The 72,089-nt window shown below is 44.5% G+C and overlaps 4 protein-coding genes across 4 annotated transcripts; 1 reads left to right on the top strand and 3 right to left on the bottom strand.

The window, feature by feature from the left end:
* Positions 1–15,796: 15,796 nt before the first annotated feature.
* Positions 15,797–20,885, top strand: LOC127300800 (3-ketoacyl-CoA synthase 17). The gene is made up of 2 exons (XM_051330970.2): positions 15,797–16,839; positions 20,189–20,885. The coding sequence occupies exons 1-2, from the start codon at positions 15,890–15,892 to the stop codon at positions 20,670–20,672; spliced, it is 1,434 nt and encodes a 477-aa protein (XP_051186930.1). The 5' UTR covers positions 15,797–15,889; the 3' UTR covers positions 20,673–20,885.
* A 4,315-nt stretch (positions 20,886–25,200) lies between these two features.
* LOC127300799 (uncharacterized) lies at positions 25,201–28,767 on the bottom strand. The gene is made up of 3 exons (XM_051330969.2): positions 28,467–28,767; positions 26,398–26,478; positions 25,201–25,906 (listed from the first exon to the last, which is right to left on the bottom strand). The coding sequence occupies exons 1-3, from the start codon at positions 28,626–28,628 to the stop codon at positions 25,559–25,561; spliced, it is 591 nt and encodes a 196-aa protein (XP_051186929.1). The 5' UTR covers positions 28,629–28,767; the 3' UTR covers positions 25,201–25,558.
* Positions 28,768–34,379: 5,612 nt separating this feature from the next.
* On the bottom strand, positions 34,380–35,400 carry LOC127300798 (uncharacterized). Its single transcript, XM_071820195.1, has 2 exons — positions 34,603–35,400; positions 34,380–34,477 (listed from the first exon to the last, which is right to left on the bottom strand). The coding sequence occupies exon 1, from the start codon at positions 35,054–35,056 to the stop codon at positions 34,631–34,633; it is 426 nt and encodes a 141-aa protein (XP_071676296.1). The 5' UTR covers positions 35,057–35,400; the 3' UTR covers positions 34,380–34,477; positions 34,603–34,630.
* A 131-nt stretch (positions 35,401–35,531) lies between these two features.
* Positions 35,532–39,687, bottom strand: LOC127300797 (uncharacterized). The gene is made up of 8 exons (XM_051330966.2): positions 39,454–39,687; positions 39,300–39,365; positions 37,211–37,277; positions 37,033–37,133; positions 36,820–36,864; positions 36,438–36,743; positions 36,244–36,346; positions 35,532–35,813 (listed from the first exon to the last, which is right to left on the bottom strand). Exons 1-8 carry the CDS (start codon positions 39,595–39,597, stop codon positions 35,731–35,733), a joined length of 915 nt encoding a protein of 304 aa, XP_051186926.1. The 5' UTR covers positions 39,598–39,687; the 3' UTR covers positions 35,532–35,730.
* Between the last annotated feature and the right edge of the window lie 32,402 nt (positions 39,688–72,089).

Here is a 72,089-nt window from a genome sequence, read left to right as displayed (position 1 = left end):
CTTTGAAGTGCGTCACCACCGCCCCTTGCGGCAGGCGCCCGTAGATGGACCTGGTGGAGAAGCACCCAGATGGCTCGAGGGCCCAAGATACCTCATCCTCCCCGGTCGAGAAAGGGTGGAGGTCGAAAATCCTACATAGGTTCTCCCATTCCACCACCTCCGCGGTACCGAAGGTCCTCCGAAACCTGATGTGCCACCCATTGGCATCCCTCACTCCCGCAACTGTGGCAAAGTGGTTGTCACAACATTGGAAAAGGCGAGGGAACAGGAACCTCAGGGGACCCTTCCCCGTCCACCAGTCGAGCCAGAAGTACGTGCGTCTCCCGTCCGCAACCTTGTGTCTCGCTCCCAGCTTGAAGTACCATTTGATCTTCTGTATGGCATTCCAAAACTGGGATCCCTTCGTCGGCACAAGTGGGGAGAAAATATCATTCCCTCCCAGGTACTTGGCTCGGAGCAGGTCTGCCCATAGACCCTCCGCTCCCTGGTAAAGCTTCCAGATCCACTTCAACATCAGCGAGATGTTCATCAGTTTCGTGTTGAGGATTCCCAATCCTCCCAACTCCTTGGGCTTGCAAACCGTCGCCCAATCGACCATATGGTACTTCCTCTTGTTCCCAGCTCCCTCCCAAAAGAAGCGGGCTCTGGACTTATTCATTTCCCCATGTGTCGCCTCGTGGAGAAGATAAATCCCCATCGCGAACATCGGTAGGCTCGACAGACATGAGTTAGTCAGCTCGAGCCTCCCAGCCGACGCCAGAAATAGCCCCTGCCATGGGTCTACCCTATGACCCACTTTCTCCGTCAGGAAGTACCAGTCAGACACAGATAACGCCTTGTCCGAAACCGGAAGGCCCAGGTAAGACATTGGCAGATTCCCGAGGTTGCAATTAAGCAAGTCCGCTATTCTGCGCCTCTCCGCATCGTCAACCCCTGTGACAATCGCTTCACTTTTTGTGAAGTTGATCTTGAGACCCGACATGTTCTCGAAGCATAGTAAGAGGAGCTTCAAGTTCGCAATCCCAATATCAGAGGGCTCAATCATGATCATCGTGTCGTCAGCGTATTGTAGGTGGGTGATTCCCCCTGGAATCAGGTGGGGCACGACCCCCTGAATGTGCCCACTCTCCTTGGCCCTGGTCAGGATAGCCGCCAAGGCGTCCACCATGAAGTCAAAAAGGATGGGGGATAGGGGATCTCCCTGCCGCACTCCCCGTGCATTCCGGAAATATTGTCCAACCTCACCATTGATGTTAATCGCCGTCTGCCCACCCGAAACCAGTTGCATCAACCTATGAACCATCCCGGCTGAAAAGCCCTTTCTCAGCAGGACCTCACGGAGGAACTCCCAGTTCACTCGGTCATAGGCCTTCTCGAAGTCCAACTTAAGCAACAAGCCCTTGAGCTTTTTAACACGCAGCTCATGAGCAATCTCATGCAATGCTAGCACCCCCTCGTGCAAGCACCGTCCTCTGATGAAAGCCGTCTGACTTCTGTCAATCGTCCTATGAGCAATCGGGGTCAATCTAGTCGCATAAGCTTTAGCTACGAATTTGAAAATCACGTTAATGAGCGCAATAGGTCTGTAGTGTCTAATCTCATCCGCCCCTCTAACTTTTGGGATCAACGAGATAATACCATAGTTAAGGCGTGCAATGTCAACTCTCCCTAGAGCAAAATCGTTCAGGATGTTGAGGATAGGTCCTTTAAGGCTCTCCCAGAACCTCTTAAAAAACGCCACCGGGAGCCCGTCCGGTCCAGGTGCCGAGTCTGGTTTCATCTCAGCCAGCACCTCATCCAACTCCGTAGGCGTGAAAGTGAGTAGCAGGTCCTCATTCTCCCCTTGAGACACCTGTTCCTCCGCCGGCCAAAGGTCTGGACCTAAGGAGAAGACCTTCTCCTCCCCGACCGACCCCATGAGCCCCTGGTAGAAGCCGTATATGTGGTCCACCAGGTCCTGTTGTACGGAGATTTCCCCGCCTCCCGTAATAAGGCGGGGTATCATGCATTTCCGGCGCCTACCGTTCGCAAATGCATGAAAGTAGGCCGTGCACGCATCTCCCTGAAGCGTCCACCTCACACGACTCCTCTGTTTCCAATATTCCTCCTCAAGGATGTCTGACGCAATGACTTGATCCTCCAAGCTGTATCGGAGAGCCCATCCCTCCTCATCCAGCCCGTCGGCATCCGCCTTCGCATCTAACTCCTGGATCCGCTTAACCAGGTTTTCGCGAGCCACCCGGCGCTCTCTCCCTAGATTGGCCCCCCAACCCTTGAGGAATTGCCTGAGCCCTCGAGCGATATGCTGCCATAGGTCAATACTGGACCTCTGATCCCCTGCCGCCAAAATGGCATTGTCAATCTTGGCCCGTATCAAGTCCCCAAAACCTGGTAGCCCGAGCCACCACGTCTGAAAGAAGAAGCGTGGAGAGCGCACCAGCCCTCTCTCCCCATTGTCCAGTATCAAAGGGCAATGGTCAGACCCGATCCTTGTGACCGCCCCAAGGGAGGCGAGGGGGAACAGCACCTCCCATGAAGGCGAGACGAACACCCTGTCCAGGACCGACCGAATCGGAGATGCCTGGTTGTTAGTCCACGTGAATCGAGCCCCTGCCCGACAAATTTCCCTCAAGGTAAGGCGAGCCAGGACTTCGTTAAACCGGCGAACCCGTGGCCAATTAACCGCCCCATTGCTCTTATCCTCCGCCCTGCGGACGAGGTTGAAATCCCCAGCAACCACGATAGGTAATATGCAGTTCGCCACCTCCGTCTCGAGTTCACCCAAGAACTCAGACGTCCGCGAGTGGTCAGCCGGACCGTACACCAGCATGAACCGCCACTTAAGGTTGTTGTTTCGCTGTAGAATATCAGCGCTGATAAAGAAGGATCCCTTCCTCCAGAACCCAACCTCGAAGAATTCATCCCTGAACCCGAGTAGGAGCCCTCCCGAGTGCCCCGAAGCCGGCACCCAATTCCAGTTGAATTGGCCACCGTGCTCTAGCCAACGCAGTTCTTGTGCTGAAAAGTCCTGCTTGATAGTCTCTTGCAAACCAATAATGTCAACCTGATCCGTCCTAAAGGTGTCCTTCAGCTGGGTCCGCCTCCCCGGCGCCCCCCAGCCTCGAATGTTTTGTATTAGGAACCTCATTTAGTACCTCTGCGCTTGCTCGAGCCCTTCCTGACCGTGAGCGAAGACTTCTTCCTCCTTCGTTTAGGAGCCTGGATGGTGCAACCCTTTGCCCCCCCAACGCCCGGCTCCGCCGTTGCCGTCGGGTGCGTCCCCCGCACCCGGTCACCTTCCTCTCCCTCAGAGGTATCAAGTTCTGGCCCTCTCTCCCCGAGAGGTAGCCCAGTCCCAGGGTCGGGTTCATGCCCGTCGAGCGATCCCTGCCGTTCCCGCTCCTCGGTCGCGAGGCAAGACTCCGCCATCCTGCGGGCCTCCGTCTCCAGCCTTAGCCTACGAGCCGTGGCCGCAAGCGCCGCCTGGACGCGCTCTTTGGCCCGCACAACGGTCAGAGCCTCCCCTGGGCTCCCCAAAGTCGGCGAGAACACAATACAACTGTCTTCGACCACAGAGGATAGATGCGAATCAGAAAGGATGTCCAAGATGGCGAAATCCGTACCTCTGTCGACGTCCTTGTTGGTGCCCGACTCCAGGTTCTTGTCCGCCGCCAGCTGTTGCGCCCTCTCCATGATCGTCGAGGCCGCCGCCCCTTTCCCGTGCCTTGCGCTCTTGCGCACGGTGGTGGCCGGCTTGCTCGCCGTCCTCCGTGCATAGGGAATCGCCGCCGACCGTGGGCCTCGCGCCACCGGAGTCGCCTCCCGCGTCTCCCGCAGCAAGTCCTTGACCCCTTCCTGTCCTGCGCCTTCGTCTCCCTCCTCCATACCCACGTCCAGCATCGCCCCCTGTTCCGCCGTGCCACCAGAGGCCACCTCCCGCCTCGCCACCTTAGCCGGTGTGCCCAAAGGTTCCGGGCTGTCCATCGACCATGATGAGAGGGGGTCCGTCACCGTGGAGATCGAAGAGCCCTCCAAGCCCACCCGGCCATTCTCCACCTCCACGGGTATCACCTGCGGCACCTCCGGCCCACATGGCTGAGGGGAGGGGAAGGAGAAGTGCTTCGCAGCTGCCCTCAAGTTTGACCCGTATTGGTCCAGTAACAGGCCTTCCGTCACCGTGCCTTTCCCAAGCAGGGGTGCGGACTGAGAACCCTGACCCACCTCCACCGCCCCAGCGTGGCTCTTGCCGGATGCGGCCACCGTCTTCGACTTCCCTTTCTCCGTCTCCACTTCCTTCGCCTTCTCACCGTCCTTGTTCTTGTTACGCCTATGCTTGTTCCATTCATTGTCTGTGGAGAAGCCATCGGAGTCATCCTCGTCCTCCTCCCGGCGAGCCGGCGGCTTGGGCGGCCCCCCTGAGCCCCCAGCGCCTCCACGCGGTGGAGTCTCCGCCTGCACTCCCACCGTAAACCCCTCCCCATTCACAAACACTTGGACCGATCCCTTGATCCTCTCCGGGAACCGACAGTGGAACCGCATGCGAATCGGCTCCGTGTCCCTTTTCTTGAGCGACAACTCGTCAACCTCAATCGGCCTTCCAACCATCACAAACGCCGCCATGAGTCTCTCCTTTGTCATTAGATCCTCCGGTACCCCAGTCAAACGGACCCACGTCGACGGTAGCATCACACTCGGTTTTGGTGCTAGGAACGCCTCACGGATCGCTGTATCCGTCTTGCTCAATGGGAGGTGAAGCTTGCCACTCCCCGTGCTCAGCCGAAGTGTCTCACGGGAGGGGAAAACCACGGAGAATTCCACCTCCGAGAGCTTGCACACTTGCCAATCCCAGAGTTCGTCCACGAGGTGCTTGAGCTCATCGGACAGCATCTCCTCCGACAGCGGCTTCCCCTTGAAGCTGATAATGGCCGCATAGACCTCCCCCGGTGCCTGGCTACCCTTCAGAGGCTCCACATCAATGTTGTAGAACCCGCCCCCAGTGATCGCGTGGCCCATGGACTGTAGCCGCAGCGTCTTCCCTCTCGACGGACAGTTCGCCGACGTGTGCCCCTCCGCGCTGCAAATCACGCAAAGAGGCTCGAAGGTACACTCCGACTGGAAATGCCCCTCGCGGCCGCATTTGAAGCATTCGCCGCCGACCGGCGCTCCACCCTTGGAGGCGCCGGCCTTGCTCTTCCCTTTCACTGCTGGCACCTGCGCACCCCCGGCAGCGCCCTGTGCTCTCTTGAGAGGCTTGGCCTTGTTGTTGTTGTACTGGCGGGGAGCGCCTGCGCCGCCGCGGTCACCCTAACCCGCAGTCGCCACACGGTCGCCCAGCCCCCTGCCTCTCTGAGCCTCCTGCTGACGTTGCCATTGTTCCTCTTCCCGCCGCTGCGCAGCCTCCCGGCGTTGCTGTTCTTCCCACCACGGCGGCGGCGGACCCCAATCGTCCCTGCCGCGCCCCTGGTACCGGTCGTCTTCCCCCAGGAAGCGGTAATCCCCTCCCTGGCGGCCACTCCCCTCAAACCTGCCTCCATCCTCGTGTCTTCCGCCGCCGCCACGACCCGCGCCGAAATCGCTCCCATCCGATCTCCACTGGCTCGCCTCTCCCTCCAGCCTCCTCTTCCGCCCCTCCTCGAAGCCCCTGTCCATCACCGCCGCAGCGAAGGATCGAGAGAGAGGTGGTGGTGGAGCGAGTTTGCGGAGCAAGCGGTGTGGCGGCGCTCGAGGGTCGTTGAGCCGCTGCCTCACCTCACTCGAACGCGCAGAAAACCCTAGAGCTGGATCTGAGCAGCCTTTCGGAAGCCAGAGCCACCTAAAGCGGCTCGCCACCCGTTGGGTGGGCCTCGACGCTCCCAACAGATCCGGCACCCCTGCAGACTGGGCTGGGCCCGGCCCATCGGCCTAGGAGATCGCCAACCACGATCCCTCCACAGACCCCATCTGAAAACCGTCTGGGGTGCTGCACAGGCCTTACCCTGCTGGGCCAGGCGGCCCATGGCCCAGCCCACCAGTGCAGCAAGCCGCGGCCCCCAAGTCAGAATGGTTATCCATCACCATAGACTCTCTTACGATTTCTGTCATAATTATTTGTGGAGATCCTTGGTCTTTTTGTTTTTGATGTAACTCTTAGACTGTAACGGCTGTATATTTCTCATGTATGCAGATGTTGGATGTAATGTTTAAATCTTTTAAATAATAAAACATATTTTATTGAAAAAATGTAAAACAGTCTTAATTAATGAATCATAAATAAGCTGTGCCTAGAGGAACGAATCTAGCTATCGGTCATCGTCACGTCGACCCACACACCCATGTGGATGCCCGTACGTGCTGTAGTTGCACCCATTCCAGATGAAAACCGATGCATGCACCGGGTGATCATCATTCAAGAATTAATCGAGATTTATACGCCGTGTGACCACGTACAGTTAATGCCCTGTATATTTTTTGAAGCATTATTGCCTTATATATATTGGTAAATAATATGAACGTTATGAAGTGTAGTACATGAGAAAATAGTTTTGAAAGTAGTATCTAAAAGTTTCAAAAAAAAACTCGTTTTTCTTGCAGATGTGTACATATTTTTTTTCATTACTAATAACATGAGCGACATTTTTTTTTGCGGATGGAACTTGTATTAGTCAAAAATCGAGGATTACAATCCAAGTATCAAATGCTAGCTAAAGCATCAGGGCAGAGCTAAATCACAAAGCTGTATGGGAGTTTGTTCTAGCATACTGCGCCATAAAATGGCTGCTACTATTCTGATAGTGTTTAACATGGGTAATACAAATTTGATGGACTTTTAACAAAGTCTTTATCTTTTCAACCACGTATACGATCAGTATCTATGGAAGTAGGATATATGATCTAATACCTCTTGTTGTATTATGTATTTATTTATATTTCCACTCCACACTATAAAGGACACTATCTAACTCATCATAGGTTAAATCTGATCAGTATACTACTTTCTTTACTTGTGTAGAAGGTAGATTGCCTTTTAAATACCTAGGAGCACCGATGCATAATAAACATCTTAGGAGCAGTGACCGGAAAAATCTGAAGATAAGATGGACAATAAGCTACATACTTTCCAGAAAATCTACCTCCTTTCTTTTGCATGGCAAGGGAACTTCCTATCTTATGGTGGTAGATTAATTCTTTTGAAATCTAGTCTGAATAATGTGCCACTTTACATGGTTTCTCTATATGAGCTACCCAAGGGCCCGGGTAGGAGATTTGATTTCTAGCTAGGAAGAGGCTTTTGTGGCAAGAAAAAGAGGGTGTAAAGAAATATCATTTAGTTAACTGGCAAAGTGTTCTCTCACCTCATGACATGGGAGGGTTAGGTGTAACTGATCTTGTTACTTTAAACAAATGCTTGTTGAGTAAATGGCTCTGGAAGTTAGAAAATTCTGATGGTTTATGGCAGACTGTGGTTAGAGATAAGTATTTAAGAAACTCATAGTCTTTCTCAGTGTACCAGGAAACCTTCTCATTTTCATTTTTGGCAAGGCTTGATGAATGTTTCTCCCTTGTTTTACCAATGAAAACAATTTTGGAATGGCGAGATAACTATCTTATGCGAGGATACCTGGATAATTAATAAACCTCTAAGGGGAGTTTACCCTAGGTGCCTTTTATCTTTTAGTGTCAATTTTACTGTTGCCGAAGTTTTTGAAATAGGGTGGGGAGTGATTAGATTTCGCAGAGTGTTATTGGGGAAGCAGATAGCTAAGATGTGGGTAGAGCTTAAGGATTTGTGCAGTGGTGTTGTTCTTAATGAAGAGAATGATAGATGTGTTTGAATGATTGAAAATGGTTGTTTTTCTGTTAAATCCATGTATTTTGGTTTGAAAGCTCACTCAATTAAAGTTACTTATGTAGCTTTTGGATGATTAAGATTCCCTTAAGAGTTAAAATATTCTTGTGGCTTGCTTTTATGAATAGTATTCTTTCTAAAGATAATTTGGTTAGAAGAGGCTGCATTGGAGATGAGAAGTGTAGATTTTGTAGTTGCAAGGAGATAGTGGATCATATTTTTTTCCAGTGTGTCGTTGCTAATTATGTGTGGGGTAGCATGTGCCCTTGATCTAAAGAGGCTTCCTACAAAGATGGAGGAGCTATGTGATTGGGTTCACAGTTTTAAAGTTGTTAAGCTTCATAATTTGATTGCTACAAGTGTTTCTTCTGTAGCAAGGCATGTTTTAAAAATGTTTATCCAGATGACCCTGTAAATGTGGTGTCCAGAATCTCGCATAATATTAACGCTTCGGCTGATTTGCAAAAGATAAAGTTCAGAGATAGAGTACACTTCGGAGCCAAATTATTGTTGGTGATGGATAGTGAGATCTTCCAGCCTAAGAAAGGCTAGGGACCCCTAACGTTGAGACTGGAGAACGGCTAACATATAAGAAAGGAGATCCTCCGTCTAGTGGTTTTAGCAATATAAGTAAAAAAAAGTATTGTTGTCTATGGGTTTTGGTAGCTTTTTAGAACGTTGAAAGAAAGAGATGTCGTCTAGAGGAAGGGTGAATAGGCGTATTAAAAACTATTACGGTTTTATCTTGTAAGAATGCAGAATTAAACTAATGTTTATTTTACAAGCACAAAACCTAAATATACTAGGCTCAACAAAGTGCAACAACAACTCAATCTAAACAAGATAGACACAAGATATATGTAAGAGCATCTCCGGTCGTCTCCCCAGGAAGGCCCCTAGTATCTTTTTTTTCATCCGGATGGATGATAACGACCCATCGCGCCTCTAGATCCTCGTTCTCGCCCGGATTTGGGCTTTCATCCATCCGGTGAGTCCAGGTCATCCCCGCCCTCCCGAGGAGCGCTCGGGGAGTCCAGAGGAAACAAAAGCGCGGGAAACATCGACAAAACTTCCCACGCGGCTGGTGGCCCCGACTTGTCGGCGAGATAGGTCAATCGTCTTTCGCGCGCTGCAAAAGCCTGCCACCGGTTAGTCTTCGTCAGACGCGTAGCTTCCACGCGGCGAGTAAATACCATCGCCTCGAATTCACGCGCTGCTCCCTCTATTTATCACGGAACTACCGTGTGTGGCCGCATTCACCACCGTTGTCTCCCTTCTCTCCCCAGCCCAGTCTTCTCTCCCCAATCCTTCTCGAGCAATGGCGGGCTACGGCGATGGTGCGGTGAACAACGGCTTCAGCCGGCGTTTCCTACACCAGTGGGAGGCGGGTCTTTTGCACATGGCGGGGTACTCGGCGCCGCTGGACTTTCGCGAGCCCGGAGGATGGCGCGTGAGCGCGGGGGGCATCCCGATCCCGTCGCTTCCGGTGGGAGGCGACGCGCTCGCCGCCGCGATCGACGATGTGCTCGTCACCCTCAGCGACGAGCAACGCGCTGAGGAGCGGTACCTCCCCGACAACTACGACACCGGGAACGAGTTCCTCCGTCGCTGTTATGTACGGGAACTCGCGGCGTACGCGGTCCTCCCTCTCCTCCAGCTCGCAACAGCACCGACGGCCGTTGCCGCTGGTGGAGCACGCCGGGCCGCACGCTCGAGAATGTGCTCGGGCGGCGGTGCCTTCCGTGTCGCGCTGAATTTTAGTTTATGTTTCCCTCTGGCCGAGTTCAAATATATTACGAATTCGGCATATATATGTAACAACTCGCCTATATATATTAAATAACGTTTTTCGTCTATTTATGTTTGAATCCAAATACATTCGGTCTTTCCCCTGGGCTCGCCGCTGGGAAAATGGGCCTCTCGAGGCCGAGTTTTACATCCATTCGTCGCTAAATAGCGCTGGATTTCCCCTAGGGATCCCCAACGGCTGGAGATGCTTGAACACAAGTGATAGCAAGATATAAGTACATCAAGCACGATGACTATCACAAGAAAAGTAAACTTGGGTATAGAGATAACCGAGGCACGCGAAGACGAAGATGTACTCCGGTTTCCCCCACACAAGGAGAGGTACGTCACGTTGGAGAGATGCGGGCTACCACGAAGGTCTCTCGAAAGCCACGAAGGCTCACCTTTTTCTTCAAGCCAATACCACGAAGGACAAAGGCCTTTCCCTTATGGCTAGCTTTTCCTCCACTCCGGAGATGGCAAGCTCTGCAACCACTTCACAAGCTCTACGAAGGAGAAGCCCGGGCCTCTTCACAATCTTCCTTGAAGAGGTCACCAGAACATCAACCGCCAAGCCAACTAGGAGGTCACCCCTCCAAGAGTAACAAGCTCACGGTCTCTCACTCGAACAAATTGTGATAGAGAGCTCAACACTTATGCAAGGATGCAAAAGCAAGAGCACCAAAGGTGGTCAAATCCTTCACACTCCAACTCCACCAAAGCAACAAATGCTATTAAGAAACAAGAGAGGAAGAACAAAGGAGGAAATCAACAAATGACTCCAAGATCTAGATCCCAAGATTTTCCCTCTCTTAGAGGAGAAACTGATTGGTGTAGATTGTAGATCTAGATCTACTCTTTCAAATCCCTCAAGAAGATGCAAGAATCATGGGAGGGATAGAGAGGAAGCAAGCTTTTGAGGTTCAACAATGAAGTAGGAGAGAGAGACAACAAATAGAATGGTTGACCTTACCTCCTCAAGGAGGAAGAAGGACTATTTATAGTCCAAGGGGGAAAACTAGCCGTTTGGGAAATTCATGCTACCAGTACCAGCGGTAAAACTGGCACCGCCAGTTCACACGCCGGAATGGTCCGGCGAGCAAACTGACTGACCGAAACCACCGCCGGATATGTCCAGCACAAGAGGCTGGACCGGTTCTGAAACCGGCACGCTGGTTCCCTCGCCGGAATGAGACCGGCTCACCAGAACGAAACCGGTTTTGCTGAAACAGTGTACTGGAACGTGTACCGGTGAAACCGAAACCATTTCGGCTCGCCGAGATATCCCAGAGGAGAGCCGGCACCACCGGTTTCAGCGCCGAAATCGCCAGAACCCCTCAAACTCAGTTTTCTCGAAAGAACTTAACTTTGACAAAGTTCCCGAACTTTGATTGAGATGAACCAATTTTGTTGGAAAGATGACGACAAATAGAACCCCAACAGATTATTGAGACTCCTCACAGGATATTTTTAGATGATTTAAGAGAGGGAGTCTCCCAACGTCAGAAAACGGTAAACACGTCCAAACTCGAAAACGCAATAGAAGATGCATGGAGATTCCGTTTTCGATGAACTTGGGCTTGCTGAAAAGCTAGCAACAAGCTCAAGAACCTCATGCAAATAAACACCAAGAATCAACAAGAATATAGGGATGCAAAATATGCAACAGATTGAGCTCCATAAGATGATGTGATCAAGTTACCCAACTGAAAGCCCCTCTTGATAGTGCGGCTATCTATCCTATAACGCGGTCTCCCAACAATCACCTTGAGACCAGTAAAAGGAAAACCTAGCAAGGCTATACATTTTCCTTGCGCATCCCGCTTGATCTTAATGACAACGCTTCAAGCTCCACTGAAGCCGGAATGGCTCACTTGATCATTGTTGCTTCGTGAAGCCTCACAAATGCTCCCCCATACACCATGATGGGATAGCTTCATTGAGGCACATCTTCACATATCCATTATCACCAAATGGACGACAAGTTTCAAGTATGATATCTTCAATATGCTCATCTTGAACTTGCCCTTCTCAACCTTGATGACATCCATACTTGATGCCATCCTCATATGGGCTACATGAGATCATACTCGATGCATGCCCATGGCAAGATACCTTGTATCTCTTCAAATCGATGATCTTGATGCCAAAATAATATGTATACATATCAATCTTCATCGCATCGACACTTGAATCCATCATATTTACTTCAAGAAATACCTATGGAATATTCCTTCATATAAACACAATGGAAACATTAGTCCATAGAGGATTGTCATTAATTACCAAAAACACACTTAGGGGCAATGTACCCTTACAAACCTTGTGGGTCCTTTTTTTTTGCTTTATTGCCCTAGATGGGGAATTTTTGTTTTCCGCCTGGTTTGTATGCCCTTTCGTTGTATGAACCATGTTGTGACTATGTGGCTTTAATAAAAGATGGGGCTATGCCCTTAATTAAAAAAAAAAATCTCTAGGTTACTAGCCCAAATGTATATACGTCAAGAAAGAACATTTTTTTTCCATCATAAGGCTCTCAATAATCATACTAAAAATCCGCAGTGCAACAAATGTGTCATCCCCTTCTTTTGCATTGTAAATACACGGTAGCTCTACTGAAAATTTGGCTTGAAATCAGGTTGAGCAGTGACAAGCACCGCTAGCTAGGAGCACACATTCAAAACTGTGGGAAATGGAATTTTCATCTCTAAATGGTTTTGGTGTTTAGTGAGAGGAGTAATCATGTGCTCTAGTGTTATAGGCCTGTTCAAAAAAAAAATGTGCTCTAGTGTTATAGGCCTATTCCAAGATTTTCACAGGATGGTTATTAACCCCTCAAATCAAAAGTGAAAAGAGAGAACTATGTTCCAACATTAGATTTCATTTATTTAAGTCATAGAAAAATCGTACTATCAAGTGAGGGTCCACTCCGGATGGTTTTGGTGGAACCAAATCACGTACACAAAACAATATATGTGCACCCACAAACCATCCTATAGTTTTTAGAGATACCATGAAACTTAATCTATTGGTGGCTTGGTGCAAGATTTACGAGGTATGGTTGTACCAGTTGCAACTCCGGTTAAACCATGTTGCTCTGGGTCCGATTATTCTGGCGCTTGTAATGAAGGGTTGGTCTGAGCTACGCCACGAGGCACCGAATTTGGATGGCTCCGGTACCATGTCTGGTACTTGGACAAATGTACTGCCTAGTCGGTTGTACCGCATTTTGGATTGGCAGTACCGGAACTCCTCAGATCCGATTTGTACCACATTGATTTCTGGTTTTACCGGCAATCGATAGTGGTGAGTTGAACTTTCGGAGGGTGGGGGATATAGATGGAGGGGTGTGCCTCGCCTTGTGGCGCCAGACATGCTATCCTCGGTAGTACATCTCGCTGGAGGCCGATAGTATCGCCCATGTTTCGATTGTAGCTGACCATGTGAAATTTGCACTTTTACATTTAGATTTGAGGGCCCCTATAAAAGCCATCTTATTCTCCAAGGGTGTGCACCTCTTTTATTTTTCTCCCCCATTAATGTCTCAGGCTCAACTTGTTAGATATCCCCCATAGTGTTGCAATCTCCTTGATATTTTGAGATTTGATGTGGAAATGTTAGATCTAGGTTTTCACCAAAGGAAATTTGATTCCCCCTAGTAGATATTGCTTGTGGGTCTAGTTATTCTTGGGTATTTGGGAACCATAGATGGAAGAGGTCACCGTGGAGCTCAATCTTGGTGGTGTACATCTTAGTGGTATTATTAGGAGTCTCTAATTTAGTTGTAGAGATTTCCCAAGTTTTTTTTTGTGTAGGTCTCTTTTCCGAATCGTGGCACCTTGCATTGTACGAGGGTGTGAGGGTAATAAGGTGTGAGACTTTGTGGTTATTGGTGGACTCGTACCACCACACCTCTCCAGCAAAGATGTACCTCCCCCAAAGGAGGGAAGTTCGGGGTACATCACCGCCTCCACCATGCGGTTATTCCCATCATTTACTTGATTGGTATAACTCGTATAATTGTCTATCATATTTTGCTAGTTGTATCTTGTATGCTTGTGCTTGTCCTTATCATATAGGTTCCCCACCTAATTGCATCGTGTAGATAAACTATATTATTGTTGTTCTCCTAAATCTGAAAGAAAAACAAGAAAATGGAAGTCACATATTCACCCCAAGCCCGCTCTAGTCGACCATCTCAACCCTTTCGATGTCCTCCTCAGACATGACTCGAAATTGACACAATAGTCACCAGCTTTGACAACCCTGATAACCTCGTGGGTTGCAATGTTGTGGTGGCAAGCACTGCCATTCATACTCTAGACTACCACTAATTCTGTAGGAATGGTTTCGGAAAAATATCTTCTCGTCTTCAGCAAGGCAACAACATCCAGTTTATGGCTTTATTATGCTATCAAATTGTATAAGCTATGAAGCAATGTGTTGGACGGGTAACCAAGACCTCAACTACTCGAAAACAATCATATCATAGCAAAAACTCACTGTATTTTTTTGACTTCTAGAGCCCCGCCGTCGAGCCTTAATTTAGATGAGGTTTAACTTCCAAGATAGTGCGACCCCCCCCGCCTTGGCAACCTCTCTCAGATTGTCTATCTAACCATCAATCCTTCATCGTCGTCAGCCAGATAACTACTCCCTCGATTCACAATTACCTCGTGTTCTAGGTTTAGCCAAAGTCAAAATTTGTAAATTTTGACCAAGAATAGAAAAATATCAACATTCATAATATTGAATGCATATTATTTGAAAATATACTTCACGACGATTCTAATAGAATAGATTTTATATTATAGATGCTGATAATTTTCCTAAATATTTGTTTAAAGTTTTAAATTTGTATTTGATTAAACCCAAAATGCGAGGTAATTGCAAATAGAGTGAGTACCAAGATTACATAATAAATGTTGAAACAGACGAATAGTTGGGGCCATCTTTCCAAATACATGTGTCTGATTTAAATTTCGACCATCACGGGTATGTACTCCCTCCATTCATAATTATTTCTCGTTATGGTTTGATTAAAGCCAAACTTTGTAATTTCTAATTAAATATTAATATTTTAAAATGTTTTATTAGATTCATCATAAAATACATTATATATTTATATATTTGATATTATACATATTAATATTTTTCCTACATTTTTTTATCAAACTTTGTAAATTTTGAGTTTGACTAAATTTAGAAGGCAAAGTAAATAAAAACGGAAGGAGTATCAGCAATGACTTTCTGGACTTTTGAAGAAAGTTAAAGAAAGTTATTGGAAGGGATTTCATGTTTTAGATAAGCCTTCATGGATGGGCACTTATCGTAATTTGTTGTGAATAAAAATAGATTTCTCCTTGACTCAGAGCATCTCCAGCCATCTCCCACTTTTTTTTCATTCGAACGGCGAAAAACGGCCTAGTCAGGCCCCCGGTTCCTCGTTTTGGTCCGGATTTGAGCCTATTTTCGTCCGGACTCCCCATGCCATCCTCGGTTTCCCGGGGTTCTCCCGAGGACTCCGGATGGATGAAAACAAGTCGTCTGGCCCATCGTCAGTGGCCATTAGCGAAATAATTGCCACGCCCACGCCCACGCTCGCCGCCGGGGCCGCACTCCGCTGCTGCCCCTTGGCCCGCGCGCCGCCGCCCGCCCACGGCCCCGCACTCCAACTCCCGCCATCGGCCCCGGTGCGCCGCCGCCCTCCCTTGCCTCGTGCGCCGCCGCTCGCCCCTTTTGCTCCGGTCTGCGCCGCCCGCCTTGGTCCTGCGCGCCGCCGCTGCCGAGCGTGAGGACGGACGGGTCCTCCTCGTCGGGCGCGCACACGACGCCGGCGTAGGCGCATGGAGTGGCGGCGACGGCGTCCCAAGAGTCGAAGAAGCGCGAGCCCGGCAGGTCCATGCGCGTGGCGTCGAGGTGAGCTTGGAGAAGGACGACGCGTGGCGGTGAAGAGGAGGTTTAGGCGAGGCACGGCTGGAAAACCCTCCTCCCCAGTAAAAAATTCATCCGAATTATGTTCATCCGGACCGAAATTTGGCCCCAGGAAGCTCCAACGAGTGGAGATGCTCTCAATAGAGACGATACATGTGCTGATGCATCGCCTGCACTACACTTGTCACAATATGGGTTTTGGTCCCTACAGGGTTAGATCTTGCTGCCTATAAATACAAGGCGCTGTTTCACTTGAAGCACTCTCCGCAGCCAGCAAGCACAGTCCTTTAGGCCTACTCCCTAGCTACCCTCTAGGTCTCCGGGGAACGGGCGAAGCCGACCATGTCGTCGTCCATGGCCGCGGTCGTGTCGTCGCTCCGCGCCCTCCCGCTCACCGTCCTCGTCCCGCTTGTAGCCTCGGCGCTCGCCTTCGTCGTCACCGTCCTCCGCCGCGTGCTTCGGCGGCAGCGGCCGGTTTACCTGCTCAACTACAGCTGCCACCTCCCGGACGCGGAGCGGCAGTGCAACCTGGAGGTGTGCGAGTACTTCGGGCTCCGGTCGGGCCGCTACACCGACGAGACCGCCGACTTCATGCGGCTCATCTTCCGCAAGTCCGGCCTCGGGCAGGAGACCTTCGCGCCGCCCTTCATCTTCTCCGGCAAGTTCGAGAAGACGCAGGCCTTCGCCATCCAGGAGGCCGAGGAGGGGCTCTTCACCGTGGTGTCGCAGCTGCTGGCCAAGTCCGACGTGCACCCGCGCGACGTCAGCGTCCTCGTCGTCGCCTGCTCCATGTTCTCCCCGAAGCCCTCCCTGGCGTCCATGATCGTGCGCCGCTTCAAGATGAAGGACGACGTCAAGTCGTACAGCCTCGCCGGGATGGGGTGCAGCGCCGGCACGGTGGGCATCGACATGGCGGCGCGCGCGCTGCGGGTGCAGCGCAGGCCAGGGTACGCGCTGGTGGTGGTGACGGAGAACACCAGCCTCAACTGGTACTTCGGCAACAACAAGCACATGCTGGTCACCAACTGCATCTTCCGCGTCGGCAGCGCCGCCGCGCTCATCACCGACGTGCCGGCCCGCCGCGCCGACGCCAAGTACGAGCTGCTCCGCACGCTGCGCACGCACCACGGCGCCGACGACGCGGCCTACAACGCCGCCGTGCAGATGGAGGACGAGGACGGCATGGTCGGCGTCGCGCTCACCAAGGACCTCGTGCGCGTCGCCGGCGCGGGGCTCCGCCAGCACATCGCCACGCTCGCGCCCTACGTGCTGCCTGTCTCGGAGCTGCTCAGGTACGTACCTTACGTGTTGCATCTCCACTGCGTTGCAGTAAATTGCGTGTCTCGGTGCATTTACGGCTGCAGCGCCGTCCACTGATTTCACACGCCAGTAGTAACTTTGCTGCTCTGGTATCTCTGCGACGCTGCGGCTAGATAAACAACTTTTCACCCAAAGACAGCAATGCTTGCTCTGCTCTAACATGGAGTATTAATTTCTACCAGACTGACGACAAGATCACCTTTGATCTACTGTAGTAGTACTACGTGCTTATTACTACTGGTATAGAAGAAATATAGCCGTCCTTGTCACTAAAACAATTTCAGGAGTGAGAATGTGCACAGTATGAAAGTCCTCTGATCTGGCTTATATCATTGTGAGCCAACTGTAGATCCGAGAACTATATTTCCTTTGCTCTACAATGTGAGCTCTTTTAGCACATTTAACCTTGGCCAAAATGCAAGACATTCGACACTCTCAACAATGTGTATTTGCGCATGTCGTTCCTACATAGTATTGGGTATTTTAACTTGTGATTAATCACATCTCTAGTTGTCTAAGCATTTTTTTTGGAAACACAGTAGACGTAGACGCTCACACATAGGCACATACACTCACCCCTATGAACACATGCATCCTACCCATATGAACACCTCCAACAGACCGAGTCAAAGAAACTTTATCTGATTGGTCCTGAAATCGATAAAGTCGCCATAGACACCTCGCTGTCTCGATGGGAACGTCGCCTCCCACTGAAAAATATTCGACTTTAATGAAACACTAAAATGTCAAACCTAGAGTTTAAACTGTGGTGAGCTGGGGATGCCACTGCCCTCCTAACCACCCTCTCAAGCATTGATTATTTTTTACAATACACCTCTAGTACTGATTGCGGTTGGGAGGAAAAGATAAGGTTGTAGCAATAACTAAAGAGTAGCACTGGCATTTAGAACCTTAATAATTTTGCACTGGCATTTAGAACCAATCCATATCATTTGGATCGGCCGGAGTATATAGTTTGGAACGGAAGTAGACATGCTAGAACATTTGGTGAAAGAAAATGGGCAGCTTCAGAGTAATTATGGATTTATGGACCATGCACTAGGGGCGTCCCTCTAGTTGTCTACGTTTGACAAAAAAAAAAAAAAAAGACATCGAGAAACATAATTACATAAAACAAAAAAACAAAATCGCGTCTAGTACAGAACATCAATTGTTCGTTGCAATTAAGTTTCAGATGGAAAACATAGACAAAAGAAAGTAAGATATTTCGTATTAAAAGAAAAAACCCTTAACTTGAACTTTGGTTGTTCAACTTATTTTTGGATTGTTCCTTGTTGATTTTATTGCTATGACAGAAGAAGTATCTTGGGAGTTCTCTTTAGACAATGTTTTCCACTATCGATCATGAATTGTACAGACAGTAGTTGCGATGTTTCTACCAACATAAATGTCAAACTTGACTTCTGGTTTCACCATTTGAGGCATAGCTGCAAACTTGTACTAATTTCGTATTCAGTACTTGAGATTTCCATACTAAGCGTAGCACACTACACTGCACACCCCACATGCATATTCAGAGATTCAGAGCAGCAATAGGAAAACTTAATGGAACCATGAGCGTTCTGAATTTCTAGCCCTCAATAAATGTATGGTCGTTGTTAACGGAGTATGTACATCGTGTTCGCTACGACTCTCACTATTTGGTTCTCTGTTATTTCCATACATGTCTCTGAACATTATTGTTACACACAATGGTGATCCGAGACCTATGATGTCTCTGAATATTATTGTTATGTTTTCATCGAAATAATTATTGGTGTTTTTGTGCTATAACTAAATATACATAATGGTGATCCATGCTAATTGATGTCAATGGATGTTAATGGTTTATGTACTAAGGAACAAATCTAAAAACTTAAGAGGCTTTTGGCCAAACTGTGATATTAGCTGATAGCCTTAATTATACAACATATTGCATGTAGCACCGACACTGCAGTGGCCTGGAACTCTGAGTCAGTAAAAACTGCACATCCATTTAGTGCAAAATTGCGCAATTAGAAGTGTGCAGCGTCAGTAACATGCTACTCCAGTCTCCAGCGCAAGTGCAGTATATGGAGTTACGTGGCGATGAGGATGATCCTCTGACGATGTTAATTACCTGAAACATGTGATTGAGGTTTAGAGTAACTTCAGCCCAACTTATCAATACCAAGTGCATCCACAAAATTACCATGCATTTTCAAGATTCAGTTAGAGCATCTCCACTCGTCCCCCCGAGGAGGCCCCCGGCGAGCGTTTTTTCCATCCGGACGGCGAAATTCGGCCCAGTCGCGCCCCCGGTTCCTCGTTTTCGTCCGGATTTGGGCCTAAATTCATCCGGCGATCCCACGGCCCCCCCCCCCCCCCCGGCCCCCCGGGGAGCTCTCGGGGACTCCGGACGAGTGAAAAGCGGGGAAGGGCCCGATCTGTCGGTGACTCGACGCACGAACCCCACCGCCACGTCGCTCAAAATCTCCCCCACCCCTCGTATCTCTCTCGCCGCCGGCACCACCCCGCCGGCTTGTTGCCCAGATTGCGCCGCCACTCCTTCCCCACCTGCCTATATTCCGCCGTGTTTGGACGACGGCCTATCTGGCTGCTCTTCCGCCGGCCTGTTTTCCGGCCTGCTTGCTCGTCGTCGCTCGCGGCTCGGGTTGCCTCGACCACGCCCGTCAGGTGTTCGTCCATTTGCCTCGCCGGCCATGGACTCGGACGAAGAGGAGGAGCAGATGTTCGTCGAGCTTATGCAAGATGAGCGAAAGCATCCGGTTCCTCTGGCTGAGCAACAAGCACCATATGAGAGAGAGGGTCCTCTTGCACAGCCTAATCACCAGGTGCCTCCATCATGGGCCGCCTTCATTGCTATGCGCCAGGAGATTTGAGACTCTATAATGCACCAGCTGCTGCAAGATGATCTGGTGGAGCACATATGGAGGCTCCGAGGCAACGCCAACGCCGACGCCAACTAGTCTGTCTTAATTTGTTTGAAAAATTGTGAAATTTGTGTGCTTCATTTGTTTCAGCACTTGTTAAACATTGTACTGTTATCGCCGAATTTGTTTCAGCAATTTTCGTCCTCTTGTTTGCCCAACTTGTTAAATTTTATGTTGAATTTGTTTGAAATATATCAAATGGTCGAGGTTGGGGGTTTCCTGCCGGGGGGACGGCTGGAACTTCGGCGCTCCCCACGCCAAATCTTCATCCAATCCGGACGAAAATTTCGCCGGATTTGGGCGTGGGGAGCGCCAACGAGTGGGGATGCTCTTACTAGTATACTGACGCGGTCTCGCCGGACATACGGCGCACGCAAATATACTGCAGGTACGTGTACCGTGTGGCGTGGGCGTACAGCGGCGGCAACCCGAAGGCGGCGGCGGCGCTGGTGCCGGACTTCCAGCGCGCGTTCGAGCACATGTGCATCCACTCCGGCGGGAAGGCGGTGATCGACACGGTGGCGAAGCTGATGGGGTTCGGTCCGTCCGTCGTGGAGCCCGCCCGCGCCACGCTGCACCGGTTCGGCAACACCTCCAGCAGCCTCGTCTTCTACGAGCTGGCATACTTCGAGGCCAAGCGCCGCGTCCGCGCCGGCGACCGCCTCTGGATGCTCGCCTTCGGCACCGGCTTCAAGGCCTGCAGCAACGTCTGGCGCGCCCTCCGCGACGCCGCACCCGACGCCGATAACCCCTGGAACGGCTGCGCGCACCGTTACCCGGCGGCCTTGCCCGTGCCGACCCCGCGCAGGGCGAACTACCAACCCCAGCAGCACGAGCAGCCACCACCGCCGCCGCCGCCGCAGCAGCAGTGAAGACCCCGTACGGCGTACGTCGCCGTCGATCCATCGGCCGTGGAATAAATTGTGCTGCTGATTATTAACTAGGAACCGGTCGATGTATGAACCGTTGGTTTTCCGTCATGATCTTAAGTCGATGAATCGTGCACTCGTTTTATTTCATTGTTGCCAACATACCTGTCATGGTTTGCCAATCAATTATGCAAGAGGAAACCCGAGTCCACGGCACATCTACTCTTCAAATGTCGCTAGCCTTTACATCCTTTCTTAGCTTGGGATCATTTCGGTGGAAACCATGAAGGTCAAGGATTGGATTTATATTCGTCAACGACATAAGGCAGAAGTCCTTAATATCCATCATCATACTTACACCTCTCCAAAAATTTGGAATAAGCATAATACAAGGATTTTCATAATGTATCCACTAGGCCGATATTTGTTGTCAGCGCCAGATGTACCCTTAGCCAGGGGGTGCACATGACCTCGGTAAAAAACAAAAACCTTTGCTAAATAGCATTTTTTTAACCACTCATGCAATCCTAAAAATCTTTTTTTATCTGTTGAGGAATCCCCTAGGCACCCCGGTCCAAATGCTCTAGCTCCGCCACTAGTTATTGTGTCTAAAATTATGGGAGAATCGGCTCTTTCGAGCGTCAAGGGGGCAAACCATTAAGTTCCATAATGGCGTGAGAGTGATTCTTTTGTACTCCCTTTTTCCCGATCCCGGTCCTACGCGTATCCCTAAATAATTGTCATTTTAACCAACATAATATAAGTTATACAATATATAAATTATATAATTAGAAAGTCGAATATTTAAACTTTCTAACAATATATATTTTGTAATATGTATCTTATATTATGTTGGTCAAATTCGTAATCTGAAGATACACACATGCTCTATAAACTGGGAAGGAGTAACCCGAGCTTAGCTCGATTGTAACAAAATTAAACTCCTTAATAATTAATGAAAGGGCAAAGCATTTGCCCTCTTGAGGAAAACATTCCTGTTCTCCTCAAAAAATAAAGGAAAACATTCCTGTCATTTCGTACGTAACCTACAACAGCAAAAAAAATGCAGTTCCGTTTTGCTAAAACTACAATATTTCAGACAACCTGGCATTAGTAATACTGTGTTGGCTGGATCTCTCGATCAATGATCGACCCAGGCAGGAAATGGTCCACCCTGAGCTTCAAGCAAGATCGTGGCACATGTCCTCCAATCAAGACGAAAGATGTACAGCACCGCGCATCATCAACAGGTTTTCGCCTGTGCTCTCCACGCAGTTACTGAAGGCAGAATGTGATCCTGTACCCTACAACAGCAGCGCTAGTTAGGTTCACGCAATAAACGGCCTACTTACGCTTACGATCGACGCATCCAACTGGGAGGATTGATGGCAATGCAAAGCACTCCATGTGGGTGAAATTGATGGAGGTATGGAGGACACACACACAGCATAGCATATGTTTCACCCCGGCCGGCGATGCTAGCCACTTGCTGACACTCCGGTCACTTCACTGCTACTAGCTCCGTCAACGGCAGAGAGCACTCGGCGTGTACACTGCAACGGCAGAGCCTTCAATGAGGCCTAGCTAGATGGCAAGTGGGACTGATTGGAGCTTTATGCTGGACTTGTTGCTTGTAGTAGCTTGGTAGCGCGTAATTGATTCTATCAATGGGCACTTGGACATGTCATGCATGTCTCTGCTTTTTTGTATGAGTGAGGAAATCCTTTTCTTTTCGCAAGGTGAAACGGTAGAGTCGGCAAACTTAATGAAGTAAGTAATTTTGATCATGCTGCTGTAGAAAGAAGTTCTTAATTAAGAGATTCTTAAATCTAAAGCAACCTAATATTAATTTGATGGTTTTTTTTAGCAACAGTCCAAAGGGCTGGTCCACATTTGCTTTGCCCACTTTTTTTTGGCACATTTGGCATGGCGGAAATTCGGTTGTGGAGTTCTGTTAGAGCATCCCCACTCGTCTCCCCGACGAGGCCCCCGAGCGACGATTTTCCCATCCGGACGGCGTAATTCGGCCCAGTCGCGCCCCCGGTTCCTCGATTTCGTCCGGATTTGGTCCTTCATCCATCCGGCGAGCCCACGCCATCCCCGGCCCCCCGAGGCGCGCTCGGGGACTCCGGACGAAAGAATTTGGCGCGAAAGAGGCGTGTGGACCCTAGTAGTCGGCAACTGGACCGCCAAATCCTGTCGATTTCCCTCCAATTAGCTTGCATATCCCCATTCTCTCCCGTCGAATTTGTGTAGCCACCTCCATTCTCCCTCCGCTTCAACATTCTCCTCCGCCTCTTTCTCGTCCACCACCATGCCGTCGAAGCCGAGGAAGTCGCGGCCGAAGAAGTAGCGGTCGTCGGGTGTGTCCAACGCACAGTGGGCGGCGGACGAGCTCCGGCGCCAGGTCAAAACAAGCGCCAGGGCGAAGAGGGAGAAGAAACTCAACGCGAAGAGGGCGGCGTTGGCGGCGGAGGACGAACAAGCGAGGAAGGTCTCCATGGCCATGAGCATGGGCCATGCTCGCTGCGGCGGCGCCGCGATGTTCCCCGGCCAGTGGCCGATCCAAGGTACCAGCAGTTCCCCGTCGGCTTTCTGCCCTTCGAGCTTCTCGCCGTCGTCGCATGCCATGTTCCAAGAGGCGACCTACGGCCAAACGCCAAGGTTCACGCCGTCGCCGCCCGATCTCGCCGGCGGCAACCTGAGCGAGGGCTTCTCGAACCTGCGACGAGGGCCACTCCCGTTCGGTGCGACGGCGGCGCCGGACGACGAGGTGATGAACGAGATGATCAACTCCGGCTCCATGGCCGCCGCCGCGAGCCCGGGGTTCTTCACGCAAGAGGAGGCGAGGGCGACGGCAACTGTCGCGGCGCGCAACGAGCGGCTGGAGGATGTGGCCGACGGAAGCCAAGCCGTCGAAAAAGAAGAAGAGGAAGGACCAACTGAAGCCGGGGTCGCTGACGCCAACCTGCCGAAGGCAAAGAAGAAGAGGAAGAAGGACTCGCCGCCGGCCGAACCGCGCATCAAATGGACGCCGAGGGAAGAGGAGTGCCTCGCTGAAGCTTGGATGACCGTGTCCATGAACGGCATAACCGGGGCGAATTAGTCCTTCGACACGTATTGGCTTCGAGTGAAGGCGGCGTTCGACGAGCGCAAGCTCGTCGATCTCTACTTCAACAAGACGATCATGAACCGGGGAGACAAGGCCATGGCCACCCATTGGGGGATCATACAGATGGCGTGCAGCAAATGGCACGGCATACAGGAGGAGCTCAACAAAGTGCCGGTGAGCGGCGAAGACTTTGAAGCCAGGGTATGCATACGCCGTGCCTCCTCCGTCGACCCTTCAATGTACTGATTGCCATGAACTGACCCATATCGCTGCCCTATTTTTTTCCCAGGTGCGCCGTGCTTTCGACATGTACCACGACGACACCGGCTTGACGTTCAAATTTCTGAACGTCTACTCCCGCATCGAAGGATGGAGGCGGAGCTGAAACCGAAGAGCTTAGTGTTCATCGGTTCTAGGTTCGATTTAGAGATGAGGGTGCTCCCGTTGCTAGCTCGGAGAAATTACCAACATGTCGCGGCAATACACAAGAGGGCTCTTGGTGCCCCTATGGTCGAGGAAGTTTCATATGTCCACATTCTGAAGTCGAAGGAGGGTTTCAAGAGGAGGTGCCTCAAAGGAGAGTGAGAGACACACATACGGTTATGGTTGAGACAGATGAAGAGGAAGCAGGAAACCAGGAATGCCATGTCGAATGTAGATCTATCGGTAACAAAACAAAAGGCTCAAACCACTTGTATTTTTGGACGACTGAAAATGGTTCTCTTCACAACGTAACTTGGTCAAGATCCCTGAAACTGTTAATGGACCATTCTTCTTCCGTGTCAACGTGGGAGGTGCCACATGTGAGTGTGTTGCCACCTCGGATTGGTCGTGTGGCCGAAACCATGCCTCATCAGGTGAAAATCGGGTTTGGCCGAGCAATACCACTCTAAGACCGACACTGCCCAGTATTGACAGTTTAAGGTGAAAATTCTACCCCAAAATAATTTCGTTTAGGGACGAAAGCTACAGATCGAGATAAGTTCAGAGACGACAAATGCACTTATCTATTTACTATATGCCTGATTAATCTATATGTATCCTGAAAAAAAACACTTCTTTTGGCTACTTTTTTCCTATGGTGGCATGTGAGCTAATCCTGAGAAATCTGAACTCATAGCAATCCAGAAGAGATACACAGCACATCAACAAGATAACAACCAACGCTCATCCAAGCCCTCTCCAGCTAGACCGTCAGAAGAATTTGCAATACACTCCACACGATCAGCACCTTCGAGATAAGCATATCTTAGCCGTCCACAGGAATTTTAGTAATGGTAGACACATCACATGTAGACAAGAACAGCAATGTCAGTTCTTTTCAATGCTTCTCGCTTCTTGCCACATGCCCAGCGGCAGTAGATACAGAGACGCTACAGCGACTTGACAAAGCAACAGCAGAATGCGTACTCCACGAAAGAGAGGCTGTTAATAAGTTTTCCTTTTGCCAGCATAATACACTTGACCACATACCGACAGTAATATGCACAGATAAATCGAAGTTTTACAATTTTACCCAGAACACAGATGCATGAAGGTTACAGTATCTTCACAAAGAAACAGGCGGTAAAAAGTGACAAACATAAGACATGCTTAGCATAGCAGGCTAATGGAGGCGGGGTTAAATCAAATAGTCCTACTTGAGCGGCGACAACAGGCATCAGGCATCTGGCAGCTGGCAGCTAATTTTCTTCTTTCACTGCATTGGCTGTTCTTTTTTCCAGTTTGTTCTATCTCTGGATGTGCTGTTTTTTTCCAACTCCGTGGAGCAAACTGCTCAGGAGGATTCATCATGAGCTGGGCTGTCCGAATGCATATCCATGGATGAGTCGTTCGAAGCAGTGGGATTTGGCTCACGGTTTGAGCCATTTGCGAAGTAGCCTGCATCGCCAGCCTGATCCAGATGGTATGGTTGCAGACCCCGGCGGACGGGGCTGGATAATGCGTTTGAAAAGACTGCCGAGTTCTTGGACTGAGTTAACCCTGGGTTTCCTAGTGCAAATAAGCTCGGAGATGGTTGCTGGTTGCCTGTGTTGGGTACATGGACAGTGGCCAGAGTGCTTTGGCTAGCATATTGTGATCTTGGAGAGGCCAACGGATTGTCGCCTCCATACTGAATCTCATGCTACACATACATACGGGTCGTAAACGTAAATTATCAGTCTTCTGCTAGAATGACAGAGGGATAAGTGATGTAGCTGTATGTTAGGAGGCTATTGCTAGAAGTACTGACTGGTAAAAGGAAGCAATCAGTGCGTAGAATTAGTGTTAGGTTTGCAAGGACGATAAGCTCGTCTTAATATCTTATTCATTATGCATCATTGTTCGCTAAGAAACAAGATGGCAAACCTTCAAAACCACCAGGACAAACATGGTCCTGGAAATTAATTCATCCAATAGAATTAGTGTTAGGTTTGTAAGGATGATAAGCTCATCTCAATATCTTATTCATTATGCCTCATTGTTCACTAAGAAATAAGATGGCAAAGCTTGCAAAACCACCAGGACAAACATGGTCCTTGAAATTAATTCATCCAATATTTTGAAGTCCATGTTTATAATATAAATAGTTCCCTAAATTTAGCAAAGGAAAAAAAATAGTGAAATACTGCTTACCTGGATGTGCGAGGCTATATCAGCAACTGTCAGCCTCAATCCATTTTCATGCTGCCTCAAAATCCATTCATACAGCTTTTCCTGCTCAAGTGAAACAGACAATGAATAACAATAATCAGAAGGGGAAAGAAGAAAGGAACAGATGTCTGGCAGCACAAGGAGAACTTTAAAACTGAACTGGAATGTGATATTCACCAAAGGAAACTATACGCTGCTGCCGTTTGCAGGCAGGTACAATCCTAGTGGATTCTAGGCACTGGTAGAACTAAGTGGTGCAACATTCGAGGAGGGGGGGGGGGGGGGGGGGAGTAAATCGTCATTCTAGAAACGTTCTGGCATGTGGTTTCTTCAATATAGCCGGCACCCATATGGCCGTGCAGTGCACACCTCGCAGCTGAGATGTTCGAGGCCGAAGCAGTTAGAACAGAGAAGAAACCAAATAGGATAAGACTTAGCATTAACAATATGTTAGTGCCATGAATCCTAAATAAGTATTCTCCTCCAAACTTTACCGACTTTTAATCACCTCGCGACACAGGCTACAGCCTACCGCTAGCCATGGCGGGGGTTGACGACAATTACCCACCATGGTTGTTCATAACATTCAAAAAGCCTGTAAATTTGACACACACATTGTCTTGTTCCTTTCTTTCCGACTTAATATTGCGAAAATACCACGTGTGCACAAAAAATATGACATGCCTAGTCATACAGAGTTGGTGTAAGTTATTCATAGCTTGAAAGTAATCTGGGGAAAAAAAGATAGTTTGCAGTCCCTCAAACAAAAATTAAGATACTCGGAGGTATCCATCCCTGGGGGTAATTCAATGTAGGGGCACTATAATACCAGCACTCATCCATATGAGTAGACCTCAGAACATTGGTGAGAAAACTCTGGTCAAATACCACATTTGCCATATTGACGAAACTATTTAGCTGGCTTTGCACTGCAAGAGCAGTCTATGACTATGCGAAAGCATAAAAACAATAATAGGACTGTAAAATAAATGAACAATATTAGCAAACATAAGGAACTAGCTGTTCAACCATTCCAGTACTGCAACCCCATTATAAAATATAAGTAACCTGAGCAGGTACCACTTTGTTTTTAATTGTGGCAGTGCTTCTACACTAAAAGAAAATGACCAAACCATATCTCTTGCCTTTACACTAATTCAGTTTTGTAGAAAACAATCTGAAAGGTGCATCGTCTAGTGTTTCATATAACCAGTTGAGAACATGCTCACACCACGACGAGACTTGAGTCCAATTAACTTTTAGGGTGTTCTGATATTATGGAAACTAAGGCAGCAACAGAGCTAAGCATACAATTTAGTGATGATAAAAGGACATCCAAGGTTCGCCTTCCGTGATTGGAAAAGCATTCTACACCTAATGGTGAGAGTGACTACAGTGCGTAAGCTGAAGTAAAGCAGAAAAGGAGGACTCCTTAGTACTGGTCCAGAAGTAACCCGTCCCGTAAGCAAAGTCGTACACCCTTCCGCTTTGCACACACCCTCCATCGCCATACGGAGATGGTCAATTCTAACCGCAGTTGTTGCACGCATTAGTACCAATTATTGGACGATTGCACATCAAATAAAAATATGCAAGCGAGGTCAAAACACGCGCTGCGACAAGGCAACTCCCCAAAGAACCAAGAACTGTGTGCCACACGTAACTGCTGAAGTTGAAGCAGAGATTGCAGTTCAACACAAGAACTATGCCAGGATTGGAACAATTTCATCACTTGCCATGGACTGATTCCTAATTATATGAACAATCTGAACTTTTCACAGAAGAGAAGGTTGTAAAAATAAAATTTGGCATCGACTGATTCCTAACCACCCCAAATCCAAATCCTTCCCCAACAAAAAAAGGGGCGAATTCTACGAAACAGAATCCAATCTCCCACGTCACCCAATCAATCCGAACTGAAGCAGCAGCAGCAGGAGAAACATGGCACGAATCAATCTACCAATCAATCAGTCTGTCAGTCGGTCAGTAATAACTGCACGCCGTCAGAGGGACAGGGGTGGGGCGGGCCCCGCACGGACGGACGCACGTACCATGGCGTGGCGCTCGCCGGCCTGGAAGGAGAGCTTCTGTCCGCCCATGGCGAGCGTGTAGAGCTGCGATAGCGAGTTGGCGGCGCCCCGGAAGGCGCCGTACATGGCGCGGTCCGTCTCCTCCAGCCTTGCCGCCTCCGCCTTGCGCTTCTTCCCCGTCATCCCAGCCGATCGCCCCCGATCCACCGCGCAACCTCCGATTCGCGCCGAATCGGGGAACGGAGGCGAGCCCCGCCGGAGTTAGAGAGAGGGAGGGCGAGATGCGGCGCGAGCTCGGGGCAATGGAGACGAGGAGAGGGAGAGGGAGGGCGTCGCGTCGACACGAAGCGGCGGCTTTACGTCTATAGGTTTTTCCTCCTATCATTTCCCACCGGCGTTTTTTTTTTGGTTGTTTATTATCGCCTGCGGCTTTATTTTTTTGCTTTGGTGGGCGCGTCGCCGGTGGCGTGTCGCTGGCGGGTGGGACCGGGGCAGTGAGAGGGAGGGGGGAAAGAGCACGTGGAGTGGGGTTGGGGGATTGGCGCACGTGAGGGCGATGTCGACACTAGGAAGAGGGGACTGACATGTGGGGCCAGTGGTATCAGGGATGTCCCACTTGGCAGCTGGTACTTTAATGCTGGATTTTGTGCCGATTCTCTTTTCTTTTTCCATTGCTTGATAATGCAGTTTCCATTGTATCATATTATGTGTGTGGTGGGTACGTACTGTTAATATCCGACGGATACATATTATCCATCACTTTTGGCGGATGTTATCAAAGATGATAATCAAATAAAATTAGTCCAGCCCCACATATCTAGACAATGCAGAGGTTAGTCTACGGATTCCAACTATACATGTTGTGTCTGCATGTAAGTTGCTTTGTTCTACAAATAAGTGTGCAACTTTGGATACGGTCCAGTGTTACACGCTTTATGCTTACGTTTTTACATAAAAGTTTATGCTTACGTTGTTACATAAAGGAATTATACTTCTAATTTTACGTGTGTAATTTATCAAATATCCGATTCTGGTCCGATTTCGCTCTGAATCCGCTCGTATCCGCAATCCGATATAATCCGCACCCAACCATTATTCGCTTCGATTCGAATCCGCTGAAAAATATAGTAAGGGATATCGAAATAACAATATCCGATCCGATCCAACACATTTACACCCCTAGGTATCATAAAGATTTGGCGGCAAATTTACATACCAAGAACACGGGAGTTGTCATAGAAACAAGGGGAAAACACTTTAAGCTCTGTCCAATCTTTTGAAAGGAATGGAACCAATGAAAAACTAGAATTTTATCCTGCAACTTTTAGTGAAATTCTTTTAACCCAAATAGACAGGGATGGAGCCAGGGGTCCGGGTTGGGGTCATAGTCCTTCATATGCTGGAAAATTTATTGAAAGACACCCTATATAATATGTAGATTGCCCCATAACATTTTCAGAAATTGTCTATATGCCCCCCTCCAAGTAAATTATTGTTCACTTGCCCCTCCCCCTTTCAAATTTTCCTACAAATAGGACCATGAAATATAAAAAAAGAACTATACAATCAACTAAGGAGTCTTGGTAACAAGGAAATGTGCCATAAATAGGGTTCCCTTTGGTTCACTGACATGGCGGGCAAGTAGCGCATTGCGCATGAGGTATGTCATACTCGGCAGTCCGTTTTAGTGCTCAATTTCGTGTTGATTTTCTTTTCCTTATCAATTATCAATATGTTCTTGATTTACACAAGGTTTTAAATTGTATATATTAGACATGTTTTTGTGTGTATGTCCTCCCATTTTAGTTTGTACATAGTTCACATGGAATCATTCAAAACATATTATAATTCTGTAAAGATATGTTTTAGTACATGAAATTTCCGTAAAAATATGTGTGTCATATTTGATATATAAGCAAGCAAAAAATGGCCCCCTTTATCAGGATCATGAGATCTATGCATCTGTAGCTTTCATAATATTATTTCACTGATTTAAAACATCATGTGGCATGCATCTTCCAAAAGGAATATTCATATTGAACTACACCTGAATCACATGAGGAAAAGTCACATCTTGGGCCAAGGATATGTCAAATGGTGAAGGATGATGGCTATACATAAAGCATTGTTGTTCAACCAGTGATCCAATTAGAATCTTACTATGTTTTCACTATTCAATATCATTTTCCCCCCCACAAAAATATGTTTCTTTAACCTTGTGCAGAGATTTCAAACAAGGGAAATCTATATTTCTAGGTCTCGCAAGATGCTACAGAAACAGAAACCGCGATTGGACAAAGAATGAGATTGTATTATAAGACCGCAATTGAACAGACCGAGCAAGTTCAAATTCACGACATACTTATTTTGTATAATTTCATGCCATCAATCATTTTATGTTTCCAATTTCCACCACCATTTACAACGAAGACTGGTGTTTTGTTTTATGGGGTCCTTTCACTACTAGGAAAATCCTTATTGCCAGCACACCATAAAAGGCTACTGCCGGCGCACCAGAGCCCACTGGTGAAAACAGGCTTGTGGTAATGGGTTACCGCCGGTGCAGCAGCTGGTGCGCAAGTAGTAACACGAGTTATCCCTGGCGCACTTGGCCTGGTGCACCGCGGTATATTTTTTTCAAATTTCAAAAAAAGGCCAATCTAGATCTAGATCTAGCTCAAGTTCATCCTCGAAAACCGTGACCGTAAGCCACCTTGTTATTTTCACCGCGCCAGTGTAGGAGTAGGAGGCCGGAGGTGGAGGTGGATGTGGAGGAGGAGGCGTCTGGAGGTGGAGGCCCGAGGTGGAGTAGGAGGAGGAGGTCACCGGAGGAGGAGGAGGCCCGAGGTGGAGTAGGAGGAGGAGGAGGCCCGAGGTGGAGGGGAAGGAGGAGGAGCCATCTGGGAGGAGAAAAGGAGAAGCAATGAGAGGAGGAGAAAAGGAGGAGGAGGAGGAGGAGGAGGAGGAGGAGGAGGAGGGAAAAAGGAGAAGGGGGAGAAGTGAGGAAGGAGAAGAGGCAGAGGGCTAGTTTGGCATATATACCCTGGGGTTACCGCAGACGCATCAATATGGTGGTAAAAAAAATTACTTTTTTTCATTAAAATCTAAAAGCTGAAAAAGTCATGTTTCTGTTTTGAATTTTCTGAATCCAATTTTTTTCTAAAAGACCATAGGTGGTTGAAATCGGATAGGAAATCTCACGTAGATATATTTTAATATAAAAAGTTTTTCATCGGAGATTGTATGCAACCAGAAATCCAGCTTTACCGAAACATGACCTCATTTTGCATAATATATCGAAATTCATGAACGGAGGAGGAGGAGGCCCGAGGTGGAGGAGGGGGGTGTAGAGGAAAAATTATGCCGGTCATTATTCCCCCCGGACCAAAAATTGGGTGTGGAGGAAAAATTGGGTAATTTGATTACCCCCGACGCACCAATATGGTGGCGCACCGGCAGAGCAGCTCCAATTTTTCCATGGCACGAACCTCATCGACCATTACCCTCGGCCCATTAATTTTTGATTCGCCGGTGGTATTTGGCATCACCGACGCCCCTATAATTGGTGTGCCGGCGGTAAATAGCACCGGCATACCTAAAGTTTAGCGCGCCGACGATAATCCGCGCGGCTATAGGTCTTTTCCTAGTAATGTTTACATCAAAATCCTCTTTACTTTTCAGTCTACAAACTCTTTTCCATTTAATCATATTTTATGCTCTTTCTTTGTCTTTCCTGCCCAAAGTATCTCCTTCTGTGTTCATCTAATTTTTCATTAAAGTTTTTGCTCTGCAAAGTAACTGAACTACCTGTTACCTGCCTTGAACCAATTAAGCCACGCGATGAACGCATATACATCGAACCTCAGGTGAAAAACAGCGTGTATTACACGTTACACGTACCATTGCGTAAGTAGACCAGACGGAACAATAATTGCAATCGGCCGACGGCCCGGCGGCACCGGCCGGCGAGCTACGTTCACCAGGGTCACGACGAAGCCACCGTCTCCTCGACGTCACCAACGTTTCCTCCGTCGTCACCCTTGGGCTGCCGACGCCGTGTCCGCCTGCTCTTCGGCTTCGGCGCCCTGCGCCTCCGCCGGAGCGCGGCGACCGTGTCGGTGAACGCCCGGAGGATGTCCTTGTGCACCGCTCGGTCGTTGAGCTGGAGGTAGCAGAAGAGCAGCTCCTCCATGAAGTCCCAGTCCACCGCCGGCGCCGCCGCCTCCCGCCTTGCCCAGTGCGCGTCGGCCATCTCTCGCATGGAGCGCCGGAAGTCCTCGTACGGCGCGACGGAGAACGTCACCACCGCCACGCCGCCGCTTGAACCGGCCACCACTGCCTTGGTGGCAGCCATCGCCTGCGAGGTGCCCTCCTCGCTCTCGACGCCATCGTAATCTTCCTGCGTCGACGAACCGTCGTCGCCGTCGTCATCAAGAACGGCCGTCGGGCCGATCCGGAGTGACCGGAAGCCGGCGGCGAGAGCATCGTCGTCGTTGTCGCGGTTATGGGCATCGACGTGGCGTTGGCGGCCGCCGGGGAAGGAGAAGGAGTGGGTCCGAGGGTGCATGCACGCGGAGAGGAACGAGCTGGTGGAGGCGGGGGATGGGTTGTCGTTGGCGCTTGGACGGCCATGGCCATTGAGCTTCTTGAGTGCCTTGGAGAAGTGGCGGAATGATTTGTGGAGCCTCGCGTGCTTCTTCTTGCTCATGTTCCTCTTCTTGGCCTCCTCCTCCAAACTCTCCATCTCCATGTCTGATCTCTCTCTCTCTCTTCGTATGTTGGGAGCGTTTGTGTGTCCGATATGATGGCAAACGTATGTAGGTTGGGAGGAGGGAGTTACATATTTATTTGTGAGTTATGTGGAGTACTTTTTCTACAGTTATGTGTACCTTGTAAGGTTGTATGTATTCAGTGCTTGCGCTTGAGAGGATATTTACTTAATTTGTTGACTTCATTTTATAAGCACATGACACACAGACCTTGGTGCGAGTAGTGTTCATGAAGTCCTATATGTCACCATTTATAGGATAAGCACACATTTATTCATGTCAATCGCCGGGTTAATGTAGTGGCACGTACCTCTGACTTTGTTTTTTAGAATGGAGTCATATTCCCTTATATATTTTCGAAGATAGGCAAAGAGAAAGGCGATCGAGTTCAGAGCCCTAACCTCGATGATGTCGATGAGTGCACATTACCATATTACATCCAACTAGATCGGGTGAAGATTTCACGTGGCTCATGAGATATTTTGCAATAAAACCATGTTTCGCAATAAAATAGAGCACTGAAAGGACAACGATATATGCGAACCTTAATGTTTCAAGCAAGAGCACCCAAAATGCAGTGAAATGGGACATCAGTTTTTTCTATAGCTTTACATAAGAACCCATTGTTTACAAAGATCATGCCGCAATCGAGGACAAAACCACCAGAGTTTACACCAGAACGGAAGAAAACTATATATAGCCTACTACTCTCCTAAAGTTTTGGAGAACATTGCCTAGGTTGTGGCTTGTGCAGTTGTGCTCTCGAGAGAGGAAAGGTGCCATGGGAGGTGCATATAGTCGTGGAGCAAAGGAAGCTCCATCGTCTAAGTAATGGCTTATTGTCACAAATTAGAACACCATGATTCACACTGGAACACGTGGTCCTAGGAAGGACAAGTGGCTGCCTGATAATGTGCTCCATCCTACACTATGGCCTCCCAGGCCAACAGTAGGGTAGAACCGCCAGTGTAAGCTAACTGTAAAGTAGAACAACAAATGAACTCGAAACGTTTCTTTAGAATGTAATTTTTTCACTAGAATCCTCACATCTTAACCTTCTTTGGAAGAATTGAAAATTTACAAGAACCAGTTCATTCTCCACAGTCCAGGCAATGAGGCAATCCAAACGGCGCCTCTCAATGCAGAATGTGAACTTTCTGATGGGTGAAGGGCAAAATCTTAATCTTCGTATCACAATTCACACGGCACAGGATCGTCTATTAGCCTTGTAGTTCTTCTACCTGGCATTAACTTAAATTCAACCTACAATTCCACACAAGATCTGAAAATGACCGATTTGCAGGGTGCCTGATCTCAGATCGAACACAACTAGCTATATACCATGCATACAATACAAACACATAGATCACTAGGAACATAGACGACACCTGAAAAATGGACACAATCTGCTGCTTCTCAGAAGCCCTTCCCATGGGGGTACTTGCCCTTGCTACTGGCCATGGAGGGGCGGGAGAGCACGGGAAGCCCCCACTGCGACAAGAAGACGATGGTTGGGCAGGAATCATCCAAGGTGGCGTGGCGGATCTTGGATGAAGCCTGGGGAGCCTTCCTCAGCAGGAGGACTGAGCTGATCCTGCTCCACTTGAGCTTCTTGAGAGGAGAGAAACAAGAGTAAGCCGCCTTACCATTCAGAGACGGCAGCCACCGCCGCCTGGGGCGTGGGCTGACCCCCTCGTCCCGGCATTCCAGCCGCTGGTACTGGAAGAAGCCGCCCGTCCGGCTGCCGCAGATGCCAGTGTCCTGCAGCCCCATCATTTTTTGCAGCTCAAGGGGAAAGCTGCAAGGCGAAGATATAGGAGCTACGAGGAAGATGCAGATCATCTGAGGACAAACTCAACAGTAGCTTGCACATGGAGTGACCCCAAAGTGGCACAATGCTGATAATTAGAAACATTGGAGCATGAACAAGAGGACAAAGGCCGTCCTAATGTTTTGATTCCTTGTGCCACATGGGCCTAGCAACCCTTCACATCCATGTCCCTTCCTCGCTCACACCTCTCCCAGTTTATCTTCTTGGAGTACATCTGGCGTATCTACTGGAAAAAATTCCTGATTGCCATGGCAGCATATGGTGCCATGTGTATCATGGCATCTGGAAAGTAGAGGTAAAGTATGGTGGTACAGTTTTGTTTCTTGTTCCCCTTTCCGATGACTTGTCAGTTGCTATTCATACTCAATCAGTTCTGTCTGCCATTGGAATTACCAAGAATCTTTGCTATGATGGGCAATAAAGAGTGATACTTTTGTTGTCAAAGTTTTATGATGGTACAAGAGAAAATCATGGAGAATTAACATATCAGAAGAAAATGGTACACATGTTTAATGATTGTAATCCAGAGATAAGACTCCATGAACAAATACATCTATGACCTCTCAGTAAACTGTAACAGTTGATTAACACAACATGAAACAGCTAAACTAAGGCTCACATTCTACCAGTATAGAGCCCAGCACATGTTTGTATTTGATACAACAACCACAAATACAATGCTAGTCTACTTGAACGAGAATTTCCAAACCTCCCTAACATTGGATGATCCATCAGTAACTTCAGCGAGCAGGTCGGATTGCATGGCGCCTAGAAGGACAACAAAAGAAAAGTAAAGATAATGCATGAATACCACAACACATGCAGCTGCCTGACATAAAATCACACAATGAATCCAAATAAGTTGTGCATCTGAAGTGTTAACAGCTGGTCTATGGTATTTGCATGTGATGTATTTAACAAAGGATATTTCAATCCTCACCTCCACATGCAGGATGCAAATTGCTTTCTTAACACATGTATTGATGCCTGCTTTCAAAGTAATAATGCAGAACTTAACCCCTAGGTGGAATCTTGACATGCAAATTTGCTATAAACACGCAGTGTGATAAGAGAAAAAACACTGAGCATTTCGTGACCATATAAAAGGTTCATATGTTCTTCTCCAACCTTCCATTATGGAGGTGCAAAAAACAAGCATTCATTACGGGAGAACATATAAGGGTTAACAAAATTTTACCATCTTCTGTAACCAAGCGTAGAAATTGCCTTGTGCCACCACCTACACCAAAGTAATGCTTCTTTCCTGCCATGTAAACCACACCACCAGGGTAGCGTAAGCACTGCAAAAGGTTTTATAAACGTAAGCAACAATAAATGTTCAGAAAAATGCAGTAAAAGAAACAAGATTCAGTAAGGATTTTGGATGTTTACCTTCTTGATCAGACGGTAGAGACTAGGAAGTGAATCCAATGCATACACAGTCTCAGCCATCAGGATGATATCATAGCCACTAGACCCTTCATTTTCTGTGTGGTGTTTCGTTGTTTTATCATGGACAGCATCTCCACAAAGAAGTAACTTGTCGATTTCACTCCAGTCACCAGCATAAAAACCAACACTCTGAGATGTACATGTTCCTTGAGATGATTCCTTGAACAGATTAGCTTTAACATTTGGGATGGTGAGGCACCTAAGGACCTCAGCATTGAAATCTTGGAAGTGAACTAGACCAGCACCCTGAAAGTTCGAGCTTTTAAGAAATCGCTATAATTGAGGATATCTCAAACATGCCAAGGGAAGAACAGACATATACCTTGAGACCTGCAAAGATGCCAGGAAGGCCATGTCCACATCCTAACTGAAAATCAGAAAGATAGAAAATGTAAGCAGATATCTGAATATACCATTTTATCAGCTTACAACTATCTGCATCAGCAATTTTTCGAAGACTCGACGTACTCTGTAAGCTAGATACCATAACACAGTCCATGATTAGTAGGAGAGAGAGAGAGAGCAAGTATCCCACCTCTAGTACTTGCTTGCCTTCTACAAGCAATCGGTCATCTTTGATGTCTGAATTTAGGGTCTTTACCAAGTCTAATGAACCTTCCCACAGCTTCAACCCACCTAGGACCCATGGATATTGTTAGGTTCACAAATAAGACAAAATGTACTGCAAATAACAAGTTTTAGATAGTCTTTACCTTCATATTTTCCTGGGACTAAATCAGAGTTTTTTACCCCAAAAACATCACATGTGTTCACTCTCCCCTAATGAATAAGATAAATGAAGAGAATTTATTAGTTTGACATCATCATAAGGATCTAAAAATGACATGTGAAATATGGCTAAAGCAAGAACAAGAAACTTGTATGTCAGACTATTCCCTATAGATTTTAGAATATCAGTAGTGATCTGACGAGATATTTTCTGCTCAGACTTCAAAATCAAAGAGTTAATGGGTGGTTCGAGCAACTATTTTAGAGCTAAAGGAATATGTTTAACTTTTTTTACTTCGGGTTTTGGGGAGAGAGGTTGAAAGATTAGCGTACTAAAAAAATCAATGATTCATCAGATTTGCCGTGTTCTTGCTTCTGTTGGTGAAGCACGAAGCATGTAGTGAGCATTAAGGAACAGTCACGCAATATTCATAATCTCATAGTTTCTTGCCTCCGCAAGTTACACTTATCATTGTGCAATTAGAACTGCAAATCTGCCAACGAACCAGTACAAAAATGTCTTGTTTTTCTCTCTAAAAGCACAGTTCAATATTCAACAAATATCATGTTGGAAGGAAAAATGAAATATAGGTATTCAATGTGAACTTCAATCTATAGCAGCAACCTGATCATACAAACAAAAATGCTGTTGTGGAAAGAGGTACGGCATGTGTACAGCTCCGAGGAGAAAGGTAGGGCACTCTACCTGGCAGTGCCCTATCACTCTTACCCACGCACAACCCAGCTCCAATCAAGATTTTTTTTTTATTTCTTCATTAATGCAAATATATGGGAGTGATCTAACTTATATAGCCGTTATAAGTAGACCAGAAAATAATTAATTTATCTGTAGTAGCTTGGAATATAATTGAATCATCACTTCCTATAGTTGGTATTGCCATCTAATCTTAACTAACCTTACTCTATGTTTAACGCCATAACAAGCACTATACCTATCACTTTATTTGGTCGGCCAAGATTAAGGCAGTCTTGCATGTGTGGGGATGAGGTACTATTAACTTGTGGTGCTCACAGAGGACAGCAGATCCTAATCCCAGCACAAGAAATCCAGGTAACCTGAGTTGAGGCTAATCTAAACATAATGGCTAGCAAACAGCACAGCTTACAGTTAAAATAATTCAAGATACAGAAAATTTTGTTGCAGGCTTCCTCATTTCCTGAACCCCGGCAAGGAATTTGCATAGCTGATAAAGTATAAAAAAAATAAGAAATTGTCCACAATACAAGTGAAAGGAAAAGACTACAATCTATAACAATTAAACATAATCAGAGAATACACACATAATCTCTACACAACTTTGTAATCAAGCGTTTTCAAGTATCTAGTTCTCCTCACTTCCTCGGTAAAGTTCACCTAGAATTACTATGAGAATAATCAGCCAACGGATCAAAAGGCATGTGAAGGTTGATAAAACAAAGGCACCTGCAATTAAAGAATCCAGATAGTCCAAAAAATATTAAGATGTCTTCATTACATATTGCTGCCTGTTGCATACTTGCATAATTGCGGTCCTAAGTCTAAATAAAATCGAGATATTGTATACAACAACATTAGTATTATTAGTGGTAGCACAAGTGGGGTAACTACTGCAAGCTCTCCTATAAGTTTTGTGACAGGCGAGACAACATAACAACTTATTTGGCATGCTCTGTCTTGATCCTATCATCCTCGCTTCAGTTTGCAGTTCTAACAGCTCTACACTTTCAATGTAGCATAGAACAAACATGCCACAATGGAAGTTCCGTGCTTATGCAGCAGTATTTAAGCATCCTCGAGTCTGCGCAGTTCAACTGGCATGCAAATGAGCTTATACAGGAGCAAAGAATGCAGGCTGCAAACAGATAAAACTGCCCTAATGCTTGCATGCTCGACTGATCATTGTGTCATTCTCGACGGTATAGGTTACAGAGTGATCAAGTAATTGCTTACATTAGGCCGGTCCTTTTTTTTTTCTCTTTACTTAGAAGAGATAACTAATGGTAGGTGGAACAAGAGAATTTTAGTGTCAGAGGCATTTCCGCAAACACAAGTTAGGCACTTCTAAAACGCACCTTGTAAATCGACAGGGAGTCGTCGACCACCAGAGGCTCCACGTTGCCGGCCGCCACGGGTGATTCCTGCAAGGGAAACAATGTGAAAATAGAACCTTGCGCCGAACAGAACACGGAGACGAACAAGAAGCAACAGAAACCGGAGGAGAAATACCTCGGAGAGGAGGACCTCGACGGCTGGCGGCGGAGGCGGAGGAGGAGGGCCGGGGGCGGCGTCGAAGCCGAAGCCGAAGGAAGCGTTGGAGAAGGAGAAGAGGGAGGAGGGGGAGGTGGCTTTCTTAGCCTCGGCGTCCTCCATGGCGGCGCGGCGGCGGGATATGCGACGGGGTGGCCCGGTGGTGAACTGGTGAAGGTTTCTCTATTTTTGGGTGGGCACTGAAATTAGCAAGTTTGTAGTGTAATTTGCCGAAATTTATCACGTTTGTACCAATCCAGGTTTCAAAACTCGTATATTTCTGGTTTGCCCAAATTCACTTTAAGGCCTTGTTAGAGCATGTCTAACAGACACCGTATTTTTCTGCCCCTTAAAACGCGAGTAGAGTGCCCTGTATTCAATTTTGATCGACCGAAAACTTATCCGAGCTAGCAGACCCCGTATGCCTAAACTGTAAAAGGGAATATTCCCAAATATGCCAAATTGATTTTTTTCCCCTCTTCTTCATCCTCCTCTAGCCGTAGCCCCTGCCCCGCCGCGGCTGCGCCGGCCCCGCCGCCGCTACGGCCAGCGCGTGAGCTCGGACCGCCGCCCGCCACGGCCGCGCGAGCCACGGCCAGCCGCGCCGCTCTCGGCGCCGCCTGCTCCCACTCGGCTGCCGCCGCTTGTGGCGCCCGCCGGCCGCCCCACGCCGGCCGCGCCCGCTCCGCTCGGACGCCCGCCATGGCCACGCCTGGCCGCCCGCTCCGGCCCACGCACCGCCCTGCCGCGTTGCCGTCACCCAAGTCTCGCACGCCGCCGTCCCTACCCCGGACTTCAGGAAAAGAACTCCTGGTTGTGCTGGTTGTGTTTTCAGGAAAAGAACTCCAGACGAAGCTGAAGAATTATTGGCTAAAATAGGCCGGAATCATGATGATTGGACTACACCTGAACCAGCCCCGACACCAATATTGAAGAAGAGGGGTTTGATTAAATTAAATGATGAAGATATGAGGGAAGCCAAGAAATCTCTTAAGGAGAAAGGTATTAAATCTGAAGATGTGAAGAATTTACCTCCCATAGAAGATTTATGCAAGAAAATTCCCCCTTTATCCATGATTGAGGTAAACTCTCTTCAACGCTTTACTAGGGAAGATATTTCGTATTCTAAACCTCCTGCTCAATGCTTAGATGAGTTTGATAATTATATTGTTAAGCAAGAAAATTTTAATCTGAGTGTACATAATCATTTAATGGAAAATTCTCAAGCTATTAGTAATTTGCATGATATTGTGGAGAGAACCTCCAATGATGTTAAGATGCTTGTTAAACATTTTCATATGGTTCAAACTCAAATTGATCAACTCACTAAAGTGCAAAATGACTTGTTAAAAAATAGTTCTAAAGAAAAACATGCTTATGAAGTAACAACTAGAGGCGGTGTTTCTACCCAGGATCCTCTATATCCTGAGGGACATCCCAAAAGAATTGAACAAGATTCTCAACAAATTGAACCTAGTGCTCCTTCTAAAAAAAGAAGAAGATACATAAAAATGTTGTAGAATCCTCTGAGCCTGTTAATGATCCTAATAGTATTTCTATTTCGATCTTTGGCCCAAAGTGGTAATGAACATGATAAAGATAATGATAAGAATGATGCTTCTGATAAAGAAGAGGTTGAAAATGAACCAGAAAAGCATGCTAAAAATAAGAAGTATATACTAAAGAAGATTTTATTGCTAAGAAACATGGTAATGAAAGAGAACCTTGGGTACAAAAGCAAATGCCTTTTCCTGCTAAGAAACTAAAATCAAAGGAAGAAGAACACTGATACGTCTCCGACGTATCGATAATTTCTTATGTTCCATGCCACATTATTGATAATATCTACATGTTTTATGCATACTTTATGTCATATTTATGCATTTTCCGGCACTAACCTATTAACGAGATGCCGAAGAGCCAGTTGTTGTTTTCTGCTGTTTTTGGTTTCAGAAATCCTAGTAAGGAAATATTCTCGGAATTGGACGAAATCAACGCCCAGGGGCCTATTTTCACACGAAGCTTCCAGAAGTCCGAGGGAGAGACAAAGTGGGGCCACGAGGCGCCGCCACACTAGGGCGGCGCGGCCCAGGGGGGGTCGCGCGGCCCTAGCGTGTGGGGCCCCCGTGACGCCTCCTGACCTGCCCTTCCGCCTACTTAAGATCTTCGTCGCGAAACCCCCAGTACCGAGAGCCACGATACAGAAAACCTTCCAGAGACGCCGCCGCCGCCAATCCCATCTCGGGGGATTCAGGAGATCGCCTCTAGCACCCTGCCGGAGAGGGGAATCATCTCCCGGAGGACTCTTCACCGCCATGGTCGCCTCCGGAGTGATGAGTGAGTAGTTCACCCCTGGACTATGGGTCCATAGCAGTAGCTAGATGGTAGTCTTCTCCTAATTGTGCTTCATTGTCGGGTCTTGTGAGTTGCCTAACATGATCAAGATCATCTATCTGTAATGCTATATGTTGTGTTTGTTGGGATCCGATGGATAGAGAATACTATGCTATGTTGATTATCAATCTATTACCTATGTGTTGTTTATGATCTTGCATGCTCTCCGTTATTAGTAGAGGCTCTGGCCAAGTTTTTACTCTTAACTCCAAGAGGGAGTATTTATGCTCGATAGTGGGTTCATGCCTCCATTAAATCCTAAGGTTGTGCATGTGTTGTTGCCACTAGGGATAAAACATCGATGCTATGTCTAAGGATGTAGTTGTTGATTACATTACGCACCATACTTAATGCAATTGTCTGTTGTTTGCAACTTAATACTGGAGGGGGTTCGGATGATAACCTGAAGGTGGACTTTTTAGGCATAGATGCATGCTGCATAGCGGTCTATGTACTTTGTCGTAATGCCCAATTAAATCTCACAATACTCATCATATCATGTATGTGCATGGTCATGCCCTCTTTATTTGTCAATTGCCCAACTGTAATTTGTTCACCCAACGTGCTTATTCTTATCGGAGAGACGCCTCTAGTGAACTGTGGACCCCGGTCCATTCTTAACATCGAATAAAATCTACTGCAATACTTGTTCTACTGTTTTCTGCAAACAATCATCATCCACACTATACATCTAATCCTTTGTTACAGCAAGCCGGTGAGATTGACAACCTCACTGTTACGTTGGGACAAAGTACTTTGGTTGTGTTGTGCAGGTTCCACGTTGGCGTCGGAATCCCTGGTGTTGCGCCGCACTACACTCCGCCGCCATCAACCTTCAACGTGCTTCTTGGCTCCTACTGGTTCGATAAACCTTGGTTTCTTACTGAGGGAAAACTTGCCGCTGTACGCATCACACCTTCCTCTTGGGGTTCCCAACGGTCGCGTGTTGTACGCGTATCAAGACTGTTTTCTGGCGCCGTTGCTGGGGAGATCAAGACACGCTGCAAGGGGAGTCTCCACTTCCAATCTCTTTAATTTGTTTTTGTCTTGCTTTACTTTTATTTAGTATTTTGTTTGCTGCATTATATCAAAACACAAAAAAATTAGTTGCTAGTTTTACTTTATTTGCTATCTTGTTTGCTATATCAAAAACACAAAAAATTAGTTACTTGCATTTCTTTATCTAGTTTGCTTTATTTACTGTTGCTAAAATGGGTACTCCTGAAAATACTAAGTTGTGTGACTTCACAACCACAAATAATAATGATTTCTTATGCACACCTATTGCTCCACCTGCTACTACAGCGGAATTTTTTGAAATTAAACCTGCTTTACTGAATCTTGTTATGCGAGAGCAATTTTCTAGTGTTAGTTCTGATGATGCTGTTGCCCATCTTAATAATTTTGTTGAATTATGTGAAATGCAAAAGTATAAGGATGTAGATGGTGACATTATAAAATTAAAGTTGTTTCCTTTCTCATTAAGAGGAAGAGTTAAAGATTGGTTGCTATCTCTGCCTAAGAATAGTATTGATTCATGGACTAAATGCAAGGATGCTTTTATTGGTAGATATTATCCCCCTGCTAAAATTATATCTTTGAGAAGTAGCATAATGAATTTTAAACAATTGGATAATGAGCATGTTGCACAAGCATGGGAAAGAATGAAATCTTTGGTTAAAAATTGCCCAACCCATGGACTGACTACTTGGATGATCATCCAAACCTTTTATGCAGGACTAAAGTTTTCTTCGCGGAACCTATTGGATTCAGCTGCTGGAGGTACCTTTATGTCCATCACTCTAGGCGACGCAACAAAGTTTCTTGATAATATGATGATTAATTACTCTAAATGGCACACGGAAAGAGCTCCACAAGGTAAGAAGGTAAATTCTGTCGAAGAAACCTCTTCCTTGAGTGATAAGATTGATGCTATTATGTCTATGCTTGTGAATGGTAGGACTAATGTTGATCCTAATAATGTTCCGTTAGCTTCATTGGTTGCTCAAGAAGAACATGTTGATGTGAACTTCATTAAAAATAATAATTTCAACAACAATGCTTACCGGAACAATTCTAGTAACAACTATAGGCCATATCCTTATAATAATGACAACGGCTATGGTAATTCTTATGGAAATTCTTACAACAATAATAGGAACACACCCCCTGGACTTGAAGCTATGCTTAAGGAATTTATTAGTACACAAACTGCTTTTAACAAATCTGTTGAAGAAAAGCTTGGGAAAATTGATATACTTGCTTCTAAAGTCGATAGTCTTGCTGCTGATGTTGATTTTTTGAAATCGAAAGTTATGCCTAATGAAAATCATAATAATAAAATTGTTACTACAGAAAATGCCATCCAAGTTAGAATTAATGAGAATATAAGATTGATGGCCGAATTGCGTGCTAGGTGGGAAAAAGAAGAAAATGCTAAAGAAGATAAAATAGCTAAAGTTTGGACTATTACCACCACTAGTAATGCTAATGCTTCACATGTTGCTGCACCTCCTACTATTAATGGTAAAATAATTGGTGTTGACAATGTTTCCACTTCTAATGCAAAGCGTGAAAAACTGCCTGACACTGCTAAAACTGCTGAAACTGCCTGTGATAAAACTGCTGAAATTTTTTCCAACATTGGGGACAATGATCCCATTGCTTTAGATTATAATGGTTTGGATTTTGATGGTTGCCACATCTCTGAAGTTATAAAGTTCTTACAAAAACTTGCTAAGAGTCCTAATGCTAGTGCTATAAATTTGGCTTTCCCAAAACATATTACAAATGCTCTCATAAAAGTTAGAGAAGAGAAACTAGAACGCGAAACTTCTATTCCTAGAAAGTTAGAGCATGGTTGGTAGCCCATCATTAAGATGAAGGTCAATGACTTTGATTGTAATGCTTTATGTTATCTTGGTGCAAGTATTTCCGCTATACCTAGAAAGATCTATAATATGCTTGACTTGCCACCATTGAAAAATTGTTATTTGGATGTTAATCTTGCTGATAATTCTACAAAGAAACTTTTGGGGAGAGTTGATAATGTTCGCATTACCGTTAACAATAACCTTGTCCCCGTTTATTTTGTTGTCTTGGATATTGAATGCAATGCATCTTGTCCCATTATATTGGGAAGACCTTTTCTTCGAACTGTTGGTGCTATCATTGATATGAAGGAAGGTAATATTAAATATCAATTTCCTCTCAAGAAAGGTATGGAACACTTCCCTAGAAAGAGAATGAAGTTACCTTTTGATTCTATCATTAGAACAAATTATGATGTTGATGCTTCGTCTCTTGATAATACTTGATACACACTTTCTGCGCCTAGCTGAAAGGCGTTAAAGAAAAGCGCTTATGGGAGACAACCCATGATTTTACTTCTGCACTTTTATATTATATTTGAGTCTTGGAAGTTGTTACTACTGTAGCAACCTCTCCTTATCTTAGTTTTGTTGCATTTTTGTGCCAAGTAAAGTCTTTGATAGTAAGGTTCATACTAGATTTGGATTACTGCGCAGAAACAGATTTCTTTGCTGTCACGAATCTGGGACTAATTCTCTGTAGGTAACTCAGAAAATTATGCCAATTTACGTGAGTGATCCTCAGATATGTACGCAACTTTCATTCAATTTGAGCATTTTCATTTGAGCAAGTCTGGTGCCTCAGTTAAATTCGTCTTTACGAACTGTTCTGTTTTGACAGATTCTGCCTTTTACTTCGCATTGCATGTTTTGCTATGCTTGATGGATTTTTCGATTCCATTAACTTCCAGTAGCTTTGTGCAATGTCCAGAAGTGTTAAGAATGATTATGTCACCTCTGAACATGTGAATTTTGATTGTGCACTAACCCTCTAATGAGTTGTTTTAAGTTTGGTGTGGAGTAAGTTTTCAAGGATCAAGAGAGGAGGATGATACAATATGATCAAGAAGAGTGAAAACTCTAAGCTTGGGGATGCCCCCGTGGTTCATCCCTGCATATTTCAAGAAGACTCAAGCATCTAAGTTTGGGGATGCCCAAGGCATTCCCTTCTTCATCGACAACTTATCAGGTCACCTCTAGTGAAACTATATTTTTATTCCGTCACATCTTATGCACTTTGCTTGGAGCGTCTGTTTGTTTTTGTTTTTGTTTTGTTTGAATAAAATGGATCCTAGCATTCATTGTGTGGGAGAGAGACACGCTCCTCTGTTGCATATGGAAAAATATGTCCTTAGGCTTTACTCATAGTATTCATGGCGAAGGTTGAATCTTCTTCGTTAAATTGTTATATGGTTGGAAACGGGAAATGCTACATGTAGTAATTGGTAAAATGTCTTGAATAATTTGATACTTAGAAATTGTTGTGCTCATGTTTAAGCTCTTGCATCATATACTTTGCACCTATTAATGAAGAAATACATAGAGCTTGCTAAAATTTGGTTTGCATGATTGGTTTCTCTAAAGTCTAGATAATTTTTAGTAAGGGTCGAACAACAAGGAAGACGGTGTAGAGTCTTATAATGTTTACAATATGTCTTTTATGTGAGTTTTGCTGCACCGCTTCATACTTGTGTTTGTTTCAAATAGTCTTGCTAGCCTAAGCCTTGTATCGAGAGGTAATACTTCTCATGCATCCAAAATCCTTGAGCCAAAAACTATGCCATTTGTGTCCACCATACCTACCTACTACATGGTATTTCTCCGCCATTCCAAAGTAAATTGCTTGAGTGCTACCTTTAAAATTTCCATTCTTCATCTTTGCAATATATAGCTCATGGGACAAATAGCCTAAAAACTATTGTGGTATTAAATATGTACTTATGCACTTTATCTCTTATTAAGTTGCTTGTTGAGCGATAACCATGTTCTTGGGGACGCCATCAACTACTCTTTGTTGAATATCATGTGAGTTGCTATGCATGTCCGTCTTGTCTGAAGTAAGGGCGATTTACCATGAGTTGAATGGTTTGAGCATGTGATACGCGTACAGCACGCGTCCGTTGGGAACCCCAAGAGGAAGGTGTGATGCGTACAGCGGCAAGTTTTCCCTCAGTATGAAACCAAGGTTTATCGAACCAGTAGGAGCCAAGAAGCACGTTGAAGGTTGATGGCGGCGAGATGTAGTGCGGCGCAACACCAGGGATTCCGGCGCCAACGTGGAACCTGCACAACACAAACCAAGTACTTTGCCCCAACGAAACAGTGAGGTTGTCAATCTCACCAGCTTGCTGTAACAAAGGATTAGATGTATAGTGTGGATGATGATTGTTTGCAGAAAACAGTAGAACAGTTGCAGTAGATTGTATTCGATGTAAAAGAATTGGACCGGGGTCCACAGTTCACTAGTGGTGTCTCTCCCATAAGATAAATAGCATGTTGGGTGAACAAATTACAGTTGGGCAATTGACAAATAAAGAGGGCATGACCATGCACATACATATTATGATGAGTATTGTGAGATTTAATTGGGCATTACGACAAAGTACATAGACCGCTATCCAGCATGCATCTATGCCTAAAAAGTCCACCTTCAGGTTATCATCCGAACCCCCTCGAGTATTAAGTTGAAAACAACAGACAATTGCATTAAGTATTGCGCGTAATGTAATCAATAACTACATCCTCGGACATAGCATCAATGTTTTATCCCTAGTGGCAACAACACATCCATAACCTTAGAGGTTTCTGTCACTCCCCCAGATTCACGGAGACATGAACCCACTATCGAGCATAAATACTCCCTCTTGGAGTTACTAGCAAAAACTTGGCCAGAGCCTCTACTAATAACGGAGAGCATGCAAGATCATAAACAACACATAGATATAAATTGATAATCAACATAACATGGTATTCTCTATTCATCGGATCCCAACAAACACAACATATAGCATTATAGATAGATGATCTTGATCATGTTCGGCAGCTCACAAGATCCGACAATTAAGCATAACGAGGAGAAGACAACCATCTAGCTACTGCTATGGACCCATAGTCCAGGGGTGAACTACTCACTCATCACTCCGGAGGCGACCATGGCGGTGTAGAGTCCTCCGGGAGATGAATCCCCTCTCCGGCAGGGTGCCGGAGGCGATCTCCTGAATCCCCCGAGATGGGATTGGCGGCGGTGGCGTCTCTGGAATGTTTTCCGTATCGTGGCTCTCGGTACTGGGGGTTTCGCGACGAAGGCTATTTGTAGGCGGAAGGGCAGGTCAAGGGGCGTCACGAGGGGCCCAGGAGACAGGCCGGCGCGGCCAAGGCTTGGGCCGCGCCGCCCTACCTCCTGGCCACCTCGTGGCCCCACTTCGTTGACTCTTCGGTCTTCTGGAAGCTTCGTGTGAAAATAGGCCCCTGGGCGTTGATTTCGTCCAATTCCGAGAATACCTTACTAGGATTTCTGAAACCAAAAACAGCAGAAAACAGCAACTGGCTCTTCGGCATCTTGTTAATAGGTTAGTTCCAGAAAATGCATAAATATGATGTAAAGTATGCATAAAACATGTAGATATCATCAATAATGTGGCATGGAACATAAGAAATTATCGATACGTCGGAGACGTATCAGCATCCCCAAGCTTAGTTTCTGCTCGTCCCGAGCAGGTAAACGATAAAAAATAATTTCCGGAGTGACATGCCATCATAACCTTGATCATACTATTGTAAAGCATATGAGCTGAGATCAAATCATTCAAAGCAAGTGTCTATATTGATATAAGGGATGATAATGCAAGAGTTAGACAAGCTAGAAGTTTTCATGAACTATTGCTTTAAAGACATGCAACCGTACAAAGTTCATTAAAGATGTATTAAGTATTCAGCATAGAAGTTCTATCCTTCATTCCAAGCATCAAGTAAATTTTCACAACATAAGAAGGATTCAGTCAAGTAAACATAAACATGAACGTCATGAATCAACTGTTTCGAAGTCTACTCAACCGGTGAGCGCAAGCATTTGGTATTAGCACCAGGATGTTACGGCATAAAGAACGTTAATGGGGGTTTGGAAGGCCAAATGGAAGAAAGGCTTGCAAAGCTGTAAATGACCATTAGAGAGGAAGCCTTATGATCGAAGCTATGCAAGGAGTAGTGATTGCCATGCAACGGATGCACATAGAGCTATATGTGTATGAAAGCTCTCCAATGGAACTAGTGGGGGTGCATCCAACTTGGTTGCTCATGAAGACCTAGAGCACTTTTGAGGAGGCTCATCATTGGAATATACAACCCAAGTTCTATAGTGTAAATTCCCCATATAGTTATACTAGTAAAACATGAAAACTCTCTCATATGAATGTAGGTGCTAAACATGAGCACAAATAATGACTATGAATAATGCGGGTGCTAAAACATGAGCACAAGTGTGAATAAAAGATAGTAATGCTGCCCCCTTTTTCTTTATTCTCTTTTTTCTTTTTCTTTTTTCTTTTCTTTTTTCTTTCTTTTCATTTTTTTTCTTTCTCTTTTTTTCTTTTTGATGGCCTCCACGGCTCTTTTCATTTTTAGGGGCAACATCCTAATATGACAACACACTTTTTGGTACAAATAACTCATAATGAATGAAACATGATGTATGAAACTGTATGCCTCTGCCAATGTAGCAGGATGTGCAATGATCTAGCGTAACATGGGTAAACCACACATCAGCTGTATATGATCATGCAAAGCAATATACAAATAATAAATGACAACATGGCATGTAATGTAAAATGGATGTTGCATGGCAATATATCTCGGAACAGCTATGGAAATGCTGTGGTAGGTAGGTATGGTGGCTATTTTGAGGAGATGTATGGGCTTATGTGTAGGAGAACAAGAGAAAGTCCTCCCACGGGTTTGGATGTACTGGCGAAGTATGCACAATTCTCAATGTGAGCAAAAGGCAATGCACAGTATCGAAGAGGCTAGCAAATTTGGATGGTGGAAGTGCCAAAAACCGTAGCTTAACATTAGTCAAAAAGAACTCACAAGCTTATTGCAAACAACTAGCAGGTTCATCATTAAGAGCATGATTAAAATTTACTCCAAGGAGGGTCGTTCACGGTGGCACAAGTACCCCGCTAGCTCCCTCGACCTTCAGCACAACTTAGTTATTACGATGAACTCTCGGACATGGAAAGCTATCAAGTCCAACTACGCCTTCAACTATTTAAATAGAGTTTGTAGTACGGCACAAGCTTAAAGACAGCAATCCACTACTAATTTTAACTTATTTATCCAGCAAGTCTTACCATCTAAATACCTCAAAACATTTGCAAAGAATCAAGTTATCAAATCTCAATGTTCTACAAGTATTTTATTATACACTACCACATGCAACATTTCCCGTTTCCAACCATACAACAATTTAACGAAGAAGAAACTTCGCCATGAATATTATGAGTAAAGCCTAAGGACATACTTGTCCATATGCAACAGCGGAGCGTGTCTCTCTCCCACACAAAGAATGCTAGGATCCATTTTATTCAAACAAAACAAAAACAAAAACAAACCGACGCTCCAAGCAAAGCACATAAGATGTGACGGAATAAAAATATAGTTTCAGGGGAGGAACCTGATAATGTTGTCGATGAAGAAGGGGATGCCTTGGGCATCCCCAAGCTTAGACGCTTGAGTCTTCTTGATATATGCAGGGGTGAACCACCGGGGCATCCCCAAGCTTAGAGCTTTCACTCTCCTTGATCATGTTGTATCATCTCCCTCTCTTGATCCTTGAAAACTTCCTCCACACCAAACTCAAAACAACTCATTAGAGAGTTAGTGCACAATCAAAATATACATGTTCAGAGGTGACATAATCATTATTAACACTTCTGGACATTGCACAAATCTACTGAAAGTCAATGGAATCGAAAAATCCATCGAACACATCAAAACAGGCAATGCGAAATAAAAGGCAGAATCTGTCAAAACAGAACAGTTCGTAAAGACGAATTTTATTGAGGCACCAGACTTGCTCAAATGAAAATGCTCAAATTGAATGAAAGTTGCGTACATATCTGAGGATCACTCACGTAAATTGGCATAATTTTCTGAGTTACCTACAGAGAATTTTGCCCAGATTCGTGACAGCAAAGAAATCTGTTTCTGCGCAGTAATCCAAATCTAGTATGAACCTTATTTTCAACGACTTTACTTGGCACAACAAAGCACAAAACTAAGATAAGGAGAGGTTTCTACAGTAGTAAACAACTTCCAAGACACAAATATAAACAAAGGTACTGTAGTAAAAACATGGGTTGTCTCCCATAAGCGCTTTTCTTTAACGCCTTTCAGTTAGGCGCAGAAAGTGTATATCAAGTATTATCAAGAGACGAAGTGTCAACATCATAATTTGTTCTAATAATAGAATCAAAAGGTAACTTCATTCTATTTCTAGGGAAGTGTTCCATACCTTTCTTGAGAGGAAATTGATATTTAATATTACCTTCCTTCATATCAATGATAGCACCAACAGTTCGAAGAAAAGGTCTTCCCAATATGATGGGACAAGATGCATTGCATTCAATATCCAAGACAACAAAATCAACGGGGACAAGGTTATTGTTAACGGTAATGCGAACATTATCAACTTTCCCCAAAGGTTTCTTTGTAGAATGATCAGCAAGATTAACATCCAAATAACAATTTTTCAATGGTGGCAAGTCAAGCATATTATAGATTTTCTTAGGCATAACGGAAATACTTGCACCAAGATCACATAAAGCATTACAATCAAAGTCATTGACATTCATCTTAATGATGGGCTCCCAACCATCCTCTAGCTTCCTAGGAATAGAAGCTTCGCGTTCTAATTTCTCCTCTCTAGCTTTTATGAGAGCATTTGTAATATGTTTCGTGAAAGCCAAATTTATAGCACTAGCATTAGGACTCTTAGCAAGTTTTTGTAAGAACTTTATAACTTCAGAGATGTGGCAATCATCAAAATTCAAACCATTATAATCTAAAGCAATGGGATCATCATCCCTATTGTTGGAAAAAAATTCAGCAGTTTTATCACAGCGATTTAGCTTTAGCAGCTTCGAGTGCAGTTTTTCGCGCTTTGCATTTGAAGTGGAAACATTGCCAACACCAATTATTTTACCATTAATAGTAGGAGGTGCAGCAACATGTGGAGCATTAGCATTGCCAGTGGTGGTAATAGTCCAAACTTTAGCTATATTATCTTCTTTTTCATTTTCTTCTCTTTCCCACCTAGCACGCAATTCGGCCATCAATCTTATATTCTCATTAATTCTAACTTGGATGGCATTTGCTGTAGTAACAATTTTATGATTATGATTTTCATGAGGCATAACTTTCGATTTCAAAAGATCAACATCAGCAGCAAGACTATCGACTTTAGAAGCAAGTATATCAATTTTCCCAAGCTTTTCTTCAACAGATTTGTTAAAAGCAGTTTGTGTACTAATAAATTCTTTAAGCATAGATTCAAGTCCAGGGGGTGAATTCCTATTATTGTTGTAAGAATTCCCATAAGAATTACCATAGCCGTTGCCATTATTATAAGGATATGGCCTATAGTTGTTACTAGAATTGTTCCGGTAAGCATTGTTGTTGAAATTATTATTTTTAATGAAGTTTACATCAACATGTTCTTCTTGTGCAACCAATGAAGCTAACGGAACATTATTAGGATCAACATTAGTCCTATCATTCACAAGCATAGACATAATAGCATCAATCTTATCACTCAAGGAAGAGGTTTCTTCGACAGAATTTACCTTCTTACCTTGTGGAGCTCTTTCCGTGTGCCATTCGGAGTAATTGATCATCATATTATCAAGAAGCTTTGTTGCTTCACCAAGAGTGATGGACATAAAGGTACCTCCAGTAGCTGAATCCAATAGGTTCCGCGAATAAAAATTAAGTCCTGCATAAAAGGTTTGGATGATCATCCAAGTAGTCAGTCCATGGGTTGGGCAATTTTTAACCAAAGATTTCATTCTTTCCCATGCTTGGGCAACATGCTCAGTATCCAATTGTTTAAAATTCATTATGCTACTCCTCAAAGATATAATTTTAGCAGGGGGATAATATCTACCAATAAAAGCATCCTTGCATTTAGTCCATGAATCAATACTATTCTTAGGCAGAGATAGCAACCAATCTTTAGCTCTTCCTCTTAATGAGAAAGGGAAGAATTTTAATTTTATAATGTCACCATCTACATCTTTATACTTTTGCATTTCACATAGTTCAACAAAATTATTGAGATGGGCAGCAGCATCATCAGAACTAACACCAGAAAATTGCTCTCGCATAACAAGATTCAGTAAAGCAGGTTTAATTTCAAAGAATTCTGCTGTAGTAGCAGGTGGAGCAATAGGTGTGCATAAGAAATTATTATTATTTGTGGTTGTGAAGTCACACAACTTAGTATTTTCAGCAGTACCCATTTTAGCAACAGTAAATAAAGCAAACTAGATAAAGTAAATGCAAGTAACTAATTTTTTTGTGTTTTTAATATAGCAAACAAGATAGCAAATAAAGTAAAACTAGCAACTAATTTTTTTGTATTTTGATTTAGTGCAGCAAACAAAGTAGTAAATAAAGTAAAGCAAGACAAAAACAAAGTAAAGAGATTGCGATGTGGAGACTCCCCTTGCAGCGTGTCTTGATCTCCCCGGCAACGGCGCCAGAAAAAGAGTTGCTGGCGTGTAGTTGACGTGGGAGTTAGAAATCTTCGTGGTGTAACTTTTCTTCAGATCCCCGGCAACGGCGCCAGAAAAAGAGCTTGATACGCGTACAGCACGCGTCCGTTGGGAACCCCAAGAGGAAGGTGTGATGCGTACAGCGGCAAGTTTTCCCTCAGTATGAAACCAAGGTTTATCGAACCAGTAGGAGCCAAGAAGCACGTTGAAGGTTGATGGCGGCGAGATGTAGTGCGGCGCAACACCAGGGATTCCGGCGCCAACGTGGAACCTGCACAACACAAACCAAGTACTTTGCCCCAACGAAACAGTGAGGTTGTCAATCTCACCGGCTTGCTGTAACAAAGGATTAGATGTATAGTATGGATGATGATTGTTTGCAGAAAACAGTAGAACAGTTGCAGTAGATTGTATTCGATGTAAAAGAATTGGACCGAGGTCCACAGTTCACTAGTGGTGTCTCTCCCATAAGATAAATAGCATGTTGGGTGAACAAATTACAGTTGGGCAATTAACAAATAAAGAGGGCATGACCATGCACATACATATTATGATGAGTATTGTGAGATTTAATTGGGCATTACGACAAAGTACATAGACCGCTATCCAGCATGCATCTATGCCTAAAAAGTCCACCTTCAGGTTATCATCCGAACCCCCTCCAGTATTAAGTTGAAAACAACAGACAATTGCATTAAGTATTGGGCGTAATGTAATCAATAACTACATCCTCAGACATAGCATCAATGTTTTATCCCTAGTGGCAACAGCACATCCATAACCTTAGAGGTTTCTGTCACTCCCCCAGATTCACGGAGACATGAACCCACTATCGAGCATAAATACTCCCTCTTGGAGTTACTAGCAAAAACTTGGCCATAGCCTCTACTAATAACGGAGAGCATGCAAGATCATAAACAACACATAGATATAAATTGATAATCAACATAACATGGTATTCTCTATTCATCGGATCCCAACAAACACAACATATAGCAGTACAGATAGATGATCTTGATCATGTTCGGCAGCTCACAAGATCCGACAATTAAGCATAATGAGGAGAAGACAACCATCTAGCTACTGCTATGGACCCATAGTCCAGGGGTGAACTACTCACTCATCACTCCGGAGGCGACCATGGCGGTGTAGAGTCCTCCGGGAGATGAATCCCCTCTCCGGCAGGGTGCCGGAGGCGATCTCCTGAATCCCCCGAGATGGGATTGGCGTCTTGTTAATAGGTTAGTTCCAGAAAATGCATGCTGGATTATTGATGTATCGATAATTTCTTATGTTCCATGCCACATTATTGATGATATCTACATGTTTTATGCATACTTTATGTCATATTTATGCATTTTCCGGCACTAACCTATTAACGAGATGCCGAAGAGCCGCTTGTCAAGTTTTCTGCTGTTTTTGGTTTCAGAAATCCTAGTAAGGAAATATTCTCGGAATTGGACGAAATCAACGCCCAGGGGCCTATTTTCACACGAAGCTTCCAGAAGTCCGAGGGAGAGACAAAGTGGGGCCACGAGGTGCTGCCACACTAGGGCGGCGCGGCCCAGGGGGGGCCCGCGTGGCCCTAGCGTGTGGGGCCCCCGTGACGCCTCCTAACCTGCCCTTCCGCCTACTTAAGGTCTTCGTCGCGAAACCCCCAGTACCGAGAGCCACGATACGGAAAACCTTCCAGAGACGCCGCCACCGCCAATCCCATCTCGGGGGATTCAGGAGATCGCCTCCGGCACCCTGCGGAGAGGGGAATCATCTCCCGGAGGACTCTTCACCGCCATGGTCGCCTCCGGAGTGATGAGTGAGTAGTTCATCCCTGGACTATGGGTCCATAGCAGTAGCTAGATGGTCGTCTTCTCCTAATTGTGCTTCATTGTCGGGTCTTGTGAGCTGCCTAACATGATCAAGATCATCTATCTGTAATGCTATATGTTGTGTTTGTTGGGATCCGATGGATAGAGAATACTATGCTATGTTGATTATCAATCTATTACCTATGTGTTGTTTATGGTCTTGCATGCTCTCCGTTATTAGTAGAGGCTCTGGCCAAGTTTTTACTCTTAACTCCAAGAGGGAGTATTTATGTTCGATAGTGGGTTCATGCCTCCATTAAATCTGGGACGGTGACAGAAAGTTCTAAGGTTGTGGATGTGCTGTTGCCACTAGGGATAAAACATCGATGCTATGTCTAAGGATGTAGTTGTTGATTACATTACGCACCATACTTAATGCAATTGTCTGTTGTTTGCAACTTAATACTGGAGGGGGTTCGGATGATAACCTGAAGGTGGACTTTTTAGGCATAGATGCATGATGGATAGCGGTCTATGTACTTTGTCGTAATGCCCAGTTAAATCTCACAATACTCATCATATCATGTATGTGCATGGTCATGCCCTCTTTATTTGTCAATTGCCCAACTGTAATTTGTCCACCCAACATGCTTATTCTTATCGGAGAGACGTCTCTAGTGAACTGTGGACCCCGGTCCATTCTTAACATCGAATACAATCTACTGCAATACTTGTTCTACTGTTTTCTGCAAACAATCATCATCCACACTATACATCTAATCCTTTGTTACAGCAAGCCGGTGAGATTGACAACCTCACTGTTACGTTGGGACAAAGTACTTTGGTTGTGTTGTGCAGGTTCCACGTTGTCACCGGAATCCCTGGTATTGCGCCGCACTACACTCCGCCACCATCAACCTTCAACGTGCTTCTTGGCTCCTACTGGTTCGATAAACCTTGGTTTCTTACTGAGGGAAAACTTGCCGCTGTACGCATCACACCTTCCTCTTGGGGTTCCCAACGGTCGCGTGCTGTACGCGTATGAAACACTACAATAAATTTTGCGATTGGATGAAACCTTTATTCTTGCAAATCCCTTTAACTGATGCTATTAAATTGCCACCTTATTTAAAGTATATGAAAGATATTGTCTCTAACAAAAGGAAAATTCCTAATGAGGAGATTTCCACTATGCTTGCTAATTACTCTTTCAATGGCAAAGTTCCAAAGAAGTTGGGCGACCCAGGTATACCGACTATTCCTTGTTCTATCAAGAATAATTATGTTAGAACTGCTCTATGTGATTTGGGAGCAGGTGTTAGTGTTATGCCTTTTTCTCTTTACAAGAGACTTTATTTAGATAAGTTGATACCAACTGATATATCTTTGCAAATGGCTGATAAATCTACTGCTATTCCTGTTGGTATATGTGAGGATGTTCCTATTCAAGTTACTAATAACTGCTTGATATTAACTGATTTTGTTGTGTTGGAAATACCTGAAGATGATAATATGTCGATTATTCTTGGGAGACCTTTTCTTAACACCGCAGGGGCTATTATTGATTGCAATAAAGGAAAAGTTACTTTCAATATCGATGATAAGGAGCATACCGTTTATTTTCCCAAGAGCATTGATAAAGTATGTGGAGTTAATACCATTTCTAATGTGAGAACTATCAAAGTTGGAGCTATTGATTGTCCTATATATGAGCCTAAAGAAGGATATCAAAATATTATGATTGGATCCATATCAATACAATTCAAGGTAACATGATTGATTTGAGGTTTATTTCTTCTTATGCTATGTAAAATTTATTTGGTGGCAAGACTTGATCAACCTTGTTAACAAATACATTTTATATGCATAGAGGAACTAAACAACATTTCTTTCCTTCCTCCACTTGTTCTACTTGCTGTAGCACTTTTTATTTTGCAAAGTTCTTTAGTCAATTAGAGATTTCAAAATCTTTTTCTGCCCAGTAATAATAAATTTAATACCCAGAAATGTGCATTTTTCAAAGTTTTCAAAAATTCACAAAAATTATACCATTGGTCTTATTTTTCGAAGAGGCACCTGGGAGCACCTGGGGATGACCAGTGGGGCATCCCAGGGTGGCACCCCACCAGCCGGCGCGGCCAAGGAGGGGGGCGCGCCACCCTGTGGTGTGGGCCCCTCCTTGCCCCACTACTTCATCTCTTTCTCCCATCTCATTCTCTCTCCCGAAAAAACTCGCACCAGCTTTCTCTCACTCGCGTTTTTGCTCAAGAGCTCAGGATTTCTCGATCTCTTTGCTCAGCCTAGATTTCTGTCTGAAATTTGGCACATTTGCTCTCCGGTATGTGACTCCTCCGATTATCCAAGTAGAATTTTGTTTGGTTGAGTATATCTTGAATATTTTGCTGTTGTAGGTAACATGTTTAGTGAGCTTGCATGCTTGTTCTAAGTTGTAAGAATTAGTTTTGATGCATGCTTAGTACTCTAGCAAGTTCCTATAGTAGTTTCCCTCAATTATATGTCACCAAATCAAATTTTATAATGTTTGTTGAAAAATTTCAGAAAATGGAGTGGAATAGGCATCAACTAAACCAACAAGAATTGGAGGTGCAACAAGTTATGAGAGTTCACCGCAAAGAGGGAGTATACCCCTCCTACTACCCATGCACTGATTTTATGAGAAGCGCGGGAATCTTGCAAGATGTTCAAAATCTGATTTCCAATGCAGGGTTGGGAAGCTTTGTTGTTGGTGAACCTTACCAATATGCAAAACTGACCATGTCTGTAGTGCAGGATTTTGAATTCAATTGGTCTCAATCTAACCCCACGGTTCGATACAAAATTTATAATAAAACTGTCAACTTGCCTTTTGATGATTTTTGTGCAGCAATTAGAGTGCCACAATGGGGATCATGCGAGAAGATAAGGGGACTACCGCAAGAGCTCTTGAGTCTCTACAGGATGATTTGTCAAGGAAGAAGCTTCTCAGAGGATAGTGGTAAAATCAGTAGTATTCAACTCCCAGCTATTCGCTACTTTGCTTATTTCATCACCAAGTGCGTTCTTGCTAGAAAGAATGCAAGTAAGTTATCTATCCAGGATTTGGCCTTCCTAGCTGCTGCATTACAAGGTGATAGGACTTATAATTTGGGTGCTTTGATAGCCTATAAACTTGCTACTAACCGTGAGAAGAGAGGAATTTGTGGAGGTCTCATCACCTCTCGTTTATTAGCTATGCATGGTGTAGAACCTCACCATCTTGATATTCAGCTTTCCATAGAGAAACTTGACATAGTCTCCATGATTAAACATGAATTTGTTTCTGATTTGTCTAATTTGAGTAACCTATCTTACAAGATAATATTTTACAAGAAAACTTGGAGAACAACTAAGAAAACTGAAAAACTAGTAGGATTGCCTGCACCTGTTTTGTTTAACCTTGATTCCTGGAAGGATTGGTCAGTCACGGAAGGTGAACTGAATGCACACATAGAGAGGGATGGCCATCATGCAAGGGATGGCATGGAGGAGGCCGAGGAACACCTCGACTCGTCATCCGATGCAGCAACTTCTTCACATCAACATTTTGGGCATGAGGAGCCTTCACCCTTTTCTTCTGCACCGGGACCTTATTATGACTACGCCATGCATGATCCACCGGCGTGGAACCCTGACCCTCGCTGGGGTTGATCTCCACTTAGGCCAAAAGCCTAAGCTTGGAGAAGTATACCGGCATCACTCATTATTTGCATATTGTAGTTGCTGGATACTTGTACATACTTGTTTAGTTTCTTTAAGTGGTTTTCTAATAAGAGGGAGATGATATTTGGGGAAGTGCTGATTGAAAACAGATTATGGACTGATACCAAAAAAATTCTCAAAAACATCCAGAACGTTATTTTGCGAAGCCCATTTTTCTGCATGTTCCCCAGGTTGTTATCTAACTTTCATTAGTTGGACACTTTTCGAGCTGGGCAGCGGAAGAATTTCTTAAAAATCGATTGATGTACTGCTGTCAAGTTTGACGAATTCCTGCTGCTTTGTGTTTATGTGACTCTTCTAGTTTTCATTTTCTTGTTCTTGCTTTGTTTCTTTCCTAAAACATAAAAAGACCAAAAATATTTATGTTGTTTCTCTTCACCATTTGTTTATTTTGGTTTCTTGCTCTTATTTTGCTTTATTTGCTATCGTTGGTTTGCTATAAGAAAATCCAAAAAGATTTTGCTTTGTTTGCTTGTTTCCTTTTGTTCTTGTTTCCAATTCGAAAACACCAAAAATATTTGCTGTTCTTCTTTGGTTTTGTAAAGTTCATTATGGAGTTCAATGGTCTTCGGTGGCTGGAGCATGGTTTTCATTCCATATTATTCAAGCTACACAAGTGAAAGGCAATAATGACGATCTACGACAATTCGACTGTGGTGAGAGGCTGGTATGAACTATATTTGTTTTAATTTTTGTACATATACTCATCCATGTGAGCATGCTTAGTTGGTTCATGTGAGGTATATGTCATTTAAGAAAGTCTAGTAGTTCATGATCTCTCATGTTTAGCTCCAGTTTATTAATATGAGTAGCATGTCATAGATATTTGCTTGCATTGTTTTATTCATAAATAGGTATGACATTGTGGTATCCTTGATGACCCACAAGTATAGGGGGTGTATCGTAGTATTTTTGATAAGTAAGAATGTCGATCCCAACGAGGAGCAGAAGGTGTTGACAAGCAGTTTCGATGAAAGATTCACTGTAAATGCTCACAGACAAGTATTCAGGGGGTTTTGATGCAGCAGATGAATAAAGTACGAGTAAGTAAAGTGCGAGAGTAACAATTGCAGCGAGTGGCCTAATCCTTTTTAGCACAAAGGACAAGCCGGTTTGTTTACTTATAATGACCAAACGTTCTTGAGGACACACGGGATTTTAGTCTAATGCTTTCGCTACATATGGCTAATTAATCTTCATTGTTTTGATAAGTGTTGTGTGGGTGAACCTATGCTAATGCACCGCCCTTCCTAGGACTAATACATACTTGTGATTATACCCCTTGCAAGCGTCCGCAACTACAAGAAAGTAATTAAGATAAATCTAACCACAGCCTTAAACTCTGAGATCCTGCTATCCCTCCTGCACCGATATACCAACGGGGGTTCAGGTTTCTGTCACTCCGGCAACCCCGCAATTGGCAAACGAATACAAGATGCATTCCCCTAGGCCCATAAAGGTGAAGTATCACGTAGTCGACGTTCACATGACACCACTAGAAGAATAACACCACAACTTAAATATCATAACATTGAATATTACTCAACCATACTTCACTACTAACATTTAGACTTCACCCATGTCCTCAAGAACTAAACGAACTACTCACGAGACATCATATGGAACATGATCAGAGGTGATATGATAATGAATAACAATCTGAACATAAACCTTGGTTCAATGGTTTCACTCAATAGCATCAATAACAAGTAGAAATCAATACCGGGAGAGTTTCCCCTATCAAACAATCAAGATCCAACCCAAATTGTTACAACGGTGACGATGTGCAGCGGTGGAGACGGCGGTGATGATGATGTAGATTATGACGATGGTGATGGAGATGATGTCCAACTCGATGACGGTGACGATGGCGTCGATTTCCCCCTCCGGGAGGGAATTTCCCCGGCGGATCTCAGCCTGCCGGAGAGCTCTTTTCTCTCTGGTGTTCTCCGCCCCGCAAAGGTGGCTGTGACTCTTCGCGACTATCCCCCCGGAGCTTAGGTTTTCGGGACGAAGAAATACGCGAAGGAGAGGAGGCCAGAGGGGGCTGTGGGCCCCCTCCCCACAAGGCGGCGCGGCCAGGCCTTGGCCCGCGCCGGCCTGTGAGGTGGGCCCATGGCGGCCCTCCTCGGCTCCCCCTTCTGGCTCCCTTCGTCTTCTGGAAAAATAGGATTTTTCATATAATTTCCGTCAATTGTTGATCTTCCGAAATATTGCATTCTGACGGCGCTTTTTCCAGCATAATCCTGACTCCGGTGCGCGATCCTCCAATAATCATGAAACATGCAAAATAGATGAAATAACATAAGTATCATCTCCAAATATGAAATATATCAATGAATAACAGTAAATTATGATATAAAATAGTGATGCAAAATGGACGTATCAACTCCCCCCAAGCTTAGACTTCGCTTGTCCCCAAGCGAAACTGAACTCGGTAAACAGGACCACATGTTTATGGAGTGAAGAGTCGATAAATAAAATACGGACAAGAAGCATCATATTCATTCACACAAGACATTCTAGTAAGCAACTTCCTCATATAATTCAACTTGAAACAAGTATAAGGTAATCACAAATAAAGGTGCATAAGAAATCATAGTTGGTGATGGCAAACTTCGTTCTTGGTCAGAGAACAATTAACAGGTTATACTTATCTATCGAGCAGCGCTCTCATGTTAAAGTTTATATGGCACAACTTGCATACTCAATCATAATAATCTCCTCATAATCATTGATAACTTTCAAAGCTATATTCATTCGGATAAAACTTGTACTAAACAAGGAAGAGTAAGAGACATGATGAAGTAAATCACAATATAGATGGTTTGATCACAACAACTCAAATGCTTGCTTAAGATGGAGGGAAATAGGTTTACTGACTCAACATAAAGTAAAAGACAAGCCCTTCGCAGAGGGAAGCAGGGATTAAATCATGTGCTAGAGCTTTTTCAGTTTTGAAATCATATAAAGAGAGTAAAAGTAACATTTTGAGAGGTGTTTGTTGTTGTCAACGACTGGTAGCGGGTACTCTAACCCCCTTGCCAGACAAACTCTCGAAGAGCGGCTCCCATAAAATTTTATTTTAGGTTGGCACTCCTCCCAATCTTTGCTTTCACAAACCATGGCTAACCGAATCCTCGGGTGCCTGCCAACAATCTCATACCATGAAGGAGTGCCTTTTTATTTTAGTTTTATTTAGGTGACACTCCTCCCCTCCTTTGCTTTCTCAAGCCATGGCTAATCGAATCCTCGGGTGCCTTCCAACAATCACATACCATGGAGGAATGTCTATTTATAAAATTATGAAGGTTAATTAATCGGGGCTGGGAACCCCATTGCCAGCTCTTTTTGCAAAGTTATTGGATAAGTGGATGAAGCCACTAGTCCATTGGTGAAAGTTGCCCAACAAGATTGAAAGATAAAACACCACATACTTCCTCATGAGCTATAAAACATTGACACAAATAAGAGGTAGTAAATTTTGAATTGTTTAAAGGTAGCACACGAAGTATTTACTTGGAATGGCAGGAAATACCATGTAGTAGGTAGTTATGGTGGACACAAATGGCATAGGTTCGGGTTAAGGTTTGGATGCACGAGAAGCATTCCTTCTCAGCACAGGTTTTTGGCTAGCAAGGTTAATTAGCAAGCACAAGAGTTGAGGGAAACAAACAAATATACATGTGATAGAAACAATCATGCATCTTCCTTGTAAGCACAAACAATTTTAACTTCAGAATAATAAGCTATGAGCTAACAAGAAAGGAAGACAATGAAACAACTACATGTATTTCTCTTTTCTAATTAAACCTCAAAGTGTTGTTGCTATTGACCAATGCTAAGTTTGCCAAAACCAAATAGATTAACTCAATGCTCCCAAAGTGATACCATACTAATAACAAGATCAATCATATAATAGGGATTGCAAACTAAAATAAGATGTGCAATATGTAAATGATAAGACTTCTCATTAATATTCCATAACGATAACTCACACCAAGGGATACATAGACAACCAACTAAAGGAGAGACACTTCCACACTGCAACCCATCTTATATGATAACTTCCCTACTCATGATATGACACTACTTGATAGTAAAAAGTAAAAGGTAGTGATAATGTGATACCGCGGCACTCCCCCAAGCTTGGAACAAACCAAGGGGATGCCAATACCGATGATGAATTACTCCTTCGGTGGTGGTGATGAATTCCCATCATCAGACTTCCAAGGAAGAGGCTCTCTATCAACAAACGACATCTTGGTCTCGGGAATCCTGAAACTAGCAGCATAGCTTATGTGTTTAAACCTGTTTTCATACTCACAGTTTTGATTCTGAACATCATAGAGTTGAGCTTGGAGTTTGTTGGTGGTGTCGTGAAGCGAGAGGATGTCGTCCCACAGCTTTGCAGTCTCCTTCTTGTGTCCATCAATAAGTTCAGACACAATCTTGTGGAAGATATCCACCTCACGCTCAGCCATCTTCTTGTAGTTGAAGACCTCTTGTTCTAGCTTCTCCATCCTGTCTTCCAAGCTTCCTTCTCCTTTAGGACCCTGAACATCTTTGATCTGCAACTCCCCATCTACGAGCAGCAATTCCTTGGGGTGCATCTTCAGCTCGTTCATGTACGGGTTGACGACGTCCTCAAAGAAGCTGTCCTTCGGAGTTCCCGACGAAGACATGATGGATCTAGATCCGGAGCAGAACCTGGCAGAAAACAGCTCGAAACAAAACACGTCGAGAAAACGATATACGGACCTCCAGGAGTCCGGGGGATTATATAGCAGGAATTTTCACGACAAAAGGAAAGTACCAGGTCGAACCAGAGTCGGAGAGAGGTGACGAGGTGCCCACCTCATAGGGCGGCGCGGCCAGGCTGGGGCCCGCGCCGGCCTATGGGGGCACGCCCTCGTGCGTCTCCTCCACTCCGTTTCGATCTCGTAATTTTTCATATTTTCCAAAAACAGCAAAAATATTGTTCGGAAAGTAAATCGCGAACTTTTTATTACCAGTACTGTTACCTATTCAAAGTCGAACTCTTGCGGACTGTCAATTTGACCTTTGATAAAATCCTCCGGTGTTTCCACTCGAATAACATCAACATCTTCATTATAAGAATCACCTGAGATATAATGCTTGAGTCTTTGTCCATTCACCACTTGTGTGGCATCACCTTGGAGAGAGCTAATTTTAATTGCTCCTGAACGATACACCTCCTCAACGACATATGGTCCTTCCCATTTCGAGAGTAATTTCCCTGCAAAGAATCTGAGACGAGACCGATACAATAGGACTTTATCCCCAATATTAAATTCTCTTTTGATAATCCTTCTATCATGCCATTTCTTAACTTTCTCTTTAAAGAGTTTAGCATTTTCATAAGCTTCACTTCTCCATTCATCTAGAGAACTTAATTGTAGCAACCTCTTCTTACCGGCTAGTTTAGGATCTTTATTTAATTCTCTTACAGCCCAATAAGCTTTGTGCTCTAGTTCTAAAGGTAAATGACAAGCTTTTCCATAGACCATTTTATAAGGTGACATACCCATGGGATTTTTATAAGCAGTTCTATAAGCCCATAGTGCTTCCTTCAATTTACTAGCCCAATTCTTTCTAGTTTTATTAACAGTCTTTTCCAAGATAGATTTAATCTCTCTATTTGATAATTCTACTTGCCCACTAGTTTGAGGATGATAAGCGGAAGCAATTCTATGATTAATACCATATTTAGCAAGAGTTTTCCTAAAACCACCATGAATAAAATGAGAACCTCCATCAGTCATATTATATCTAGGAACTCCAAATCGAGGAAAAATAATATCTAAAAGCATTCTTAAAGAGGTCTCACCATCAGCACTTTTTGTAGGTATGGCTTCCACCCATTTAGTAACATAATCAACAGCAACAAGTATATGAGTGTTACCTTCTGAAGAGGGAAAAGGTCCCATGAAGTCAAATCCCCAACAATCAAACGGTTCAATAACAAGAGTATAATTCATAGGCATTTCATTGCGTCTGGAGATATTACCAACCCTTTGACATTCATCGCAAGATAAAATAAACTTCCTTGCATCTTTGAAGAGAGTTGGCCAATAAAAACCTGATTGTAGACCCTTTTGCGCGGTTCTATCTCCGGCGTGATGTCCTCCATAAGCACTACCATGACATTTACTCAATATCTCTTACTGTTCATATTCGGGAACACATCTTCGCAGAATACCATCCACTCCTTCTTTATATAAGTGTGGGTCATTCCAGAAATAATGCCTCAAGTCATAAAAGAATTTCCTCCTTTGCTGGGTTGAAAAGGTTGGAGGCAAGTACTTGGAAACAATAAAGTTAGCATAATCAGCATACCAAGGACTGTCTCGCGAGCTCACCTTTATTATAGCCAATTGTTCATTTGGAAAACTATCATTAACAGGAACAGGATCATAAGCAATATTTTCCAATCTAGACAAATTATCAGCAACAGGATTATCAGCACCTTTCCTATCTACAATATGTAAATCAAATTCTTGCAACAGAAGTACCCATCTAATAAGCCTTGGCTTAGCATCTTTCTTTTGCATAAGGTATCTAATTGTAGCATGATCAGTATGAATTGTAACTTTTGAATCAACAATATAAGATCTAAACTTATCACAAGCAAAGACTACAACTAACAATTCTTTTTCAGTAGTAGCATAATTTCTTTGAGCAGCATCAAGAGTTTTACTAGCATAATGAATAACATTCAATTTTTTATCTACTCGCTGTCCAAGAACAGCGCCTACAGCAAAATCACTAGCATCACACATAATTTCAAATGGTAAGTTCCAATCAGGAGGTTCAACTATAGGAGCAGTTGTTAAGGCTTTCTTTAGAGTTTCAAAAGCTTCCTTACAATCATCATCAAAAACAAAAGGTACATCTTTTTGAAGAAGATTAGTAAGAGGCTTTGAAATCTTGGAGAAGTCTTTAATAAACCTCCTATAAAACCCAGCGTGACCAAGAACACTACGAATACCTTTAACATCCCTAGGATAGGGCATCTTCTCAATTGCTTCAACTTTAGCTCTATCAACTTCAATACCTCTCTCAGAAATTTTATGTCCCAATACAATTCCTTCATTAACCATAAAGTGGCATTTCTCCCAATTAAGAACAAGGTTAGTTTCTTCACATCTCTGCAAAACTTTATCAAGGTTCCGCAAGCAATTATCAAAAGAATTCCCATAGACGGAAAAATCGTCCATGAATACTTCTACAATACTCTCGCAAAAGCCATGAAAAATAGCAGACATGCATCTTTGAAAAGTAGCAGGGGCATTACATAAACCAAAAGGCATATGTCTATAAGCATAAGTTCCATAGGGACAAGTGAAAGTGGTTTTCTCTTGATCCTTAGTTTTAACAGCAATTTGTGAAAACCCAGAATAACCATCAAGAAAGCAAAAATGAGTATTTTTAGATAACCTTTCTAACATTTGATCAATAAAAGGTAAAGGGTAATGATCTTTCTTAGTAACTTTATTAACTTTTCGATAATCAATGCACATTCTATACCCTACAACTACTCTGTGAGGGATGAGCTCATCATTATCATTAGGCACAACAGTCATTCCTCCTTTCTTAGGAACACAATGCACAGGACTAACCCATCTACTATCAGCAATAGGATATATAATACCAGCTTCAAGAAGTCTTAATACCTCATTTCTTACCACATCCTTCATCTTAGGAATTAGACGACGCTGATGTTCAACAACAGGCTTTGCATCATCTTCCATATTAATGGCATGTTGGCAAATAGAAGGAGAAATCCCCTTCAAATCATCAAGACTGTACCCAATAGCTCCTCGGTGTTTCTTCAATATTTCCAATAACCTTTCTTCTTCAATCTCTGAAAGCTTAGAACTAATAATAACAGGATATATTTTCTTATCATCAATATGAGCATATTTAAGATTATCAGGCAATGGTTTTAAATCAAAGACAGGATCTTCCTTTGGTGGTGGTGTTGTACCCATATCTTCTACCGGTAAATCATGCTTAAGAATAGGTTGACGAAGGAAAATTTCATCAAGCTCATTTCTTTCTTCCCTAAAAACTTCACTCTCACTATTCTCCAAATGTTGCTGCAAAGGATTATTAGAAGCAAGAGCAATAGATGCACACTGTTCAACTCTAAAATCATTATTAGGCGAATCAGCTTTATAAGGAGTTTTGGCAAATTTAGAGAAATTAAACTCATAAGATTCACCAGCAAATTTAGTCAAAATTTTCTCTTTCTTGCAATCTATAACAGCTCCACAAGTATTTAGAAAAGGTCTACCAAAAATGATAGGACAATATTTACTAGCAGTAGAACCAAGTACCAAAAAATCAGCAGGATATTTAATCTTACCACATAGAACTTCCACATCTCGAACAATACCAATTGGAGAGATAGTTTCTCTATTAGCCAGCCGAATAACCACATCAATATCTTCAAGTTCACAAGAATCAATTTCGTGCATAATCTCCATGTAAAGCTCATAAGGTATAGCACTAATACTTGCACCAATATCACATAAACCATAATAACAATGATCACCAATTCTAACAGATAGCATAGGAACACTAGCTTTCCTAGACTTATTAGGATTTGAAACAATATTAGAAGCATCTTCACAGAAAATAATATGACCATCTTCCACATTTTCAGTCACAAGATCTTTAACAATTGCAATAGCAGGTTCAACTTTTATTTGCTCTTCAGGTTCTATATGTTTCTTTTCACTTTTATGAACCGCACTATTTATAACAGAGTACTCCTTCATTTTAGCAGGAAAAGGAGTTTTTTCAATATAGGCTTCAGGAATAACATGATCAACAGTTTCAACTACAACACATTTATTTATAGATGAATCAATTTTATCTTTATACGGTTCATGATACTTATCAAAATTCTTCTTAGGCAATTCATAATGAGAGGCAAAAGCTTTATAAAGATTTGCAACGACTTGAGAATCAAGACCATAAGTAGCACTCATATTACGAAATTTATCAGTATCCATAAAAGCTTCAATGCATTTATAATCATAATTTATGCCTGATTCTCTATCTTTGTCGTTCTCCCATCCGTCAGTATTCTCCTGGATCCGATTAAGAAGGTCCCTTTTAAACTCTTCTTTGTTGCGTATAAATGATCTAGAACAAGAGGTATCCAGCAAGGTCTTGTCTTGAAAAGAAAGTCTTGCATAGAAATTATCAATAATAATATTACCAGGAAGCTCATGAATGGGGCATTTGAGCATTAAAGACTTCAATCTCCCCCACGCTTGGGCAATACTCTCTCCATCATGAGGCCAAAAATTATATATGCGGTTCCGGTCTTTGTGAATTTCACTTGGAGGATAGAACTTAGAATAGAATCGGGGCACAATATCATTCCATTCAAGAGAATCCCCATTATCCAGTAATTTATACCAATGCGCCGCTTTACCAGACAGCGATATAGAGAATAGTTTCTTCCTCACTTCATCCATAGCAATACCTGCACACTTGAATAAACCGCATAATTCATGTAAGAATAGCAAATGATCTCCAGGGTGGACAGTTCCATCCCCTGTATAACGGTTATCCACAACGCGTTCAATAATTTTCATAGGTATTTTGTATGGTATTTCTTCCTCACTTGGCGCCTCATCCACTACCTTTTCAGTAGTAGTAGATTTTCCAAATAAAAATTCAAGAGAAGATCTCTCCATAATGAATTATGGTAGCAGGCATTAATAAAATCAGCACAAACAGTAAAAGTTTCCCTTACCAATTCCACTTACCAATAGCGCTTCACTCCCCGGCAACGGCGCCAGAAAATAGTCTTGATGACCCACAAGTATAGGGGGTGTATCGTAGTATTTTCGATAAGTAAGAATGTTGATCCCAACGAGGAGCAGAAGGTGTTGACAAGCAGTTTCGATGAAGGATTCACTGTAAATGCTCACAGACAAGTATTCAGGGGGTTTTGATGTAGCAGATGAATAAAGTACGAGTAAGTAAAGTGCGAGAGTAACAATTGCAGCGAGTGGCCCAATCTTTTTTAGCACAAAGGACAAGCTGGTTTGTTTACTTATAATGACCAAACGTTCTTGAGGACACACGGGATTTTAGTCTAATGCTTTCGCTACATATGGCTAATTAATCTTCATTGTTTTGATAAGTGTTGTGTGGGTGAACCTATGCTAATGCACCGCCCTTCCTAGGACTAATACATACGTGTGATTATACCCCTTGCATGCGTCCGCAAATACAAGAAAGTAATTAAGATAAATCTAACCACAGCCTTAAACTCTGAGATCCTGCTATCCCTCCTGCACCGATATACCAACGGGGGTTCAGGTTTCTGTCACTCCAGCAACCCCGTAATTGGCAAACCGAATACAAGATGCATTCCCCTAGGCCCATAAAGGTGAAGTATCATGTAGTCGATGTTCACATGACACCACTAGAAGAATAACACCACAACTTAAATATCATAACACTGAATATTACTCAACCATACTTCACTACTAACATTTAGACTTGAAGGAGATATGCCCTAGAGGCAATAATAAAGTGGTTATTATTTATATCTTTATGTTTATGATAAATGTTTATATGTCATGCTATAATTGTATTAACCGAAACATTAGTACATGTGTGGTATGTAGACAACAAAGAGTCCCTAGTATGCCTCTTAACTAGCTTGTTGATTAATGGATGATTAGTTTCATAATCATGAACATTGGATGTTATTAATAACAAGGTTATGTCATTATATGAATGATGTAATGGACACACCCAATTAAGCGTAGCATAAGATCTCGTCATTAAGTTATTTGCTATAAGCTTTCGATACATAGTTACCTAGTCCTTATGACCATGAGATCATGTAAATCACTTATACCGGAAAGGTACTTTGATTACACCAAACGCCACTGCGTAAATGGGTGGTTATAAAGGTGGGATTAAGTATCCGGAAAGTATGAGTTGAGGCATATGGATCAACAAAGGATTTGTCCATCCCGATGACGGATAGATATACTCTGGGCCCTCTCGGTGGAATGTCGTCTAATGTCTTGCAAGCATATGAATAAGTTCATAAGAGACCACATACCACGGTACGAGTAAAGAGTACTTGTCAGGAGACTAGGTTGAACAAGGTATAGAGTGATACCGATGATCAAACCTCGGACAAGTAAAATATCGCGTGACAAAGGGAATTGGTATCGTACGTGAATGGTTCATTCGATCACTAAAGTCATCGTTGAATATGTGGGAGCCATTATGGATCTCCAGATCCCGCTATTGGTTATTGGTCGGAGTGAGTACTCAACCATGTCCGCATAGTTCGCGAACCGTAGGGTGACACACTTAAAGTTGGATGTTGAAATGGTAGAACTTGAATATGGAATGGAGTTCGAATATTTGTTCGGAGTCCCGGATGAGATCCCGGACATCACGAGGAGTTCCGAAATGGTCCGGAGAATAAGATTCATATATAGGATGTCATTTTATGATTTAAAATGATCCGGAAGGTTCTATGGAAGTTTCTAAAAGGTTCTAGAAAAGTCCGGAAGAAACCACCAAGGAAGGCGGAGTCCCGGTGGGACTCCACCTCCCATGGCCGGCCAACCCTAAGGGGGAGGAGTCCCAAGTGGACTCCCCAAGGGGGGCCGGCCACCCCCTCCCAAGGAAGGTGGGATTCCCACCTCTAGTGGGAGTCCTAGCTTGGGTAGGTTTCATGTGTTATGGAAGGTTTTGGTTTGGGGTCTTATTCGAAGACTTGTAGACCAACTCTTGGGTGTTCCACCTATATAATGAGGGCCAAGGGGAGGGGGGCAGCCACCTCAAGAACCACCAAGGTGGCCGCACCCCTTAGTGGCCGGCGCCCCCCTCTCCCAAACCCTAGCGGCCTCTCTCCTCCACCACATCCCGCACGCTTAGCGAAGCTCCGCCGGATTTCTCCACCACCACCGACACCACGCCGTCATGCTGTCGGATTCAAGAGGAGCTACTACTTCCGCTGCCCGCTGGAACGGGAGGTGGACGTCGTCTTCATCAACAACCGAACGTGTGACCGAGTACGGAGGTGCTGCCCGTTCGTGGCGCCGTGATCAAGATCTTCTACGCGCTTTTGCAAGCGGCAAGTGAACGTCTACCGCAGCAACAAGAGCCTCATCTTGTAGGCTTTGGAATCTCTTCAAGGGTGAGACTCGATAATCCCCTCGTTGCTACCGTCTTCTAGATTGCATCTTGGCTTGGATTGCGTGTTCGCGGTAGGAAATTTTTTGTTTTCTATGCAACGTTATCCTACAGTGGTATCAGAGCCGTGTCTATGCATAGATGGTTGCACGAGTAGAACACAATGGTTTTGTGGGCGTTGATGCTCTTGTTATCTTTAGTTTGAGTACTTTGCATCTTTGTGGCATAGTGGGATGAATCGGCTCGGACTAACTTTACATGACCGCGTTCATGAGACTTGTTCCTCGTTCGACATGCAACTTGTATTGCATAAGAGGCTTTGCGGGTGTCTGTCTCTCCTACTATAGTGAAGATTCAATTTACTCTTCTATTGAAAACATTAGTATCAACGTTGTGGTTCATGTTCGTAGGTAGATTAGATCTCTCTCGAAAACCCTAAACCACGTAAAATATGCAAACCAAATTAGAGACGTCTAACTTGTTTTTACAGGGTTTGGTGATGTGATATGGCCATAATGTGATGATGAATATGTATGAGATGATCATTATTGTATTGTGGCAACCGGCAGGAGCCTTATGGTTGTCTTTAAATTTCATATTGAGTAGTATTTCAAAGTAGTTGTAATAGTTGCTACATGGAGGACAATCATGAGGACGGCGCCATTGACCTTGACGCTACGCCGACGATGATGGAGATCGTGCCTGAAGATGATGGAGATCATGTCCGTGCTTTGGAGATGAAGATCTAAGGCGCAAAGACAAAAGGGCCATATCATATCACATATGAACTGCATGTGATGTTAATC

Source organism: Lolium perenne, chromosome 5 (assembly GCF_019359855.2).
Source record: "Lolium perenne isolate Kyuss_39 chromosome 5, Kyuss_2.0, whole genome shotgun sequence".
NCBI lineage: Eukaryota > Viridiplantae > Streptophyta > Magnoliopsida > Poales > Poaceae > Lolium > Lolium perenne.
The sequence above is the reverse complement of the archived record's forward strand: the minus strand, read 5'-3'. Positions and strand labels throughout refer to the sequence as shown.

Coding starts and splice junctions, on each gene's coding strand:
- LOC127300797 (XM_051330966.2), bottom strand. CDS start 39,597: ATGGAGGACGCCGAGGCTAAGAAAGCCACCTCCCCCTCCTCCCTCTTC. Junction 37,134..37,210: donor AGTCCCAGGAAAATATGAAG/GTAAAGACTATC, acceptor CATGGGTCCTAG/GTGGGTTGAAGCTGTGGGAA. Junction 36,347..36,437: donor TCTACCGTCTGATCAAGAAG/GTAAACATCCAA, acceptor AACCTTTTGCAG/TGCTTACGCTACCCTGGTGG.
- LOC127300799 (XM_051330969.2), bottom strand. CDS start 28,628: ATGACGGGGAAGAAGCGCAAGGCGGAGGCGGCAAGGCTGGAGGAGACG. Junction 26,479..28,466: donor CCGGCGAGCGCCACGCCATG/GTACGTGCGTCC, acceptor TCACTTGAGCAG/GAAAAGCTGTATGAATGGAT. Junction 25,907..26,397: donor ATATAGCCTCGCACATCCAG/GTAAGCAGTATT, acceptor ATGTATGTGTAG/CATGAGATTCAGTATGGAGG.
- LOC127300798 (XM_071820195.1), bottom strand. CDS start 35,056: ATGATCTGCATCTTCCTCGTAGCTCCTATATCTTCGCCTTGCAGCTTT.
- LOC127300800 (XM_051330970.2), top strand. CDS start 15,890: ATGTCGTCGTCCATGGCCGCGGTCGTGTCGTCGCTCCGCGCCCTCCCG. Junction 16,840..20,188: donor CCTGTCTCGGAGCTGCTCAG/GTACGTACCTTA, acceptor AATATACTGCAG/GTACGTGTACCGTGTGGCGT.